Raw genomic sequence first — 72,089 nt, forward strand, 5'->3', positions numbered from 1 at the left:
AACGGTGCTAGTTCTTTTTTATATGCAGATGGAGCAACTGTCCACTCATTTGCATTTCAAACAGTGTAGATTCGATACTTACATGACAAGAGCAATCCTTCATCAAATCGGCTCATCTGGCATTGATTTGAGAGATACGATACTATGAATAGAATAATGAACGGATACTCAGAAATGTATCCAATTTCTTTTTTTGCGTTGAGTGTTACAACTCTTTGTTAACGATACTAATAAACGTTATTATTAGCAAAGAAAGATAATGGATTATTGTAACTTCTAAAACAGTGCAAAAATAAATAAGTAAAACAAACAAAAGCCAGAATACGCACCTCTCCGGGGTGTAGCTAAGGGGCGCGGATGGCAGTGGGTCGGTGCTTGATTGGCCCTATGAATGTGAGTAGATTGCACCGCGGCCGGCCGCGATCGCCGATGCTACGTTTCGCCACCACACTCCCTATTTTATATATTATTATTTTATTTACAACAAACTTTTTTATTTCCTCACAGCTTTTTTAGTGATAGAAAACTTCAATTTATCAGGTGATTGTGTTGCTTTTTTCATTTTTTTATACCTTTCGCGTTTATTAGCGTAGATTTCGTGAATTTCGAGTCCAATCAAGGGATTACTTTCAATTAATCTTTGAGAATTAAGCCTAGATTTGATTGTTGGTTTTCTCAGCACTCAATTCATTAACCTGATACTTAGTACCTACAATAATTAATCAATTCATCGAAATGTGATATTTAGATAGAAGCATATTGTACTTTGTAAAAATATACTCTCACTTGTATACAGAATGTTGTGGATGCTAACCTATGTAAATGTAAGTCACGTTTTCAATAACATACAGTTTTAGCTTCATAATTTTAACCCAGGCCGATATACAGACTTTATTTTGTTATGATATTCTCAGATATGTAAAGCAGGTACGGTTTACATATTAAATTATCTCGTAGCTTTTCTCTAATAGTTTTGTTATCTTATTTAGCTTTGATATCAAAATAAGAAATATCTTACCTATCTAATTAAATTGTATTCAATGTATCTTTATGTTTTTTAATAATATTTCAGAAGTCTATGGAGAGTGCATCTTTAAAATTGCAGTTAATAGCGATTTGTAATGCAAACTGTTAAATGGTTATACGAGTGGCTCCATCTGCAGCTAGCTTTCAGGACGAATGAAATTAAAACAATCATTAGTTGTGTCAGAGGAGATGTATCAATGGAGTGCTCAGAAAGGGGTGCGTTGGTGTCGAGAGGGTGGTCGCGGTCGTGATACCGGCGCTCCGGCACTCCGGCACTCCGGCAGTCAGCTGAGTCGCGCCGCACTCAACTCGTATTATTAACGACGTGTATTGTAATCACGCGGCGGGCGATCGCCTCCGCCGAAGGTAGGGCGGTATTAAATTCCGACAGCTACGTGATAAATCGAAATTGGAAAAGTTTAATAATGTTCGGTTGCTCCGAAAGCAATAAAACCGTTTATAAACGGGCACGAGCGAACGAGACGGGCGGCAGGGACGCCCGCCTTCGGGACTTTTAGGGACTCTTAGGTGAGTCCGCTCGGCCTTACGGGCTTTAAATTGATTTCGCTGGTATCTTGATGAAGTGATAAAACCGTCACTCGGGATGAAAATGTAGGCTGCGGTTGAACGAGCCTACTGAACGTCTCTATGCGGCTCCAGGTTTCGTAACCACTTGTTAGAATGCGACATCACTGGATGACACTCGCATAATCCGCAAAGATGGAACTACTTTTCTATGTCAATATTAGCTACGGACAGCCCTAAAAGGCAATTGAATTCTTTTTACAATCTAATTGAAAAACTCGTGAATGTGGTGACGCCTGAATTGCTTACATAAACAAAATAACATTTATTTGTAATCATGAGAATTTACTGAAAATTGTACGAGTAAAAATGTCTGTCGTCAATATGTGATTAACGTTCATTGAATAGCAATCACGAGTTTGCTGTATGGATTATTGATTAAGCTAACTATTAATCAGTTGATTTATCATTATTTGTTCAGCTAATGGAATAATTAGGGCGGCGAGAGGAGATAATTGCGGGGGGCGGCGCGTGCCCTCCTCCTACTTCATAATCAGCCTCCACGAGACCACACGTCCTCCGATACAATTTCTATTAGTTGATAAAATTTTCATTTTGGTTGTTATTAAATAAATAAAAACGTGATTTTGTTATCGTTGTGTTTGAGGAACTGCAGAATTTTTCATGTTGACTAGGCGGCCACCCGGTGGCCATTGTCTAAGGAGCCAGCGGATTCTTGTAATAAGCGACATGCTGAATATTATTTACATATTCAAATTACTTCTATACAAAACTCCTGTTTTTAATTATAAACTTAATTTACTTATGATAAATCTATGGAAATTTTTACCTCGGGCTCCAACCCTCTATAGCGTTAAGGGTAGAGTAATTACTTCTTTTCTTCGTAATAAAAACGGATTAAACTTTGCTTAGGGTGGCCCATTCATTTTGTTTACTATTCAGAATGGCTTGTGTTAAGAAAAACTAATTTACGCTCGCTGTTTGGGTGTAGGTATTATCTGATTCGAGATTTAAATGAAATTAGCTAATTCAAAAACTGCTAAACTTTTATAAAAATATAAATTGGCTAACTTTAATTACGGTCCGATCAGTTTATATTATGAAAGCATAGGAACAAAGAACTTGTCTAATGTAAGCGAAGAATTATATAAATTGGAAAATAAAATATCAATAGTAACACGTTAAGTACTTACTTTAAAACAAAACAAAGCAGTATTAAAATGTAATTACAATATTAATTCATCCGCAAAAACAGCAATAAAAGTAAGCAGTTTGTGTCCTTTAATTTGATTAGTCATTCGAGCAATCTGTCCAATTTCTCCTTCAATTAGCCTTGTGGAGTCAAGCGGCGATGTAATAAAAAGAAACACAGATAAATGAGCGCTTAATTCCTTTCTCTGCTGGACGTTGCGCATTGATATCAATTATCAGGAAGCTGGAGATGGTATTGTATACGGGAATTGTACCATAAAGCCGCTAATCCGGGCCCGAGCGAGCCACAATTTGTCCAAACGGTTATGTTATTGCGGTCGGTACGGTAAGCTCGCTGCGACCGCAACTCGCTACATGATTTTTCTCATAAAATAACTCAAACTATTTAGTTAAAGCTGTTTGCCGCTTGTAATTGCTGTGAAGCTATTTCAGTTAACTTTTAATTTTACCGACATTTATCAAGTGATTATCGGCGTAACCGCAAATAAAGAGATCCTCATTTTGGACATTTTCAAAAGTACGGGGACAAATTATACTTCTTTTTATATAGGTAATGAGACTAATTAGTAACTGTATCATATCAGTCCTAACTGGCAGAGTGACAAACAATGAGTGAAGGTAGGTGTCGACAAAGGTGGGTAGATGTCCCATCTGCCAATCCCTTCATATAAAATACACGATGTAATGTATGTTATACAACTGGCTTGTATACAATAATGGGTACGAGGAAATTGAATTCAATGACGAATGGGGAGACATTATCGTGTACAGGTTTAAATATTTGCATGCAGTTAATTGAGCTCACAAGTAAGTATATTAATGGCCGGTTACATTGTCGTAGCCAGCTTCAATGTCAGCGGACTCAATTTGTCGAAACTGTTATTGCAGGGGACGAACAACCCGCGCCAGTCCAGTTTTATACGGAATCGCCCATAACGGACAGCTCCGCCGGCTCTAACTCCCGGGAATGGACACTTGATTAAGATACTTGTGTCACTTTATTTTGCGATTACATCTGACATGAGGTCGCAATCTTCTTTATTGTTAATTTGGAATAAATCTGCTTGATTAACTTTTTGTTTTACCGAAACTTCAAGCTAATAAAATATCATTTGCTTATCTCACACGATGCCTTTTAAAGAGACAAGTGAAAAGCTTATGTGTTTGTACAACATCTATGTTCTTATAAACATGACGTAAAAGCATGGTTTCTTTCTACGTCAAACGGTAAAAACGAACAAAGGAAACAAAGGAATTGTTAATGTACAATCAGTACACCCCCACAGTTACACTTGTGTGCATAAAGCAGGTGCTGTCAGCGCGACACATAGATCAGTTTACTTGGAGCCATTCGCGCCTAAACCTTGGTCCATCCAATGTCATCTTAATCAAACACGGAATCCAACATTAGACGGATGTATGGGTATTCGAAATTGGATCGAAGATTGTAAGAGGGATTGAAGGACAAAGATGGGCGAGGGGTGTGAGGTGGGAGGGGGTTGGCAGCCCACGCACCACGTCCGAGCCGTAATGAGTTGAAAGCGGATACTTGTAGCGCACTCAGGACGCGCGTGTCCGGTTACCCGCCTAATGTTGCCCGGATAAACAATGACGTCCAGCCTTTTAGCGACATTTGTGGACCCACTCAACGCTGGACATAAGCCTAAAAAGATTTTACTATTTGAGATTCTTTCCGATGTACGAAAGAAAATGTGTGTAATAAGAAAATGTTGTTGCAATTTGTCTGTTAGTAAATGTTTCGTGTCAGAGAACTGGGATACAAAAATCCCATCCACTTTTTTTTCATAAAACACCCGTATTAATTAAGAGAAACCGTATTTGTTTTCCTAATCATGAATAATGGCTAACTTTTTGTGAATATCAATTACCATTAGTTATTGAATTCGTTTAACATGCTGGTTATTTACATATATCGTACTGAACAAGTGGCTGCAACACAAACATCTGCGCGTACCTACGGCGAGCATAGTTAATGGTAGTAACAACACGTTAGTAGATACTGTGTGTGAGTGTACCGGCATTAGGTAAGTGGCGAGCGACGCTGTGAGAGCCGCCTAGTCAAATGTAGAGTGACGGACCATCATTGCTCCATTAACCGAGAGCGGCCGAGAGCCGAGGGCCGAGGGGGAGTATGGGATGTTTGATACGCCATTAGTTCATTAGCAGTCTTACGCTTGTCATGAGCCGATTATTTAACATCACTATACATGGACATCTCTAAAAGCTAATGGATAATGTTAGTGGTAATTATTGTTTACGTAAGAGCTGAGTAAAATATCATGTTAAACTGATAAATATTAGGTACAAGATGAGGTGTTACAGCTTGTTACTAACGTGTTTAGTTAAGCACTTAGTGAATCGCTCGCTTTGTCATTTTTTTTATCATTTAACATGTTTTTGTGTCGTTTAGCTAAGGTTCATATTAATTGCGAAGAAAAGTTTTACCATCGTAATTTTAGTGGCTCAAAGCATTCGGAAAAATTAAACTGCTTGTAATACCCTGGAAAAATTTAAAGTCCTCGAGGGAAATCAGAATAAGAGTGAATAAGTGCGAATATCGGCACGAATCGTTTCATGAAACTGTGATGTTATAAACCGATACGACTACTACCAAATCAAAAACTGGATTGCGCGAAACACATTCAAGTCAATTGGAAAATTGAGATAGCGCAGACGACGCGCTACGAAAAATGTCATCAAAATCCAAATATTTATCGTAAGCAAGCGTACATTCGAGGTCTTTAGTAATAAATATTGCAAATTCGCATCTGAAAAGAGGGGGCAGGGTGGTACACAGGGAGTGCGGTCCATTATCCCGAGGTGAGGGCGTCGCAACAGCAAAGACGTTAGTCCGGCTCTGCATCGGCGACTTTATGACGTTATCTCTAACAGGTTCCGTCGCCGGGATGGGGTTGCCTCACTGGTGAAAGCACGGGATCCTCTGTTGTGCCTGATAATTGCCCCTAATGGAAAAGTCTAGTCACTTCGTGCGAAGTGCATTCCAAGTTTTCGCTTTTGCCAGATAGGAGTTATTACTTAGCCTTGCAGACAACGACCTACAGATTCAAATAAATGTGTTGCTATAGATAAATAGCATAACAAATGGGAACTGTTAGGAACTAATGAATTGCGTATCTACACCAATCCAGCAATATAAAGAGGCTGTGTTTATTTTTTGTACAGCATACAACATTTATTACCCAGCTCGTTACAGGATTGATTCCCTTTTGAAACTCTTGAAGAGAAATGATACATTAGCAAGGGCAACTAATATTTTAGGCATCCCAAATTTTCGCGAGGAAATAAATCGGTGCGTGCGTCGAATACGTAAGCAAATTGAGCGGATATGTTTATGTGCGCACTGACTAGTGTGTGTGTACTTAGTAACTTGACAGAATGAAAAAGCAAGCAAAATCTAATACACTTACGAGCATCTTACAGCGCATACATATTTAACACGCATATTTACCGATTGGCGTGGATCAGCGGGAGTGTGGGTACGTGGGGGCCGGGGGTAAAGACGGTCATTCAATGAGATTGCTTCTTGCCGCTGCTCTCGAGGTAATGGATCCCGCCGAAATAGACTGGATCAAGGAAACACTGCTTGTGCGTTAGTGCACCGTGTGACCACGCTGCCACGATAAACAACGCGGTGGATGTGGCAAACTGGTAACAAGCGCCACCACCTCCGGATTATTGACTACCTCCGTGATCACTACGTCCTCTTCTCTTGATACAAGTATTGTGTTAGCTGATAAATCAAATTATAAACTGCCACAGGACAGGTTTTCAGCCCTCCAAACATTTTAGAAAAACTAGGTAAGGTGTCAGAGAATTAATAAGAAAACTAACAATAATATTCGTATATTTCAAAATATCTGACCTGATACTCTTAAACGGAATGCATATTTTGAGTCTATTTCTAAGTTCTATTTAAATTTAACATATCAAGCCGGTGTATCTGTTATACCCTTTCCGTTTTGAATGTAGACACCGGCGCAGAAGTGTCACCGTGGCGTAGCACTCAAAGCAAAGTGCATATCTATGTAGCAGTGGACATTCGATCTTAAAATAGATTACTGGACGTTGTTGAATATTCTTAGAGCACAAACATTTGCATAACACGAGCTAAATATTAAATTAATTTAATAAACTGTTTTGATTTAATAACTCAAATAAATCTGTTGTAGGTAATCAAGTCACGACAATCGTATTTCAATTACGTAAATTAAACCAATGTAATATTCATAAATAATGTTTAGACTAAAATCAACCCACGAAGGTTTTCTAGATTATAAAACCTTAACGTTCTATGTAACAGCAGTATTTACACCCACGTCGTTAAATTAGTTCTTAAATTAACAGGTGTTTAGATATCTTTCAAAAGTTATTACTATTATAACAATTAGTTAATTACCTATCCATAAATTAATTTCATAAAAATAATTTCAATTACGAACTTCTTCGATTCAAACGAAGAATTTAAAAAACACATTTATACAGTTACAGATAAAAAAACTTAATCCATTGTCGCTGGATTGATTGTTGCCATTACTAAAAAACGATAAGAAAACATACCCACGTACAAACAAGGACCACCATCGAACGAAACGTACAATAAACAAGTCCCTACACTAAATCCTTACATAAAACGTACACATAGGTGTTATCGAGTAGTATCGTCACACAAATTCACACAATGGATTCAGTATGGATTGAATTATGGAAGACGCGGAACTGGGCCGCTGTTGGGACAAGGGGGAAATGGAAAATGTGTGTCGCCAACTCCAGCCTAACAGCTCCTGGACAGAACCGACCACGATAATGGATTGATCAGATAGCACTTTGAGTGCGCTTTAAGTACTCGGCGAATGTAGGTACGTGTAGGTAGAATATTTAATGTACTCAGTGCTGCCACTTTAGGACAGAAATGGATTTAAAAAAGAATTTCACTTATAACGTACTAAGGTTAAGAAGCGATAATTTATTTGCTGGTTAATAATTGTATACCTACTGAATTTCGCTATTATATTAGCTGAATAAGTTGGGAGCTAAGAATTTCAAAAGGGCAATCCAGTAAAAGGTAGTTATCTAATTTGAATTAAATAAACAAAATACACGTTCTGGGCAATTTAAGTGCTTACTTTTATGACGCAAGAGCAATTTTGCAGCTGAATTTCTTTTGGCGGTGATATTATTTTTCCGTTCTCGTTTATTTTTTTTTATAACGGCCTCTAAAGGTACAGTTAATCGTTTTAATAAGGAATGTATTTTTAATATCGACGTAAACATGTATTTATGGATGTTGAAAGTATGTTTTTTCCACTTACTACCTACTCATTAAGGACAATAAAATACAGTCCGTGATTTAAATTACATAGGTGGCCCATGACAAAATGCAGTATAAAATGCTATAAATGGCGAGGCTTTTAACCGTTTAATGTGGTCGACAGATTTACCAATCATTTAAATCTGTAATGTAACATTCACAATAAGAACTTTGTTGCCTATTTACCTGGTTTCTCGGCGTGAAGTTTAGCGTAAAATGTGCTTAGTTTTTTTATATTTTAGAGGTACTACTACTTACATGATGCAGACGATATTTATGACAACTAACTCATACCTTCCATAATAAGACTCTATAACCAAATTCTTACCCATAAAAATAGATTCATCGAAGCTTGTTTTCTTACGTTGAGAGCTAGTAAAACAGAGACAAAACCTTTAATACATACACATACCATTAGTTAAGTGGCTCCAGATTTATTCGCAGCCGTTTCAGTACACAGACAATCTCGTAATTTCATTAATCAATCATTTACAAACATTGAACTCAATCTGTACATACGTATAATATAAATACTTAGTTAATATTAGTTGTATGAAAGAGTGCACAATAAAAGAAGTGAGCGAGGCTACACAGTCGCTAGTTCATTATCCAAATGGACTACAGCTATTTGATCCACTTATGTGATTGCCTGCAAGCATTATCTCTCCCTCACTGAATGGAAGCCATAAGTCTACCTCGTAACTCTCTCACTGCTCCTTACAATATTTCTACGTACTTACGTTGGCAATAAATATGTATGCACATAAATTAACTATTGAACTAACAGTTTAGTATATAACTCTAGTACATATAGTTACTCGTATTTATCTGATACTGCTACTCAATTAATTGGTTTATACACGGACCTAATTAATTAAAGACCCATAAACAACACGGATTTGAGGTGAAGTGTGTTTCGGTTGAAAGTAAACGGTTTGGTCTGATTGCCTCAGATTTTATTTCATGTCGACCAAATGCTGATATTACCAAAAACAGAATAAATTGATAATTGTATGCAGTCATAAGTTAATTTTATCTATGTTAATAAATTATTTATACGTCTAGATGCAATGGTAACATCATTAAAAATAGCAGATCTGAATGAAATAGAAAAAAACAATGTGAAAATCCTCCTAATAGATAGGTATATTTTTTGCATTCACATAGTTATTGAAAATTTAAGGCAACTAGCTAAATCAATGCCAATAAGTAGGTAGATACTAAAATTCTAACCAAATAAAATAGTAGCACAGAAGCATAAAAATATCTTAAAATATCCATACACTTAATGGGAGCACAATTTCATAATAACTGCTGACTGTATCTAATGAATAGCTTTTATACTCATCGTATAGATAAAACAGATAAATACCGTACATTTACATTCATTGCTTAGAGTGAATCAAAAGAGTTGGAGTGCTCTGAAGAAATCAGCAGATACAAGATAATGGACCGATCCAATCACTTAGCGGGGTGGACCTCTCTTACTTATACACTAGCTAGTAGCCACCAGCCACCAGCTACACTCATGTATAAATTTACAAGGCTCTATATAATTTGCTGCAGGATGGCCTTTGTTTATCGTTGACGTGCAATACCACACGGGATCTTGAATCTTGATTCGGTTACAAGCTTGATTAATTCGCTTGTTTGTCTAACAATGGGTAACCAATTAATGTTTTGACGACACTTCCTATTACTTCGACAAACACCGGTGTTGGTGTTTATGTCAAATGTCTGACTTATCCACTTTTGTGGGTGTTGGCAAGACGGCGTGTGAAAACCAAAACTCATCACTTCATAAACGATATATTTAAGTCAGCAAACGGGCAGACGGATTACCTGATGGTAAGCAATCGCCGCTGCCCATGGACACCCGAAACACCAGGGGTGTTTGAAGTGTGTTGCTGGCCTTTTGGGGATTAGTAATTTAAGGGTTGTTGGGAAATCGGGGATTGGGAAAATTGGGCCTCCGGTAATCTCACTCACATAACGAAACACAACGCAAACGTTGTTTCACGACGGTTTTCTGTGAAGCCGGGTATAACTCCGGGCGAGCCGGTCTATTCGTGCCGAAGTATGGCTCTTCCACATTTAACGACATTCTTTACCTGAAACTTTGTGGCATACCTAATGCTATTAAGTATTATTACTGTAGCTTAAATTAAAATTTATGTACGGTATCTTAATAAAAAATTATAAGCATCACATAATTTACCTAATTAGAATTTTGCTCAAGACATGATTTATCTACTCTTGAATGGGTTTTTACATCGCCAATGTTTCGATAGGCGTTAGATGTTAACGCTATGTCGTTACATTATTTGTTATTAAAAATATTCTTAAACGGGACTAAGATAACGTGTATCTCCTCCCCTCAAGGGTTTTTTCAGCACGACGCCGGAGAGGCTCGCTCTATTTCCTACAATTATTCGTCGGAAATGAGATTTCGGATTAGACCGCCGTCTGATGAAGACGTCTACAAGACGGACTGAGACGAAAAAACAATTAAATGTAGACAGATTTATGCCTTCTATCAATCGCATCCGTTAATTGCAAGCAGATAATCTAACACGCAAATTCTTGATCTATATTCTTAAGTGCTATTTCGAATCAAAAATTGACAAGAATCTATTTACAACATCAAGGACCTGATCAACCATCGAGAGGAAGTACAAATGAGTACAATTAACCATTATTTACTTTTTTCTGCTTTATTGTTATAATCAAGTTAGGTTAGGTTACGATTATAACAGCATTTTAATAAAGTAAAAAGAGTAGTGTAAGTCAAAAGCTGTTACATTACTTGGCAGTCCTTTACAGTATACTATACACAACTCCGTTAATTAAAAGTTAACAAAGCCGGCGTCTAATTGGATGGTTTATCTATACCTACATGTAAGTCACTGTATGTATGTACACATTCACAGAGTTTATAATAATTACATTATTGTTTGCCTCAGATGTTATTACGTTCGCTGAACAAATCGCGAGTTTAAGAATTCCGGTACAATAAATACGAGTTAGGCCACATATTACCAGAACCTAAATCATAAATCTCCAGAGCAGCATTCAACCAAAAAGCTACAAGCAAATGACCCGTTGAAATTTTTCTAAATTGCATACAAAGTGTCTCTTACAGACTTGTGGGTTCTGACGGCTATTACTTACAACGCAATATCAAATTGCTTTCAATTTATTTCGCAATTGCCGTCTTTGAGTTTCGCTTTGTAGGGGCCTCTGACGTCGGTCCGAGGCAACAATAAAATGTATTCGTCTCCGGAATGTTTAATATGGGGAAAAGTTTAATAACGCGTCCGGGCGGGCGGCGAGCGGCCCTGCAGCGGCCGGCCGGGCCGGGTGGTCAGCGCGCCTCACCAACCGACTACGATAAATCAAATCTTTTACCTTCTACGTCGCTGAGAAAAATCCCTATTACATTCACAAACATTTCTTCGACCACACGATAAAAAATTACCGTCCAATTATATTCGTGACTAAGTATTTCGCTTCCCAAGTAGTTTTTAGGTACCTATGTACCTACCTACATACCTATATAAGTACATTATTTGTAAGTAGGATAGATAGTAAGATACTTACCTACTTATTTTGTGCAGCGAACTTAATTAACGTCTTAACACGCGTCGTGATTAAAACTTTAAAATAAACATGGTTTTCAAGTTAAGTAAATAAGTAGGTAATTCGAGCTTCTTGTCGAATAACTTAACCTTTTCGTGTTATTTACGGTGAGTAAATGTTTAATTAGCAATAATTGACTAATCCCCATTAGGTGTAAGAGCACATTTTGAGGAAGAACTACCGACATTCAATGTTTGGTAAAAACCCAGCAACTATAGGTACCTACTTAAACCTATAGGTAATTAGGTATTAATACATTTTTTTACTAACATTAAGTATTTAAGTACCGAAGTTTTATTCTACGGTAATAGGTACAATATAACCTAATGATAAAAAGTCTCCTTAATAACTCCTTGACTTCTTATGTGGTGCCATTTTAATGGTTAATGATATAACATCATAAAAATCCCGCATCCATTGTTCATCCGACTCACTATGGCGATGTGGCATTCTAAAAAACTGTTGTAATTGGAAACATTGTGACTGCAGCTCATCAAGACATAGCAACGAAGCTCGGCTCTGGTGTCTGCGCCGCCGCCGACACAATAGCTCCCTGACGTTAATTAAATGTTAACAAACGCCCTCGTCGTCTAATTGGAACTGTTGCCTATTATCCTTACCTTTCGACGCGGAGAATAACTCCCAACCTCGTGAATTGTACTTGAGACTTTTTACTCGGCTTTCTTCAAATTGACTGACTCATTGCTTTTGTTTTCAAAGATAAGTAGGCATCCACTCATCCAAATACAAAGATTTTTTAATTGCTAGGTAGGTAGGTAGGTAGGTAGGTAGGTAGGTAGGTTCAATCCGATTAATATGTACCTATTATTTATTATTGATAGATACTTACATATCGGCTACTGAGGTAGCCGAACTACATCTAGGTAGGTACCTAATTAATCATTCTTACATGAATAGGTAATTAGGTATATCTCATTAATAACTAATTCTCAATAAGTACCTATCTCACCAAAATCTCTTTAAAAGTTGAAACATACATTTGAAGATCAAGGTAACTCAAAGCCTGAGTAACTGAATTAATTGTTTAGGTACCTATTAATATCATTATTTTTCTTTTAGGCAGGTAAGTACAATATCTCGATTTACATTGCGACGATGCGACAAACAATTTTGCGACGTGGACGTTTTCTGGCGGATGATCAAGATGAGACGATTTTGAATATTATATCAAACGTTGAAGAGTTTTTGATATACGTTGTGATAATTAAAACCCAACAATTGATCGTTCGGCAACTTATGAATCGAACTTCCAATCGAATCAAAGGCCAATAAGGTGTTTTATTCTTCTTTAACACCAATATTATAATTTCTGGTAAAATGTTGTCAAACACAACGCAAGTTTCACGCAGGTTTTCTGTGAGGCCATGGTCGTAATATCATTCTTCAAGACAGAAGCATGGCTTTTTACCATAATTTTATTTTAGCATTGAATTTAGTTTTCCACTTTTATACGATTACGTGATATCTCAAAGTCTACAATTTTCAGACTTGGTTTATATCCTCCATTATCTTCGACAATAGAAATTAAGCAAATGAATAGTAGAATACTACAGTTGACTACAAAAAGTACAGTATTATTTTGTTACTAGCAACATTATAAAAACATGACTTTACGTCAATGTCAGTCAATGTTGACTGTCATGTTGACATTGATCACAAAGTTTTGTTTTGAATTTGAAACCTAACCTCAAAAAGTAAAGTATTTTAAATGTAAAATAGTAGTGAAAATCGAGAAAGCGTCATTTATTTTCGAATAGTTTGAGTGAAAAATTACAATGACTCATACGGCAGGTAGACCCGGAGGAGAATCGGATTCAGACCCCGATGACTATTACGGTTACTTCGATGAGCCGGTTAGTTGAATCTGTATTTATTTGGATTTTTTTTCTTTCTTTTCTGTGATTGATCTTCATCAACAAAACGAGCTCATGTGAGAAAATCAATAATTGTTCTCATTAGTTGTTCAAACCATAATTGGTTGTCTTACTCATTGTAGTGTAATAATCTAGGTCGATCTGAGATTTATTTCCAGCATCAGGGTAACAAGGCGTCCTAAATGTCAACCATGTAATGGAATTAAATACAAATGATTAAATATACGATCCTGTTAAATATGAAATATAAATGTGTCTTGATAAGGTAGATAACATTGGTATTTAATGCCATCATCATCATCATCAACCGATAGACGACCTCTGTTGAACTAAGGCCCCCCCCTTAGTAATCCACATGACAAGCCGCCGCCTGCATCCACTTATTCATATGTTCATATGCATACTACTCTAAAATATAAAAAAAATTAATAAAACTCCTTGTAATTGAAGATTGAAAAGATTATTTTAATGCTTATAAAATTTATTATTTACAGCCAAGGAATCACTTCCAGTACCAACAACACAATGACAAGAAAAAGCTTGAAATGGACTTGCAGGATGCCATCATTAATGGAAGTTTGGCAGAAGTGGAAGAAATTGTTGCTACCAGTAAGATTATTTTATTTTAAAACTTAGATTTACATAATACATAATTTTATGTTACAAAAAATGATAAATACTTCTCAAGCCTTTTTCCCTGAAGGAGTAGGCAGAAGTGCATATTATGGCATGTAATGCCACTGAATAATGTACTCTCACTTTTCACAATTTATGTTGTAAGTCCCATGTAATAGAGGGTGAGCCTATTGCCATATACCAGGCACATTTTCAGACTCTGTTTCTATACCATGATATTATTATTATTTGTCACCTTTCAACTTCTTCTATCTTTTAACACCATCCTTGGATTTGGCACAGGAGCCGAATTGGTTCTAGAAATTATTTTTTCAGCTGCATTACAAAGTTAAATGTTTATATATTAAATTTATTAATTCTGTGGTTACAGGATTAAACAATAATGTCAACACTCGTCTGGACAGTGGCTGGACCGCTCTCATGCATGCATGTTTCCATGCACAGGATGCTATTGTTAAATATCTATTGGAAGAAGGGGCTGACCCCAATTTTCGTTCAGGTAAACCAATATTTATGAAAACAAAATGTGAAAAGTAATTACTTCATTAGTTATTTTTGTAGACCATCATAAAAAAATATTTTGAGATGAACACACAGACACTACATTTTCTTAAAGTAGACATTTGCTTCACTTTTACTTGTTATTTTAAAATTTTAATGCATATCAGAGTTGTGGTGAATAAAACAAATATTATAAAATTACAGACTCAATGACACCAATAATGACTGTATGCTCAAACAGTAATGCCAACAACAAAGTGGTTTATAACATAGTGACTAATCTCTTGGAGAAAAACTGTAAACTAAATTGTATGGACAATTACGGTCAAACTCCACTCATGAAGGCAGTTGGCTGTGGCAGAGTTGATATTGTACAGAAATTCTTGGATCTCGGAGTAAATATAGAAGTCAGAGATCTACAAGGATGGACAGTAAGTACATTTAGATTTGTCATGGAATATTTTACATTGTATATCCATTATATTGAAAATAGCTATAGACTTAAAATAGTATAAACAAACACAAAATGTTTTGGTAGTAGTAAAGATTTTGAAAGTTTCATTTAAATAGGTATTTCATACTTTTAAACTGTGAAATATTGGGCAATATACCATTTTTTTAGTAGAAAATATAATGCACCACAAATTTATTTATGTAAAATTTATGTCATATTACAGGCATTGTTCTGGGCAGCTCACCACAATCAACCTCAGATATTAGAAATCCTGATAGCCCATGGAGCGAGGATGTCAGAAGTCGACAAATACAATCGCACAGCTTTAGACTTAGCTGAGTTACACGAGTATAATGAAGTTGCGGAAATATTGAAAAAGCATCTGCAAATACCGGAGGATCATGAAGAGTCGTTTGATATGGAAATGACCACTTGGCATGATTTCTATCCGGGAATTAAAAAAGGGAAAAGGTATTTGTCTATTTATTAACTTTAGGTATTGTATCACAATGTCTGGGTAACCACTATGTATCAGATAACTTTGAATTAAAAACGTAATTTGTAGGCTCTATCTGTCACATAAGTTTATGGGGCACTTAGAATTACAATTGATTATATTATTTGTGTTTTATGCGAGACTAAAATATAATGACGCCAGACAGAATTACGAGAGCAATACACTCACATGCAACACAACTATCTGCTACTATTATTTTTTTACCAGACAAATTATTTAACTCAATGCTGCTATTTCTTTCACAGTCCAGACTATAAAAGCGAAATCCCTCACCTGTTATATGGTATGCACCTGGAAAATTTTACTAAAACTATTATGAAGTCTGGCATGGATTTAAGGACATTCCTATTGCTAGAAGAAAGCGATATGGTGAAGTTAGGCATGGACTTACCATACGAACGACAAAGATTGAAGAACGGACTACGTCACTTTCATAAGAGGAACTGGAAACTTAAAGCTGTATCTGGTCTTGCTTTGCAGACAACTGATAATTTTAGGTAACTATTGCATGTTATAGATTTGTTCTACAACTCTACGAATGTTATTTAGGTATAAAATTTGATCTTTATAATGAATGTTTAGTAGAGAAAACAAGAAAATCAATAATGAACAAAGTTTAAAAGTCTTAATAATATTGTCCTGTTCTTTAATCCTAGAAACAATTTACGACCACTCCAACTGCTAAATGGTACTATAATAATATACTATTAACTATAATGTTACTAAAGGCAGTAACGTTCGTTCTTTTTTTAATCTTTATTTATTTATACAATACTTCATACTCAATTTACTATTAAAACTGCTATTTTAATTGTTCTTAAATCATACTGCTCGGAATGTGCCATATGAAGTGCAACTATTACTAAAAAATATGATTTAATTTCCAGTATGTTGAACTATTTGACGTCTTTGGGATCCCACCTTCATCAAATATACGTACTAGAAACAACCCTCCAGTATACTCTGCGAGAATATAATAAGATACAAGATCAAATCAAATTTGAGCCGCCTGAGTCTCCAATACGTGAAAAAATGGTCAACGCAGCTAAGAAAATGCTCTCAAACATCGACTGTATTAAACGAGCTTCTGCAAGAGTACGGATTGTTTTGGAAAAGGTGAGAGAATATTTATTGTTATATTTCTTATTTTAATTTTATTTTGCTTAATTTTTAATAATTAAGCTGATAAATCATGTAATCATGCTATGTGTACCTATTTTGTTAGATTGATCCTAAGTAAGTGCACAGACAACTCAAAAAATGGGCCAACTAGAGAAAATACGTCAGATCTGTCCTATGTCCTACGTCATGCAAAAAAAAACTAGTTACGATATCACGAAAACAATGTATAATTTCCTGAAACTGAACCAGATGTGCACACATTTACTACTTACCGAGATAACCGAGGCTCCGTTGACTTCGTGCAATAGCTCAAAAACTCAGTAATTAATAAACTTCAGACATTTTGAAAAATCGAAAATCTTAGGACTCGCTTATTCGTTAGTTTGTGTGTGCTATTACTAACATCTGATGAATATGTTCTCTAGATAGCTGAGGAGAACCCGGAGCCTGCAGATCTGATCAGAGAGAAGACTATGCGGGACGTAGTGCTGGGATACTTCACTGAAGCCGTCGTCGTTGCCTGTATAGGTATAATGGTCTACCAAGCCAGAAACTTTTTCTCACAGTTTTTAAGGAAATAAATGTGTGTTGTATGAGTTTAAATTCTAGGGGGCTGATGTATTAACATGGTGTTTTATTTAGGAAATGTAAAGTTTTCGTTATGTTCTCTCGTGTTGCTCCCGAAAATTTTATACCTATTAGTATTATTGAAAAATGTCGTTAGTTTTCAACGAATGCCAAGGTTCATTTAAGACTGTGTTTTTTGTAATTGATCTAATTAATAATGATTAGATAAAGTGAACACTACAGCTTGTGCCATTTTTATTTTACGGATTGAAATACAAATAATAAGTAGTGAAATCTTTTATTACATATCAACATAGGTACTATTAGGTACTGATTGTTATAATAATTATAAAAAGTACATTTTTGTTATAATGCTGTAACCAAATTATTTTTCGCATTAAGTACAAGTATTTTAGGTTTCTACTGTTAGCACAAATGTTTTAAATATTGTGTACTTAACTAATAAACCGACAAACAAGTCTTTAATTATAGATTATGTTTCAGTTATTTATGCGTAAAGAATATTACATCGCTCTATATAAACATATCTTCGCAATGTACCTATAAATAAGATTTTTATACCTAACTCTATCCATTAGCGTCTGCCTGCGGTATTATTTTTTACCTATATTATGCATATCGCACAACATAATAATTCTTAAAAAGCATGGTATCGACTGCTCTCTAGTCTTAAACATTTTGAATCTCAGTGTATCAATAGTTTAGTGACTGTAAAAGTTGGAAGCGGGCGACATGAGGCTACAGCAGACCACGTGTTGTCGCTTCATGTCGCCATTATCCTGTCACTGCAGTCATGATTTCGAACTATAACAGCGGCACTACTATACCGCACACTGACGTCAGCCGTTCGACGACGCGTCGCTACCTTGGTTCTATCGCTAACCACTTGGTACGTCGCCGGTCACTATCGCTAACCACTTGGTACGTCGCCGGTCACTATCGCTAACCACAAAGGTAATTTCATAGAAACCAGTAGTGTCATCCGTTGTTGTCTCATGTTGCCCGCTTCCACCTTGTACCTTAAGACATGTAAAAAGTCTTGTAATATGTCTGTGATTAGCACAAGTAACATAGAGTAGCATTTTTTTACCACATCTAGTTTGTAGATAGGAACTCTGATATATAATTTTGGGTATTATGGTAGCTAAAACGAATAAATAAATTATTATTGTATTCAACGATGATACGTTTGTGTCTAGTATAAGTTTTCAGTATTTCTTTAGTATATGATAAATGTTAACAACAAAAATTCTCATTACAGCAGTACCTACTGCCAAGAAGTTGTTAATGTTTTTCTAAAATGTGATTTATTATGTCGGCATTAATTTCACCAGTGACTTTTGTATTTTTGGACGTCCTATAACATATTCGTCTTTGAATGACAAATTGTGACAAAGTACAATTATTTTAGTTGACTTTCGTGCAGTCCACCAATCCGTAAATAACAGTTAGCTCATGTTTGAAACATTTTAATTACAGTTTCTTATTTTATCTGGCGAGCTTTAATCAGGAAAGAATGTTAAACGTTAGTCGCCGGTCACTACTGCTATTGAGTCACAGAAACAGTGAGACCATACATTTGGGATATTATTTTTAGCTCGTATTTTGATTGATGGTTTAATTCTTTCAGTATGTAGGCGGACTTTATTTAGAACGCATGTATTTCATGGCGATGAAATGAGTTACTCTTACCTACTTCATCATTGTATATCACGTTTATTCCCGCTATAATTCATGTATTTCGACGGCCATCATGGCACATCATACACGCACATTGAAAATTATGAGTGTCACTTGCCAGTCTGCTGGCGGCCTTGTCACTTACAGTTAGATGCATTTGGGACTTGGCCGGCATTAATTAGAACTCGTTCATAATTAATTGCACGTTATTTGTATCCATTATTCATACGTAGGATGCGGTGTGGGTGCGCTCGCCGATGCATTCATGCGTTGCATACAACTTTGTTTTGTCATGATCTATACTTACTGTACGAGTACCTTTGTCAGCAGTGCATATGCTGCATAATCCAGTACCCTCCTAATGAGTGCAGCTGCAACTTTCTCTATAATAAAATGCTCAAAATTACTTATTGTTTTATTCTACTATACCCAGCTAAGTATAAAACTTTTAGTGCAAAATATGTAATGCCAAAATAAATACTGTATCATGTGACATACGCATAAAAACTTAATTGACTTAGCACGTGACCTTAACGAAATTTTTCCAAATCCTTCCTCGAGACAACAGAACCCTCGAGCCACTGTTGTCTCTCCTCGAGACAACAGTGGTAACATTATTACGTTATGTTGTGCTAGAGTCGACTATACCTGGTTTGATTTTTGGGGATTCAGGGATTGTGAAGTATTGTCCGGAAATGCCTCTATCTGGAGGCCTAACCATTTGGATTCCTCTCTGATTTTTATGTTTTTAAATGCTTTTTTAGAAAATATTCAAAAATGCATGCAGTTACTGATAAAAAAAAATAGTTGGTCTATTTTTACCCGAAATCACTGAACAAGGCTGCATTTATCTTCGGTTCACGATCGCGATTGACAACAGAGTAACTAGCGAGGACGGCCATTTTTTCAACCTTTGAACGAAGCGCTCAATGCTGCGGCACGCTGACACACTGCTTTTAGGAGAGTTCAGGATTTCTCAAATACCTATGGAATCCTCAAGAACTTCATTAAGCTTATGGCCCAACGCGGTGGGTTTTTAATTCCTTTTCAATTAAAGCTGCTATGTAATGAGGTAGATAACGTTAGATTCAAATTAACTATACAAATCCGGAGCTGCGGACTACCTAGCGGGTTTACCGGGGCTCCGGCTCAAAAAGCAGGAGTAGGAACGGGGTTTTTAGTCAGTAAGAGTCTGACACTCCCTCCCGCCTCGCCCAAGGCGGGAGAAGTCATTGGATGATTTTCCCCCCTCAAAAAAAAAACATTAACTATACAAATATCTTTATACAGACGTTTTATTTTACCCATTTTGCAGGTACAAATATTACCAACATTAATACGACTGTAATGAACATATATCTAATCAGTCTAATAAGGCATACAAATTAAAGTTCACTAAAATACACAGGTACCAACGAAGTACATAAGTACACGGAATATGTATGACGACGACATACACAAATATACAAACCAGTATAAAATGAACTCTGGACTTTAACTTTTTGAACGCCATATTATAAATGTATCCATAAATACATTTCAAATGAATAGAATATATAAGATAACATAATATATATATAATAGAGATATAAGATCGTCTTGTGAAGTTGTCATATTAGAAGATCATCTTGTGAACTTGTTCATGTTTAATAACGAAACTTGTTCATACAAAAGTAGTCACTAAGCATCGGTAATTAGGTCTATAATGGAGTGTTCACACACTCCGTGAGGCCTCCCGTGTTCTCACAGGGATTTAGAATTTAAAAAATATTTTGTTATGTTGTTGTGACAATGGCGATCAAAAAGTAAAAAAAAAATCTACACGAGTTTATTTTCTTGCCGTCGTCTTTAGTAAGCTACGGGAACAATCTATATTACCCGTATTATTATAGATATGCCTTTGCTCACATAATTGTCTTGATTAGATTATTTTGCTACACATTAGCATTTTAATACACAAATCAAGCTTATATATTATATGAGAGACATAGATTTTTTATGATATTTTTAAAATATCTTCTGCAAAATTCTTCAACTTAAGTCACAACCCCTAAATGGATTCTATGGAATTAATGAAACTAGATGACATTTAAAAAGTACTTTATATAATTTACTTTTATATAATAAACTAACTACTTTCAAGGAACCACACACATATTGTTGAAACAATAACCACATTATTTTGCTAGCATAAGGTCGAGTTTTCTATGGCAGTTTGAAAAAAATAAAAATTAATTTGCATTTAAATTACACTTATAAGTACCTAGTTCTGTTATTTATATGAGGAGGAATCACATTCACTTACTTTTTAAATATCTTATTATTACAAATATATACATGTAGAGTGCACTATGTAGGTATTAGACATGAAGCAAGTACAGAGAGGTGATGCGAGATCGGCCCTGCCCATTGATATTATAAGTACTTTTACTTATTACTTACACCCTTTGGTGCAGATAAGTTATAAGCGAGGACGTTTCACAACATTTTTGGAGTATCGGACGTGGTTTGTAACGTCTCACGCTCCCCGTAGTGAATCCCGTTATGAAATCTCTTTGTATTTGCTTCATGATATTAGGTATATGTAAGTAGGTACAAGAAATGAGTTGTAAGGTAAAAAATAAAACGTTACTCTTAACAAGGTATACTAAAAACGACATAAATTAAAACATTTATAAAATCTTAAAATTAATACTAATAAAATATACCTACGAGACATTTGTTAATTTGAATTTGTAATTTTAGGTATTTTAATAAAAAAAACTGTAATTGGCTAAAACACTCAATTTACAAAAGATTTCTATCTACAACAAAATTTAGAACACACTTTAAAAAATCTCTACTATTCCCATAGGCATATTTCAATTAAAATTAACATGTTGGCTTTGGAAAAATTGCCCACTAAAGTTATAGTACACACGAGTACATTCTATCCTAAAAAGTGTCACATTCGATCGAATAAAACGCTTTATTAATACAAAAATACCCCACAATTTCCAGAGCAAACATATTAACTAGATGTAGACAAAATGCAATTCCTAAATCACAATAATATTAATTACAGGTATCACAAGGTTCACATTTATCCTTACACATCTAAAAGCATCTTCCAGTTGAACCTTCCTGAGCTTGAGTTGATGGAAGGAGGGCAAGGAGGGCAGACGACCTCCCAAGGGTTGTCCCTCATCGCGCCAAGAGCACAGTACGGCACTCTCAGAAGATTCTCATGTATCTTGTAGGGCTTGTGGTCTGTTCTTTTCTCATCGAGAAGTTTAAGCGCCACCGCCATCAAGTCCAGCGTAGCCGCGTGACCAACAAAGATCACGTTGCCCCCTGAAAAAAAATAAGAAACAAATAATTAATAGATCTGTATAAGCTCGAACTTTGAGTATTGGCATCTAAATGCGAATACTCAAAGTTCTCATCAGTTACTAATAAGACATATCAGGTATGTTGTTAATTATTATTTCTTGTAGTTTAAAATGTATGCACATAGTACGTCGTATTCAGCGCCAAAATTCGGTGATCATCGAAGAGACACAACATTTTATTAATTAATAGTACAAATGCGAAAGGAAGTTTCTTTGTTACCTCTTTATGCTTAATTAGAACAAATGTTGATTTATCTTTATATATATAATTCTTCTGTAAGTGTGTATGTCACTGAACTTCTCTTAAACGACTGGACCGATTTTGATGATTTTTTTTGTGTGTGTTCAAGGGGATCTGAGAATGGTTTAGATTCACAATTTTGTCCGCTGGACAATGTTTTTTTATTTAATTTTTAATTTATTAGTAGTTGTTGGTTTTGGAATGTTTTACATTGGATTTGACAGACGGCGCTACCATCGCAGTGTCAAATATTAATGACGTTAGATATTGTCATAACATTTGAATAATAATTTTCATCAAAACGGTCCAGAATGTTTTAGCTTATTAAAAAAATTTTCAAATTAAAGACGTGTAGACAGGACAACGTCTGTCGGGTCCGCTAGTATAAGTAAAAGCTAGAGAAGATATAAAGTAAATTTTATCAGATATGTATATTGTCTTACCGGATTTTTCAGTGTCGCGAACAGCAGACTGCATCACTTTTTCAGTCCGCTTGTAGAACTCTTCGATGGTCTCAGTGGTGTTCACATCCAAGTCGACGTATGGCTTGTAGCTGAAAAATATAATAATATTTGTCACAAAATTAATCTACAATTAAAATTTATCTGTTACATTTCTTCAAATGTAACTCAGGGTTTGTTAGGGTTGAGGGGTTAGTTTATCTGCTACATGACGGTAAGTAACAGTTTAGGGGCGATTGGAGATAACAGCCATATTTATGTTATTTTAACCTACCTCAGGTCGACGTTCAGGCCTGCCTTGTACATCTCCATGGGAGTCATGAACGGTGCCATTCCCTTGGCCATGTGCCACATCTTGTACTCAAAGAGACCAGGGTCCACCTTGATTTTCACTGAAGGATCAGCTTGAAGACCTGTAAGCAATACAGTAATAAGAAACTTTTAACGAGTGTCGTTCGCTAAAACATCGACATTAAACTACGTATAGGCATAAGAGTGACACAATGTATTTTCTTTTATGTGTGTCTAATATACCTGTAGTCAAGAAATGAGAATGTAGTATTTATAATTTCCTTGGTGGTGCAAGTAATTCAATGAACAATTGGAGGCCGTGTATATTTCAATAGATTTTGAATTTTATTAGAAAACAATAAGATTCAAAATTAACTAGCATTAACAGTTAGTTACCATTTAGCCTGTATGCCTCGCTAACTTGCTAGTAGAATAAACCAATCACAAAAGTAAAAATAAAAATCCTGTTATAATTAAATGAAAATGATGTATCTCAGACTCATCATCATCATCATCATAAGCCTGTTTTCGTTCACTGCTGGACATAAGCCTTTCCAATGTCACGTCAATATACGTATAACTCTTTTTGCAATAAGTCTTCATAACAATTAGAGACCGACTTGAATTGGAAGTACCACTCACTCGATAGTGATAAGAAAATTAAACTATCGAGTGATATCACAATCACAAATGTACACAAATAATAAATTAATTTGTTCGGACTTTGTAGCCTTTATTGTTTCGTTTGTTTGTATTACTCTGTACTGATAATAGTATTGTATAATAATAACATTTTGGCCAATCTAATTAGGCGTATCTTATATCTAGGTTAAGTACACAGGCTTATATGTATTGTATATGCCTTAATATTGATCTGTTTATGTCAATACTTTGTTGGTAGCTGCAATCATGGTTTCGTTTTTAAGTTTAAAACATAACATCACATCTTATGATATGAATTCTAAGTAATACTACGCGAGCCTATTACCACAAATGGACCACTATTCCAAGCTCCATGCTACCTTACTGAGATTTTTCAAACAACCTAAATACGTCATCCGACTTGATTATAATCAACCCAAGACTCCTTTCTCGGCAGTCGCATATGGGACCATTCGACTGATGAAGCAGTTCAAATAAATAATTTCAAAAAACACCCATTGACTTCATACCTCTATCTCAAAATACAAATGTCTAGCTTACCTTCAAGGAAAGCGTGGGCAGTTTCAACGCATCGCAGTGCGGCCGATGCGTATACGTGCTTGACGGGTATGCCAGCCAATCGCAGGCCTTCGCCCACTAGTTGCGCTTGGAAACGACCCACTCGCGTCAAAGGAGTATCTTTCATGTAAGAATCCGCCCCACCAGTCCTAGAATTGTTATGGTGATCAATATGATAATACTTTTTGTAAATGTCACCTAACATCTTATACAAGTAGATGCGTTCTGCATCAAGTACAGTTTGGCATATTGTAAATCTATATAGGACTTTTTTAGAATATCAATCGACCGTAATATAAAATCTAGTTCAGGATAAACTAGTGATATATTTTTTAAATGATCTAATTAGTGTCCAATACAGGATAATAGGACTAGTATTAGAAAACTTGAACACTGAAACCTGGACCTATCAAAATTAATGTAAATACTGATTCTATGAAACACTTACCTCTCCCCCAATTTCAGGGGTAAATTCAAATCTTTTCTAGTGTAGGATCCATTTTGGTCGAAACAGAAAGGCACCCATTGTCCGTACGTAAGGTCTACTCTCTCACCGTGGCGCATCGCGAAGATCCAACGACGATGATTCTCGTCAGTTTTAACCTGAAAGGAGGGACAAACTTTAAATTAAGCGAACAAACCCCACTGGGTGCTTTGAGGGAGCTTCGAACTAGCATTGGCGAGAAACAATCAAGAACCGCCGAGATTTCATATTAAAGAAAAAAACCTGGTCCAGTACCCTTAGTACTAGTTTGCTTTACGTTTAAAGTTATCGAAACAAAAGCGCGTTAGGCGCTCTGATGGGCCGGCTGAATTAAACTAACCAATCAAAGCCAATCGATCACACACTCGTTTCGATTACTTTAAACGTAAAAAAAACTCATACTAAGGATACAGGTTGCCGAGCTAAAACAGTAAATGTTAAATAGGTACGAGTACTATTCTTCATACACATACCATAGCGAATGGCAAAATGATGTGCTGCATCAAACGTGTCAAATAAATTCACGTTAAATAATTTGGCTACCCGAATATGGCTAGGAACTGTACACTAATGTGGTATTGCGCAATCTGTGTGCTGACTAACGATTGCGTTGTGATTCTAAGTGTCTTTTTTTTTTTTTTAAATCTTTATTTATTTACGGGGTTTTTTCTTAAAAGAAAACGACACCCCGATTATTGAATACAGAATAACAAAAACAGACACTTATAAAAAACTTAGGATTAAGTTAACCTACCCGCAACCTAGTACCCACAATAATAATATTAATAAGAATTCTGGCCTCATCCGACAATGGCGAAGCCAGGATGCTATTATAGTAACCTACACTGTAATCGTCGACGTCAAAGGCGTGACGTCTTTGAGCCTCAATACGTCTGCACTCGGCGAGGATATGATACACGTCTTCGACCACTCCGCAAACAGCACAATTGGGTGAGTCCACTTTACGCATCATAAAGCCAAAGCTGTTAAGTGGCACATGACCGGATCGAAGCCTCAAAGCCATCACGACTTCTTGTCTACTCATGCTGCTCACGTTGAACCAAAGCATACGAGGAAGAGAGGGCTGAATGGTTTTGTACCAGATGCCTTTTGTCAGAGACCTTTTGTCAAAATATTCTGACCAAGACTGAAAGCATTTGTCTCGAATAGTGGGTAAAAGTTCCGTATGCCAAGGTAAACAATTAAAAGCATACCCATCAGACCCTGCATCATTTGCCAAACGATCAGCAATCTCATTACCCTCCAGTCCAACGTGAGAAGGTATCCATTGAAGGACAACAGTTTTATTATTAGCCACAATTCTGCCAATGGATTTCAAAATAGAGTACGCCAGTGGAAGCCCTCTGAATGGAGAAGTGCATTTAAGAAGATGGAGAAGAGCACTTTTTGAATCGGTAAATAAAACAAAGCGAGCACCGTCTAAAGATTCTATACAATGTGATAGGGTTCGGACTTCTAACCCGTTAAGGCTGAATACTACATCTAATTTTAACGACAAAAGTCCTGGGTCGAAGGGGTCGAATCCCCTCCCCCTAAAATTATGGCCATTTTAATATTTTTTTTACTTTTTTTGATATCAAAGGTTGTATGCGTCGTAGAAGCAAAAAAAGACGACAAACGGTAGCTAATAACCTTGACTAACTAATTCATTACTTTTTTCATATGTTTGATAATGTTTTGGTGAGAAAAAAAATAATTTGTGAATTATTCTTACCGAAAAAATCATTATTTTCCTATATTTTCAATTAGGGGTTCAACCCTCCATATTATTTTTTTTGTCGATAAAATTAGATGTAGTACTCAGCCTTAACGGGTTAGAAGTCCCACGCCTATCACATTATATAAGCCAATGCTTCTGCTATAGCTATCAATTCTAAATGCATTATAGATAATCTGGACGTGATTTTGAGCTTGACAGAAACACCTGTTTGAGGATCATAGAAGGCAGCGCCGTAGTTATTATCGTGTCTCGAACCATCCGTGTAAATAGGGTAAAAGCCGTTATATAATAAATTAAGAGATTTGATACAAAGTGACATAAGTTGATGAATATTAAAACAACACTTTGGCCTATCAATAGATTCCAAAACCGGTTTTACAATGTTTGATAAATCTATATTGCTGACCCAAGTATCCATGGCAAACATGTGAACCGTCTTGCTACAGTAAATTAGTTCTCCATTTAAAACATCGTGTACCGAAACAAGAAGAGGTTTTTTCTTGTTTCTCCAATATGTATTGTTGCATAGATGATGAAGCTTGTTCAGTATATTAAGTAATGGATAATTATAACACTTAGATTTTAGATAAAATTTACTAGCTAAATATTGGCGGCGAATAAATAAGGGAGGCAATGACAACTCGGACTCCATCACGTGTATTGGCGTACTTTTGATGAACCCACCTATCAAACGTAGACAAATGTTTTGTAATCTATCTAATTTTGTCAAGTGGGTGTCAGCACTATTATCGAGTAAGAAGCTACCAAAGTCAATACGACTACGAATAAGAGATATGTACAACCGTCTTAAATGTTTTGGATGAATACCCCATCCGGGACCCACCAAAACCTTAAAAATATTGACTAGCTTTAGGACTCGTTCGCATAACTCGTTAACGTGTTTTTTCCATCGGAGACCTCTGTCTAGCCATAATCCTAAATACTTTACATTGTCGACTAACTGTAATAATGTGCCGTTTAATCGAATGTCTACAATAGGTAAACGGAAACCTCTTGTGAATAAACAAATTTTACTTTTACCCGGCGAAATATTTAGTCCTACGTCTGTTAGCATTTTATTAATAGTGTTGAGGGCAGATTGGATTTTATGTTGTCCCTCGTTAACAGATGAACACTGTATGTATATTGCGAAATCATCCGCGTACTGGCAGATAGAAACTTCATTTTGGAGACGATTGCAGATGTTTGCCGTTATTATGTTAAATAACAATGGAGATAAAGGGTCGCCTTGCGCCAACCCACTGCCCGAATATCTACTAATGAAGTTGTTGCCAGTTCTTATTTTGAGTGTCCTTCTGTGCAGAAAATTCCACAAGTAGTTACAAATAAGGGAACCCACTCCATAATGGTCCAACACGTTAATTAAGCTATAGTTATTAACATTGTTGTACGCACTGTCTATATCTAAAAAACAGCCCAGCGTAGCACAACCCTCTGAGAAACCGGTTTGAATAGAGGTTATCAAGCAAGCCAGACCATCTAAACACGACTTATTTCTACGGAAACCTATGGTATTATCGGAAAAGACGTTTTGTTTCTCAACAAACCACTCCAGCCTTCTAAGTAAAATATAATGAAATATTTTGCAAATGCAAGATAACAAAGAAATGGGACGAAAAGAAGCTACATTACTTAAATCACGACCGGGCTTTGGAACAGGCACAATACAGATGTCGCGCCACTGAGACGGAACAAACCCATGATAAAAGAATTTATTAAACAAAGTAAGCAACACCGATTTACCTACATCGGGTAATTTTTTTATCATAGAATAAGATATATCATCGCATCCAGGAGATGTATCCTTAGATTTAATACATTTATATAATTCCTGGATAGAGATTTCACATTCTAGTAAAGGGTTGCTATGTTTAACTGTAGGGGGCATTGGGGATACATAATCTGGAGTTAAAGAATGCAACAGATTTGTGGAATTTTCAGAGTCTACATAATGTGCAGGAGATCGACGACCTTTTAGCCATCTCATTTTGTGCCACATTTCTTTAGCAGATGTAGTGTGATCAATTGAGGTACAGAAATTTTGCCATCCCTCCCCCTTAGCCTGACGGATCAGCTTCTGCGCAAAATGTATTCTGTCATTAAGAATACCAAGATTTTCGGGAGTGGGATTGCGTCTAAATTGGGATAAAGCTAACCTACGCTGAGCTACAGCTTGTGAGATTTCTGCTGACCAGTACGGTTTGGGTGAAAAAACTGAAGTAGGGTTTTGATTTAATTTTACAAGCGGAATGAATTTGTTAGCAGCATCATTTAAAATATCTAAAAAACTGTCATATGCCTCTTGAAGATCACACGGTAATTGAAAACTACAAAAACGTTGTTCTAAATATTTCTTATACGATAACCAGTCAGCTTTACGAAAATTTCTTTTCGTGACTGAGGGTAGGTGAGAAAAAGTTAATGTTGAAATTTTTATAAGTAAATGATCACTACCCAGATTTTCATTTAGAACAGTCCAATTGAAATTATGAGCAATATCTATGGAAACCAATGAAATATCGGGAGAAGACTGCTGTAGGTAATTATCCACTAAGCGAACTCGCGTATGAGTCCCATCATTTAAGGCAAAAAAGTTGCTATCCAAAAGTGAGTCATGGATGAGTGTGCCTCTGAGATCAGTTTTATATGACCAGCTGACATGATGGGCATTAAAATCGCCCAAGATTAGTGTTTTGGTGGACCATAATGCTAGTAGATTACTCCAATCCTGGTGAGTGGTTACAATCCTAGAAGGGCAATAGATTGCAATAATATTTTCAAAAAGCTCACAATTAAAAACTTTAACACAAACTATTTCAATTCCACTATTGTGAATTTGAAAGAATTTCTGTTGCGCTTTAACGGATTTGTGTACTAAGATAGCTACACCGCCGTATGAGTCATCTCTGTCCGCACGATAAACGAAGTAACCATTTACCTTAAAATCACATTCCGGTTCGAGCCACGTCTCACTAAGGACAGCAATATGAACCTTTTCTTGACGTAAAATTTCGCTAAAGGAAACTAATTTGGGCTTGATACTTTGGGCATTCCACTGTAAAATATTTAATTTAAGTAATTTCGAAGTCATCACGGGCAAGTATTTATAAAACTAAACAATGATTTTATCCACGGCCAATCTGAAACAAAACTAACTGAAACTAACATAAACCATTCTAGGCATAACTGCAATATGGATCTGATTTTAGAAGAAAGATTAAGCTGTTTAAGAAAAATCACTTCCTTGATTCTGACCCACAACTCCTTTAAGGTGGGACACTGATCCTTTTGCTCCTCATCCTCATCAGACGGCATATTATCATCCATATCTTTACTGCCTCCATCGGAATTCCAAAATGTCCAGTCCTCCTCGTTGGATTTCTTATGACGCTTTGCCGACTTAATCTTAGGTTTTTGGGGACGAGGGGTAATTTTCACTGCTGTCTTCACTTCGTGAATAGTAGCCTTTGTCTTGACTGTGTCAGCATAAGTAGGTTGACTCGACAGATCGGGATATCTATGTGGTATAGATGTGGGCTCAGTAATGAGACGTGGAAAAGGCTCACCATACCTAGGTGTTAGTAAAGGTTGATCATTTTCAGAGGGAAGGGGCATTTCAGGTGGGACATATATCTCTAATGCTTTCCTGTATGTGCATCCGAACTCCGCCATGATCTCTCTCAGTTTCCTCTCTTTTTTGTACGCTGGACAGGCCTTGCTCAAGGATATGTGGTCTCCGGTACAATTGACACAGGAATACAATGTGGTATCGCAATTCTCGTGATGACCGCCACACTTAGGGCAAATTACATTTTTGGAGGGACACATTTTACGGGTATGGCCTAATTTCCAGCATTGCGAACATTGGGATACCTGATGTATATAGGGGAAAACCCGTACGTTGATGTCGCATACGCGAACAGTTGCTGGTAAGTAGCTGCCGTCAAAGCATAATCTGAGGGTTTCACTCGGGCACCAACCGCCTTCATCCCTATTTCGTCGATTAAGCCTCTGAACTGATATAAGCTTAGCTGGAGCCGGGCACGATATATTTTGAATAATCTCATCATCAGCAAGGTCAAGGTCAACATCTCTGATCAGACCATAACAAACAGATAATTCTGTGGCCTTTTGGAATCTCCAACCTTTCTCTAACAGCTTCTCGCAAGTAAAAAGACTCTGTGCAGCACTTTCACACTCAAATTGCAGGCGAATTTTAAAAGGACTTAAGTACTTGACTTGATTAACCTTTGTTATATTATTTTCTTTCAAAATCCGGGCCATTGCAAATTGCTTAGGAAGACGTTCCTTACTAGATATATAAACTTGATGTTTCATTTCTTCTTTAAATGTATTATTGCTACCGTATCGTAATTTCTTCTTTCCCTTTACTTCTGTCCATGTCTCATCTTCCTCCGTACTCCCCTCTCTTTCTCTCTTGGATGCTCTCAACAATACCTCATTGGTCTCAGGTTCACTTCGATCAGCAATATCATTTACAAGAGGCGTATTATTCTCTGAATTGCTGTCAATCATGAAAATCGGCGTAACGCAACGCGGTGATACGCTAGTAGTAGAATCCATAATTATTATTTACCAGGTAGTGCAACCGGGAGGCCCGGCGCACACCTAATGCACGTGTTGTTAAATGCTACGTAACAGCTGTGCGAGCGATAGGCAGCGGAACGCGACGAAAACACGATCGGGCCGAACGAGTGCCGCTACGGAACTGTTCTAAGTGTCAAATAACATTACTTTTAAGAACTCATTCATAAACAGACTCCCTTATAAGCAGAGGTATATCTTATGACAATTCCTAAGAACGCACAACATTTATTTGGTTTGCAGATGGGGGTGATTATTCAACATATTTTTTTTTACATCTCCCAATGGCTACCATTTGGTAAAGTGCTTCGTTAAAACACCGAAATGAATTAAATTACTAGTACCATTGATCTTGCTTAGTCTTGAAAACACCGAGAAACAGAACTGACAAGCGAAGTTGTCCTACAATCCGTTGCGTTAATTTCAAAACATTGAAATACATAAAATTATTATTGCATTTGCATAGATAAGATATTAAATTGCATCGATGCATCACAAGGATGTTTAAATGTCCTTCTTATCGACATGACATAGTCACCTCATAACGACGTTTTTATTCAAAGAGTAATCAATATATTCTGGACATTTAGCCGTCAAAAGAAAGTTATTATATTTTCACGATATCGTCACGGCTAGGACAAAACGGCAGTTGAATCACTGCACTTTTTGTTATCAATCTTGTGTTATTACTTGGTAGATAAATCCATCTTATAAAGAAATGTCTGTCAAAACTTTACGTACCTATTCATGATTATTTGTAGGTACTGTATGAAAACGTTTGTTTATCTTTGAAGTGCAGTGTAGAGTGTACTGTGTATATACTCGTATAGGTAGGTACTTATTCGTTTATTACTTCCTAAATGGTGAGATGTCAGTGTGAGGTAGTGGTGTTAGATATCAATGATGTGATGACGGATATGAGTCATAGATATTAAGACTATAATAGTCAGTTCGCGGAAATTTTAGAAGATTTGTTTATAGCAGAAATTCTTGTTAGATAGTTACGAGAATATAGAATAATTTTATTAATTATTTATGTAGCCTATAAAATAATTACTAAATATTAAATTAAAATAAATGGGAATATATGCCTTGCATATAACAATCCTAATAATATAATTTTGAAACACTCTTCTTGGGAAGAAAATTTACCCAACTCTATGCAGCCATTGTTGATCAAACATTTACCATAGTACCGTCGACTACCCAACAAAAAATGGAATGCTTGTTGTAAGCATACCATAGAATGATCCTGGACCAGTTTCCTAACACCCCTTGTTCCTAACCGGTTTTATTACACGGTAACCTTGACTGATAATTTTATTATTACATAAAACCAATGGGTTCCATAACAGCTGCCTTATCGGTACCGGTTTATGGGGAGATAAAAAGAACAAACTGGCAACGAAAGGGTGATGTATTTTTTTTGGAAAATGTCATTATATTCTTTATTATAATGATTTTATTCTACTGAGTCATGATCAAGTATTGTATCGAATCAGTTTGCCAACTGCTCTGCCAAACGAATGGATCGTTAGTCGAGTTATCGCAAGTGCAACAAGCAAGGGGTTTCTGATTTATTTCCGGGTAAGGCAACGTAATATTGGGTTAGTAATTGAAAAAGTGCACCGCTGCATTCCCGTCGGGGATCATAAGGCGTGACGTACATTTAAATAGACATTCCTGTCCAAAAAGAACGGGCATCATGATGTCGATAGCTGACAAAAAAATGGTTGAGAGTAGACCCGATATCCAGTTTGTATCTTATTGTAAAAATAAAAAACATCCACATTCCTCTAAAGTGGGCGTGGTACTTTCGAACTTCGTGCCATCCGAAACTATCGTAGATCTTCCTACTTTAAAACCAACTACCCTTAGAACGAGTTTGCTATGCGTTTAAAGTCATCGAAACGAGAGCGCGTTCGGCGCTCTGATTGGCCGGCTCGAATAAACCAACCAACCAAACAAAAGCAAACTCATACTAAGGAAACAGGTTTTAGGGACTTGTAGAACTCCTTTAAAATTATTACTTTGGTTTAGTGCTGACAAAAAAATGGGAGGGTTTTCAAATTGAGTGCGCCGTTTTTGGGAATTGGGGATTAGTCTAAAAATTGTATGTCCTATTTCATATTCCTATGTCAAATCGTGTGAGATTTAGCTACATCTCCTCGGGTCTTGGCTTCGACAAATCTTACGACACTATACTAAAGAGAAATGAAAATATCTTAAAGATTTATAATCCACCGAAGATTAAACGGAGATATTTAAATTATTTTGACATGCATCGCACATGTTTTTTTTTTATCTGTTGCCACGTTGCAAATGCCATATCAATGCTCATAGAGTGACAGAAAACACCTTTGAATTGCATCATCGTATTACAAAATATAAAATAAGATATAAGTTAATATTTTTAGAATATGGTTAACTTTCTTAACTTAGTGAAATCATAGTTACAGATAATCCAGATAATTAAGCTGGTCCATATAGTCTTCAGACGTTAATAGGTTCTATTTTCTAGGCACTAAGTTTGTGTTTAGCTAAACAATTTTTGTTTTCTGGTGCAATTTTGAGTAAAGTTTTAAATGATGAAATATTGGTAATATTACTTACATAGGTGTCTGTCCCGAACTTGCTGCAATTTTTGTTTTCTGATGCAATCTTGATTAAAGATTTAAATGTTAAAATATTGGTAATATTACTCACATAGGTGTCTGTCCCGAACTTGCTGCTATTGCTTTTCCAGTCAATTGAAATACCTGAAACAATAAAAAATATTTTATTTTAAACAGACGACAACACATTACAATATTCAATATGTGCTACATATTCTCATATTTTACCCCAACAAATCATTACAAAAAAATGCTTAAACTCTTTTTCTTGTCTCTACATGACTTAACTATTTATTTTAATAAATCGCGCTATATCTCCCATATAGGTAATTAGTGGACGAGCTCATTGCTAAAATACAAATAACACATATAGAAGGAATTTTCAATTAAATTTTTAACACAGATTTGGGCACCACACCATACAAGTTGAATATTTAACTCACCCTGAGTTACGTCCATGATCCCATCACTCTTGTCGGTCTGGACAGCAGTCCAGTACTTGCTCCATTCTTCATAAGTCTGCTCAGACTTCTCATGGCCCAGCTGAGCAGCGTCTTCGTGAGGATAGCTGCTCGCCATCTCGCCGTCCGTATTAGAATCAGATTCCGACTTACAGTCTGAAGCTAGAATAGAGAAAAGTATAAGAAAATATTTGAAATACCGGTGTAACGATTTCATTGTACCGCGGGCGTAGACTCCAGACTACTGGTCCAGCGAGGAAAATGTTACCTATTAGTAGCCCACCGTGTTTATTGAATCTTTAATCTTTACCTTATTATCAAGTAATTGGAGGCGCTACGACAATATTTGATCGTGTATGTACAATCGTGTACAAATGTGACTACTTTTTCCTTCAAACTTTCGTTCAACTAGTCTCGTCTACAGGTTTTTTGGTCTTGTATCGAGTACTTCTTTTCATATGCCTAGCATATTAACACACAATATTATAACACACAATAGAAAACACATTGTGTCTCGCTTAGATCTACGTTCCGACATACAACGGGTTAATAGCCGATTTTTGACATTAGTTCTAAGTTTCTGAAAAATCGAAAATCCTATATCGATCCAAAGATTTTAGATAAAACCGAATATTATTTTCAGGCGTAGCTTGATTGAAATAGTACTAGTGTTGGGTAAATAGCTGGCTACTTTGAGTTTTTATCGATTATAATCCATTAATAGCCATTAATAGCCTAGCAATGGATGATAACCCTGCTATTAATGTATAGTTAGAAAAATATATGCTTTTTTTGTTTTATTGTAAAATCTGTGGGTGTAAACATAAATTGGGTGCGTGTACGCAGTGTGATTCAACATATTGTTATTCTTTTTATTTATTTTCACTATTTGTATATGAAAAAGTGTTAATAATAAAATAAATAGGTACACATTTTTCGGGAAATTCAGTTTTGTTAATTTAGAGATCCAATACTATAAAAACGATAATTACTATTGACACATCGCTTTGTGATTTAACCATCTACCTAATTAATTACTTGACTTAATAAAGCGAGCTAAATAGGTAGGTGTATTTTTACCTATATAATAATTTTAACCGATACGTAAAAATTTAAGGTACATTAAGTAAGTTAGTTATTAGCTATTTTGACTCGATAGTAGGTAACATGCATGCGCACTTCCGACGTTTGGCTCCTAAGTTGGAACGGACGGGGGCTGCACTTAAGCGGCTCCTGCCCAACCGCTGGGGGCCAAACGCCTCCTGCCGGAGGTTGTACGCGGGGATCGTGCGGTCCATGGCCCTCTACGGCGCCCCTGTGTGGGCGCCGAACCTGATGCGGCGCCCAGCTCGGGCGCTGCTCACGTCCCAGAGGGTCATGGCCATCCGGGTGATTCGCGGATATCGCACGATCTCCGGAGAGGAGGCTAACCTCCTTGCCGGACTACTGCCGTGGGATTTGGAGGCGAAGGTTATTGCGCGCGTTTTCTGTTTGCGCGCCGACGCGCGTCGCCGGGGCGAAGCTCCACTGCCGCGCCAGATTAGTGCGTGGCGGGACGAGCTCCGGCGCGATCTCATGGCGGAATGGCAGCAACGACTGTCGCAACCGAGGGCTGGGCTCGCTGTCATTGCAGCGATAAGTCCCCTCTTTGAGGAGTGGCTTGAGAGGCACCACGGCGTCCTCACCTACCGCCTGACGCAGGTGCTTACCGGATATGGGAGTTTCGGTAGGTTCCTGTTTCTGATTGGGCGGGAGGAAACGCCCGGGTGTCATCACTGCGAGGACCGCCCGGAGGACACGGTGGAGCATACGGTGGCGGTTTGCCCTGCGTGGGCTGAGCACCGCCGTGTCCTCAGGGATGTGGTCGGTGACGGTGACCTCAAGCGTCCGGCATTGGTTCAGACCATGGTGCGGAGCGAGGGGGACTGGGATGCCGTCTCCTCCTACGTCGGCGAGCAAGGGTAGCTCGCCGCCCGACCAGAACCAGACCGCGTGCGGCGCATCGCGTTCCGCGCGCGCCTCAAAGAGCCATCAGACCACCACAGATGGGGCCCAGTAGGGGTGATGCCTGATCCGGAGTTGCGGACTACCTAGCGGGTTTACCGGAGCTCCGGTTCGAAATGCAGGCAGCAATATATATATCACACAACTGGAATTTGGAAAACAGACCGTCAAGTATAGATACGGAAAGTAATTTCCACATGGATTCGGAACCTTTCTACACAGAGAACATCAGAAATCGATGAAATATCCTGTGACTGTAATGAGCCTGGGGGCCTACTCCGGTTCTCGAATCCGAAGTTTCGTTTAATCTTCGGCCGTAGTTTTTATTGATTTACTAATAGAATTACTTGAAATAACGTTTTATTTTTAATTTCATATCAAAACCTATTTATTTATCTTCATTTCATTCGTTCATTTTGGTTCCCGAAAGTTCGCAATAAATAGAATTGTAGTACGAAATCTGCGAATTTTCGGACGAAACTTCGTTTTTCGTTGAATTAGAGTAGGCCTGCAGATTAGTTTTAAAACTTTTAAATTGCACATTTATTTACTATAAAGAAAGATGATGAAAATGAAGCCTAATCTGAGAGTCCTAAGCTTGAAAACCATGAATTTCCAATCACTTAATTAACATTAACAGCAGGGTTATCATCCATAATTGGCTATTAATGGCTATTAACTGCTTTTAATCGATTATTAGCCAAATGATATTAACCGGATTATTATCATTGCCCATCACTAAATAGTACCTACGCGAGGTCAATAAGAGAAGGCAAGCAGGAGCATTAATTATTTTTTTATGCGACAAGCTCATTACTACAAACGCATTTGAGCTGCATTTTATAACCACGCGACTGTACCTTAGAAATCAGTCGATACGTCAGTTTGCTTTGATACTACATAATTTTGTTTTCTTTATCTCGAACAAGTGATTGATAGTTCTTATATACCATTAATTATGTATTTATTTAACAATGTGATGGACCATATCTTACATTGGGTAAACGAATTGATACTTTGTACATCAAATATGTCTAAATATAGTTACTTATTGTATACTATTTTCAAAATAGGTCAGTGACAATCAAAAGTAAGTAAATAGTACGGTCATATAATATTTCATTATTGTCTGTTAACGACCACTCTCAATAACCATAATTGAGACTGGCCAAACGTTATTTAAAAAAAAAATAGGTAATAGCCAAATAATGTATTGTGCTTTCGAATAAAAATTATTTGAAAAGTGAACTACTGATTTGACCCCTGTGATATCTTGAGGTATAATAAATTACCTACTTTTCTTTGTTAATGGCATTCTTCAAACTATTGGCAATATTTTTTTGCTTCTTAGAGGGAGAAAAAAAATTCTTCTGCCTTGGGCTAGGCGAGAAGGAGTGTCACTCTTACTAACTAAAAACCATCCCGTTCCTAATCCTGCTTTTCGAGCCGGAACCCCTATAACCTGCTAGGAAGTCCGCAGTTCTGTGTATATATCAGCCCTACTGGGCCCAATCTGTGGAATATTTTTCGGCTACGGAATCAATTATCTATACCTGACAACAGCTTTTAATTTTTTACTTCGATCAACATATGCGTTTTCGTTTCGAGGGCCATTTATGTATAATGCATTTGACAGTTTATAAGTTGTAGTCAATTTTACATAATAAATGCTCCTTTACTTAGAATTTCTATTACAATTGCTAATATAATTGATTTCAGATGAATACTGCGTATAAAAAATATGTTTATGTAGAATATATTTTATTTACTTAGAACATATTTATGCAGCCTTTGAACATGACAGCTAGTCATAATTGCATGAATCAACTTCCTTGTTTTATTATTCATATAAACAGTAAAACAGTTTTTTTTTTCATATAAACAGTGGCTTTTCTGTCTGACTAGAGTTAAAGTAACAATAATAAAAATAAACCTTTATCAAAATGTAAACTCGTTAAATAAATAACTTACTACGATAAAGTTTAATGACTCGATCTCAGTCTCATCTTGGAGATTAGCATACACTATAAGCGTTTTGAGTCATCAGAACAAGTTAGTAAGCTCTTAAATACATATTAATAGAGTATTGAATTTAAATTTTCGTATAAAAGTCATTAATAATCTGTCACCTTTCTTTTTATACGACTTTTTATACGATAAATAAATATAGATTCCAAGTTGAACAAAAACTACTTTTTTTATTATATGTAAATATGTTTTTTCTTACCCATTTGTCTCAAAATAACGGCTGGCGAATGTTTGTAGTTTAAACTAGAAATCACTGGAGTGCGGTAAGTTCAAATTATTAAAAAGATAACTATTCGCGTTAGTCACTAGTGCTGACATAGCGTGACTTTATAAATTCGATATCTGGTTATAACTATTGTAAACATTACAAACCTTTTCAAAATTGACAATCGTTGTACGTACGAGTACGAAAGTAAAAAGAGTAAACAAACAAGAATACAGCCCACTGGGATGAGCCCAGTCCTATGCTGGATTATGAGCCTCCTACGACATCTATCCTTTTCTTTCATGATGCTCTAAAAGACACCATGACATTATTAATATTATAGACTACTCATAATATTTTCTTTCACAACTTTCTCACATAGTCTATCCATCTTTACTCTGATCTAACTAATTGTATCATTACGTGATATTATTAAGTAAGGACTCCTGCCTACAATAAGAGTAGTAGGCGTACTATTACATTTTATCGTTTAAATACGACCTTGTCCCTATCTCCTAGATTAGCTTATCCTATAAACATGTATTCTGAGTCACAAACTTTGCATTAGTATCTAATTGTCTGTGTACATGTTTTTTTTTTTTTGTTAATTGCATAAGATATTGTTTTCGCGCTTACAACGGAAGGCACTAGTCGAGTAAGTCTTACTAACAACAAAATAGTGTTAGACATTAAATGTCTTGAATAAAACAATATTGATTTATTATTCTTAACAACAATCTTCTTCTATTAAATATCTGCAGCACCTAAATATTCAGGGCTAAAAGAATTGACCATTACATACAAATTACATCATTTTTTTATCAAATCACCTAAAACATACATATACCTAAACACGAATATCTACATATATACCTACTTAGATTCATAGCAAACTAGATTCAAAGTACGCTTGCCAGAAATAGACTAGAAACAACGCCGTATAGAGAGCGCCAAATTCAAACCAATATTTTTCCTCATCCAAACTATGCTTGGCATCCGGAAAAACCAGTCTGTCAAACCACCCTAACCCATTAGAATACGAGTCGACCCCTACCGACGCTTCCATTGTAAACAAAGAACCATCAAAACTTTGGGGCGAATAAAAAAGCGTTACTCAACAAAAAAGCCGGTAAGCCGTCAATTTTGAATGGAATTCGGACCAAAACCGCCCTTAAATGTATGTAACATAGAGTTTAAATTGCATTCGTTATGTGAACATTAGAAGTAGCGTCCATCGAGGTCTGTATAACATAAATAAACGCAATCACAATCCTTTGAGTACTATCAATTTTACGTTAAAAACATAAAATGTTGTATATACAATCGCGCACTTCACTTGTAAACACTGTACAATGACACTTCGCGTGCCGGTGCCGCCAAAAACCGATCAAAACAGCACGTGAACAAACGCCGGTATTTTTTTCTAAAGCACTTACGATTCCTTTGTTCACTCAGTCTGTATTTTATGCCAGTACATCAATGTTGCAATTTAAAGACTCCAATAAATTGGCACTAGAATTTGTCAATCAAACTCTATCAAGTAATTTAGGAAGACAAAATGGTACACACAAAAGTTTAGTCTATAGTGCTTAGAAAAAAAAACTATTGTTGGAGTATTTACACACGTTTTTGCTCACCTTTATACATAGAATAATATAATAACAACATATGTATATAATGTAAACACATAGTATATGTTACTCACTGTTTCCAAGTGATATCGCTCGATGAAGTGTCCAAGCGTCAGACTCCGCTGTGCGTCGGGTGAACACGGCCGGCAAGTAACCACTGACGCCTACAAAGCAATGCAAAAAACAGAGAATAGAGTTAGGATGTGACGCTATCGCAGTTTTTATACGTAGTGCACTAAATAACTAGTAAAAGAAGTAATAAATTAGATAGCAAACTATATTATTTATCACGTTTTGCCTATGTATAAAAAATCAACACACTGTTCACAAATGTTAAGAAATTAATTATTAGTATTTAAAAAAAACAATACAGAAAGAAAAATGTGATACATTTGTGTTTTTAGAATATTTATATTTTTTTTAGTTTAACTTTCTTTAAAGTCCCTAAAAAAATTAATAATAGCTCTTATTGCGTAACTCAACACCTACACGCTACAATATTATAAATAAAAATTCAAATAATAATAACTTCTAAATACCTTCACGAATGATAGCGCGAAATTTGTACTAGTTAGTCGTTGTAAAACAACCCACCTTCTGAGCTGTTAGACAGCGAATAGCAATTCTGATTAAGTATCGATCCTTATATGAAAGTAAGAAGATTCATAATCATCATATCTCAACAACATTAGAGATAAGACACGCATTACGCGTATACGTTTTGATTAAAACGGACTGATTAAGATGCGTGACGTAGCTGATTAGATGAATTTCTTTCAAAAAGAAGTTGATAACATTCATTACCCACATATTAAATTGACTCATAGCATTTTGAAAACCCTTTTTGATAATCAGTTTAATACCCATATATTATTATTGTTTATGTAAATTAAGGGATCATCGTCCTTGTTTACGGTTGATACAAATTTGACCACAAACAAGGTTAGCAAGCGACATTGACCATCACATTACACAACAATACTAACCTCCAATTTTCAAGTTCATGACGGCCAAACTCTTGATAAGTCGCGTCATCGTGAACGTCACGTGATACAGAAACAATATCGCAAGTCACTATATTGCTAATCCAAACTCAATACTAAAGTGCAAATTTTAGTTCAAATCGAAGCTAAAAAGCCGAGAAACAGACGCTATCTTTGTTTGAAAAACAGCTGACAGCAGATATAATACTGCGCTGCGGTTGGCGCGTTAATCTCAAGGGTACTCTACATAGGCCGCGAATACACAAAGCGCCAATTGTGAGCCGTATCTAAAAAACGATTATTAAATAAAACTGATACGCATAGTAGTTGTCAACGTTATTCACGCGACTTGACTGGGGAGATAAAAGCTACAAACTAAAGGGGATAAAGCTACAAGCGAATGGGGATAGAAGCTACGAACTAATTGTAGGTGGCGACACAAGCGGCGTTTTCGAACAACCTTTCACTCGCTGCCCGACTCGTATTGATCGTAGCGTGATGTTTCATAGCCCCTAATTTTTTTCGATATGCAAATGGACTATCCAACTCAAAAAGAATTATTCAATTCGAACCAGTAGTTCTGGAGATTAATGCGTTCAAACAAACAAACTGTATAGAAGTATAGATTTAGTTTGTGATATTTTATAATTAATTTTGTCGTTAAAATAAACATGACTAGAAGTGTACAAATATTTAAACAAAGCTTTCTCTTCGCAGTGTTTTCCTATGGTTTCGCAGTTTTATTCCTGTCTTTTTTAAGAAATAAATGAATCCCAAGTTTTTTTTTTGTAATTAATACAACATAAAGAATCATAATTAGAAGATATTACCAAAATATTCGACTTCACTACAAAAACCGTATATAAATTGACAGTGGACCCAGCACGCCCGCTTTAAGCGCCACCTAGCGTAAGCAATGAGCAGTTTATGTCCCCATTACAGCACTATTTGTGTGATGTAATACGTCAGCTACTGATAACCGATGTTACACGTAAACTAGTTGATAGTTATAACGTGTTTATTTATAACTAGTTTCTGTAGACGAGAGGCAGCTCTAATATGTAGATTGTAGAGTTGATAATCCCATTCAAGAAATCTATTCAAATAATTTGAGGTCATGACTGTACCTTCTATGCAAATATAATGTATTGTCATAGAAACAGCATTGTAATGGTAATTTGGATGCTTAGAAACCTACCTGTAAGCCATGATGTGCCATGCACCCAGCCATCAGAAGTATTAGCGAATTCCTTCTCTTCGATATAAATATAGTCGCCAAGTACTAGTTCAAGCTCATCGCTCGCTTTTGGTGCGTAACCTTGAGTCACTTTATGGACCTGACAACAATTCTAATGTTTAGTAATCATTCAAATGTATTACATACGTTTAAGTATACCTAATTAAGTCATATGTGGAAGCAATTAAATTATTCCAATAGGAATGGTAATAACAATTACTCCTCACTAGTTTTATAATGAAACTAAAACCAATTTAATTAATTAAAGAATAATACTATTAAATCCATTTTTATCAATGCAATATAATATCAATTTAAATCAGTTACAGATTCGTAATTGCAAGATAAAGTGATATTTGTTTTATTTTTAAGGTATTTTTTTTTTCGAAATTTTAAGAATTTCGGTATTAATGAAACTCATGGGCCTAAACCAAGTGAACTTCATGGTGGGATTCGTTTTCAACGGCATCTCCTTGCAAGAATTTGTTTTATTATTATTAAGGGCATTATTCTCCTGCCTACTCTTAAGCCAAGTTTTTTGGAATCTACACAATCTGTACGCTTAGGTCTACTTTTCCATTCCCCCTATCCTATTCCTATCACGAATTAATTTTCTTTCGTATCATTCCTCACACAATAATGTACCAACACTGTTTTAGACGTCATTCTTTCTCTCTGGAATGTGGTACATTTAAATTGAACTTCCTTCATCTTCCTTCCAGTGATATAAAAAGTATCCTATCACCCAAGTCACCTCTTACTCTGTCTGTATACGAAATTTCATCATAATCTGTTCATAAGTTTCAGCGTGATTAAAAACAAAAATCCAAACAAATAAACTAAAATATATTGTCAGCCAGTTAAACTTAAACCGAAACTCGACTATAGGTCTAAATACTAGTTCTAACATGTACCTGGTGGTTAGCAAATCTTGGATCTCTGGAGTACAGCCTCAGTTCCCAGCTGGAGTGGTCAGAAGGTTGCATGTCGTCCACCAAAGCCTTCAGTGCATCATACGCGGCAACATCGAAGTGGTACGCCAATGTTATATGCAAGGACTTCACATGCGCTTCCAAGTTTATCGCTGTTCCGGAAAAAATATACATTATATTCATGTGATTATATTTATTATATATGTATTGATTTAAATCTATTATAACGTGTTCGCCTGCCTAAGAGGACTGAGTTTAAATAATTTTTGGTTCATCACGTGCCATTTCCCGAGATTCTCGGGGAAATTGGTCCAGCTTCTCATATATGAAATGTATCGACCAAAGAAATTGATGATTGACATAAATGTCTTATTATGAAATTATAGTTATTACAGCAATACCATAAAGATCTAAATGCGATATTTATCTATCACATTATCGCCTAAGCCAAGCTAAATAAACGATATCTTGAATGAGATTTATACGATTTTTCTTAACTAATCTGAGGTTGTTTGCAGTTGACTTAATTTTGTCAAGGATAATTGTTGAATTGGTGGCCCTATTCTGATGCACTGAGCTGAACTTAACTTGTGCAAAACAGGGCTTAACGCTGGTACTATTGCCCCCTAACGTTAATAATTGCTGTCAACTGTTTGATTGTCTCTCCTAAAAAAATAAGATTCAGAATTCAATTCCAATTTATTAATCGGCGGTTTACTTCACTTTGCTTTAGAAACATTTTTTCTTTTCGTTTATTCAATTTGTTATTTATTTTCATTTCCAACAAACGCATAACCCCGTAGCGCTAGGTGTGGAACCCTTACAAAGTACAGATTAACCTAGTCAGCAGATTACGTTGCACAAACCCACATAAGTTTTATATTAATGCACGACACTGTGACGTTACGTCCTTGCTGCACTTTACACGACGTGTACGTAAAACTTCAAGATTTATTTCCAATATAGGTTTTGCGAATCTATATATTAATACGTGATGCAAAAACTTTGGAACAATTTTTACGAAAATTGCGCGGACGTAGGAACATAAAATTTGGTACACTTATAGTTTATGTGTAGGAGAAGATATATTAATACGTGATGCAAAAACTTTGGAACAATTTTTACGAAAATTGCGCGGACGTAGGAACATAAAATTTGGTACACTTATAGTTTATGTGTAGGAGAAGTGCAGAACGCTAATATTTTTCAAAAATATTGCTTATTTAGATTACGGAGTATTTCTTAATGAACAACAGTATTTATATCTAAAAAGAATGTTTTATTATAATAAAGATATACATAGCAAGAATGACACAGTTACAATGACAACCAAAAACAATCATGCCACCTAGTTAAATTTTCAGGAACAAATATTAAAACTAAACTCATTTGTGTTACTCAACACTCCCCCTAAAATTTAACTACAATAAAAAATAAATCTCCCACTGAAACTCACATATCAAACAGTGGGAAAAGAAAACAAAATCTGATCTCTTAAATAGATAAAAGATTGAGTTGGTAATGCTTTAGTCAATATGTCAGCTAATTGACTATTACTAGGAATATAATTTATCTTAATTACACCAACCTCAACCTTTTCTCTTATAAAATTAAACTTTATATCTATGTGCTTAGTTTTCTTGTGATAAACAGGATTATTGATCAGCTTGATCGCACTCTGGTTATCAACATACAACGGCACAGATATAATATTTTCACCTAAATCCAACAATAATTGTTTTAACCACAATATCTCCTTTGCAGCCTCACATGCAGCTACAAATTCTGCTTCTGTCGTGGAGAGAGCAGTAGTCTTTTGTTTCTGGCTACACCACGTTATTGGTCCCCCATTCAAAAAGAAAATGTAACCCGTAGTAGACTTACGCGTATCAATATCGCCTGCAAAATCTGAATCTGAATAGCCAGTAAGATCACTACTTCCTCCATAAGTTATACATAAGTCCTTAGTATTTATTAGGTATCTAATAACACGTTTAAGTGCATTTACATGTTGCTGACTTGGATTGTTTACATATCTGCTCAAAACATTTACAGCAAAAGAAATGTCAGGCCTTGAAACAGAACTTAAAAACAATAAGGAGCCTATAGCTTCCCTGTATGGAAAATTAACAATATCTTCATCAATTTTCTTTGAAATAACAACATTTACATCTGCCGGGGTATTGACAGGATTTGAATTACTCATACAAAACTTCTTTATTATTTGTTCTATGTAATCCCTTTGACAAATATAGATACTATTATTTACTCTCTCTATTTCCATTCCCACAAAATATTTCAATTTTAGTTCCCTTATTTTAAATTCTTGTTTCAAATCTTTCATAATTATTTTAATCATTGAGGAACTGGAAGAAACTAAAAGTACATCATCAACATAAATTATTAGAATTACTTTTACCCCATTGAAAATACCTACATAAACACAACAGTCAGCCTGAGATTGCACAAAACCATACTTAACTAAAAATTCAGTGAATCTTCTATTCCAACAACGCGATGCCTGTTTCAGACCATACAATGATTTATTAAGTTTTAAGATACAATCATTTTTAAATGTAATTCCTTCTGGTACTTCTATAAAAATATCCTCATCTAAGTACCCATTCAAAAAAGCAGTTTTTACATCAAATTGTTGAATTTCTAATTTATACTTAGCTGCAATAGAAAGAACAATTCTTATAGAGTCGTATCTCGTTGTTGGAGAGAATATTTCTTGATAATCTATGTCTTTAATTTGATTAAAACCTCGTGCGCATAAACGAGCTTTGAAACGTCTTACCTGATCATTTTCTCCCTTTTTAATTGCAAAAACCCACTTTGTAGTAAGTGTATGTTGACCAGACCTCTCGACTGGAGTCCAAGTATTATTTTCTTCATGCGCAAGCAGTTCTTCATCAATAGCTTTCAACCATTCATTTCTTTGTGGACTCTTCATTGCTTCAGCGTATGTCTGAGGCAGTGACAGTTCAACAAGATTTGCTTCAAATCTTCTATTAATTCTAGGTCTCAAATTTATATTCCTTGCAATTAATTCATCATCTAATTCTTGAGACGGTTCATATGTAGGGTCACTACTACTACTACAACTCAACATGCTATTGTCATTCTCTGATGATGATATTTCTAAATGAGTATTCTCTAGATTGTTTTCTTGCATTTGATTTTCTTGTTCTAATGTCTTCTCTTCATCATCAATATATATTTGTGTAATATTTTTCCTTCTCTCTGGAACATTATGTTCTTCAAAAATAACATTTCTAGATATTTTAATCTTCTTGGTTTCTGGATTGAACATCCTATAATTGTTGTTATCATACCCAACTAGTATCATTTTCTCACTCTTCTTATCAAGTTTTGTTCTTAGTTGATCAGGAATATGGACATATCCAATGCTTCCAAATACCTTCACATGGCCTACATCAGGTTTGATGCCATTCCATAGTTCATATGGTGTTTTCTTAGGAGTCTGGCTGGAAGAAGTTCTGTTTAATAAATAAACTGCACAATTCACAGCCTCTGCCCATAATTCCAGTGACACATCTCTTGCATACAACATGGAACGTGCACTCTCTACAATGGTACGGTTCTCTCTTTCAGCACGCCCATTTTGTTCAGGTGTATAAGGTGCAGTACACTCATGAACTATACCTTCTTTGCTTAGATACTCTTTGAAGGATTTATTTACATACTCTCTTCCGTTATCAGTATGCAATATTTTGATACTATGCATGTATTTATTTTTGATAATAGCATTGTATTTCTTGAATATATCAATCACATCACTTTTATGCTTTACAAAATATACATGCCTGAAGCTTGTTGCAGCATCCTTGAACAATACAAAGTATCTTGCACCTTGAACAGATGTATGACTCATTGGACCACAGACATCACTATATATAAGGTCACCTGGCTGTAGTTCTCCTCTTACAGATTTGTGAAATCTAAATCTGCACTGCTTTCCATAGGCACATGCTTCGCAGACAAAATCAGCTTTATCATTGTTGTCAAAATTCAAGCCTTCTACTGTATTTTCAGCACTCATATTCCTGATATTTTGTATGTTAATATGTCCCAATCTTTCGTGCCAAATTTTCATGTTACTTTTATCATTTTGTACCAAGTTACATGTATCTGAGATTACAGCTTTTATTTTCAATTCATATAGATTATTTTCAGTCATTGTTGCATACAATACTAACTTATTATCTTTGTAAATGAATGCATTGGAGTCTTTCTTAACAATGGTGTATGATTTTCGCATAATCACACCCTCAGAGACTAAATTTCGTCGCAAATTCGGAACATACAATACATCATGTAGTTCACTAGTCTCCCACTGTCCATTGACATATCTCTTTATTAATACCTTGCCTATGCCAGCTACTTCCACTGACTGCTTGTTTCCTAATGTCAATGTTTTCTGATTGCATTCAAATAGTTCTGCAAAGAACTCCTTTCTGTAGGTCATATGTGCGGAGGCACCACTATCTAAAATCCAAGCATTCTGTTCAGCTTCATGTAAACTTTCTTCTACATTGAACGCTAACATATTTGCACCTTCTTGTTGAGGTTTTCTGTTCTTGGATTTCTTTGGATAACGACATTCTCGAGAAAAATGTCCTCGTTTTCCACAATTATAACATTCAAATCTATGTTTAGTGTTATTATTCTGATTCGAACTACAAGCATTTTTATTTGGCTCACTTTGCTTAGAGCTCTTCTTCCAACTTTTGTTGGCCACAAGGAGAGCAGTTTCTTGCTCTTCTTCACATTGCAAACTAGCTTCTTCATCTAACAATCGTGCAGTGAGATTGATAAGAGTCTGTTGTTTTGGATCCAATGACATCCATGCTTGACGAAGTGATCTGTACTTCTGTGGCAGTGTTCCAAGTATTTTTGTAATCACAGCCATTTCACTGACATTTTCACCACTTTCTTTCAACTGCTTGGCTAACGATTCTACTTTCGAAATATGTTGAGCTACGCTGTCAGTCGGTGACATTTTGTACTGATAAAATTTTTCATGGATTAACATTTTACATAACTCACTCTTTTGTTCATATATAGATTCTAGTTTCGTCATAATTTCCTGAGCTGTTTCACAATTTTCCACTAGAGTAATTTGCTTGAGTTCCATCGAAGATGTAATGATGAACATCGCCATGCCATCGTTCTTTGTCCATTCAACACTATTTTCAGACGGTTTGGGCACTGAAATATCAATCCCTTTTGCTTTCAGGGCACATTTTATCTGAAACTTCCATTGTCTGAAGTTATTTCCGTCAAATTTATCCATGTTCATAGATCGCGTGGACTCCATTTTGAGATTATTTCTCAAAATACGATTGTAACTTTTTCTTTGCTATTTTCTTTTAGATATCAATTACAGAACCTCCTGGGCCCATAACCTGTTAGATTACGGAGTATTTCTTAATAAACAACAGTATTAATATCTAAAAAGAACGTTTTATTATAATAAAGATATACATAGCAAGAATGACACAGTTACAATGACAACCAAAAACAATCATGCCAGCTAGTTAAATTTTCAGGAACAAATATTAAAACTAAACTCATTTGTGTTACTCAACACTCAAGGAGTCTGGCACTGCTTTAGCCTATGAAATAGCTGATAAATAAAAAATTAGAGCAATGAAAATAATACTATACTAAAACACTTAATAAGCTTAAGGAATGAAGAGAAGATCGATTAAACTAAATATTCTGTAAAACAAAAAAAAAAACATTTTTGATAGATAATAATAGATAGATATCAAAATCTTTTTAATAACTGTGTAAAGTTGGACATCAATTTATATCCTTATTACAGAAAATAATATGCTTTAAAATTCCTAAAACATTTAAAGCTTAAACAGCAAATCAAAACTAAGAAATGCTAGACATTGTGGCAAAACTAGTCCTGAAGGACACTCTTACATTTGATAGGCTTCTCTTGAGGCATGGTGCACCAAGGGAAACAAGTTCCCAACGCATCCAGATGTTCATATGTATCCACCATAACACCCACTATAAAATAATATGAGGCAGAATATTACACTACATACATAATACAGGATCTACGGGAAATAATTCAGGTTCTACATAAATACATTGTTAGGGTTACTTCCAGCCCTTTACTAGTAATATGGAAAGGATGTTAAAGGGAATGCCATATTATAGCCATTGTTATGCTATCATATTTCTATTCTATGCTAATTCAGGACTACTTATACTTATATCATAGGCTAGCACTTGAACACAAATATGATAACATAAATACTAAAGAGGAATAATTCAAAATGTTACAACTAATCAGTTAATGGTGATAAATACTATTTGCCATAACCTTTAAGTTTTTTATTATGTAAACGGTTTTATTTAGCTTGACCAGTTTGTTTGGGTCAAAATAAGTAATTGGAATTTTATCCCATTTCCTAACAGCTTGATCTGATATTTGATGTACAATCTTGATGACCATAGAACATTACATTTTATTGATGGTAGACTGCATATTTTCCTTATGGATTTTGTTTGTTATCTACATATTTTCCATATGGATAACAAACAAAAAGCTCATTTTAGAGAACATTAAAACCGTTTAACATAATAAACAATTTTATGTATAGTTGTTTGTCTCTGTTTATGATATTATGAAATATATTTGTATGATTGTATATTAGATAAAATTATGTAAAGTCAATAATATGTATTACTTACGCACTGAGGAGACCTGTTTAACATACTGTACAGCTATTCGCTTCAAATAATCTGCATGTTCTTCAGACACAAAAAGTGCCATAAAGTTATGTGACACGTAGGGCTCCAGTTTCAAAGGACAGTTTGGAGGATCTCCCACCTTCTCCACTACATGTTTTACTGCTTTTCCTAGTTGCAGGGAAGTTTCATCTGGAGCCTTAAGCAACAATTTATTTATTAACTAAAGGAATTCTGAAGACATACTCTATAATATTCAAATTAGTGTACATTCATTGATTTTTCTAGACATATCCCTAATTTTTTTTAACGAAATGTGGGTATATTTATAACTTATCAAGTAAAAATTAGTTTATTAAACTTATATATTAAGAATTTCATATACCTTAAAGAATGAAACAAGAGTAATGTGAGGTGGGAAATTGTGTGCTCCATTCCAACCAGAGATTTCTTTAGATTTATCCCAGAACTCCAGCAGTTGGCTCAGCAAGGGTCCAGTAGGACTGGCATAGAAGATATATTCCCTTGGCTCATCTGAATCAATATAGGCATCATTCACATGAGTCAGAAGCCAATCAGACGCCAATTGGACACTGCGATTGCCTGTCGCAGACAGTGCTTTTAATCTGCAAAATATTTTATCGCAATTTTAATTCGGGTAGAAGATTTTTTTATAATTAAGTTATTCCAGCTGTTACTCTCGACCCAAGAAGCAGCAAGCTTATTTTTATTGGTTTAATATAATTTAATAATGTAAGGTCCTTCAACTACGATAAAAATAAGAATAGTTTTTAAATAAAAAAGCTTTTTTTCTTACGCCCGGTGTCTTGGAAATCCCATTTGTAAAAGTATTTGAAGAGGTGAAGCATCTTGTTTTGCTTTACTCGAAGAAGACACCTTTCGCGGAGGAAGATTTGCCATTTTCACTATATGACTTTGTAAATTAGACAAAACTCGCCGCATTAAAACAATCCACGACAAGTGAAATGAGTAAAATCGCCATCAAACAAACTTTATATAGGTACCTACCGAAAATTGAAAATACTGTCAATTTTTGTTGTCAAAGTGTCAAACTGCTGTCAAATGACACTTGACATTTCCCCACATCGCACAGGCGGTAGGTTTTAGCCTCACTATGGGCTGCACTATAGTAAAATAAATAGGGCGAAAACGAGGCAATTTTGAAATAAGTCACAGGCGCGGAACAAAATCGCAAGTGCGGTTGCTAGTTCTATTTCACCGATCTGGTGTTTACTAAAAAGACCAGTGTTCACATATGTCGATGACATTGACAAACAGTGCAAAAAAGTAAAAGCAAAATGTCAATATCAATGTCAATTACAGCCATCAGACTTAAACCGAGCACAGATAATAAAATCGTACCGTTAGCACCCTCTAGTTTCTGAATCCGAAAAGATAGGTCTTCAAAACGAATATTTTCTATGATAACCAGTTACAACAATACATATTTAAAAATCTAGTGCCATTTTTATCCCATTAAATTTCTATATGGTGAAATTACCATGGCACAAAGTTTACTTTTTCAGATAAATACTATAAATAAAAAATTGATAAATATCGAATGTAGATAAGTAAGTATCGAGTATTTTCCAAAAATAGTTGATAAATACCAAATAGTATTTTGAGTGTTTATCAGAAAATTCGCCCATTTTTATTAGACGACGAAAATCAACAAAATGAATTTCATTAGAGTACCTGGATACAAAATTGAGATGGCGGGTCAAATTAATTGACATAAATTTTGTCGAGTGGCAACTCTTTTCGCAATACACATACCCAGTGTTATCGAGAAGGATTCGTATTTTGTTCACAATAATTGCTAATTTACTTTTTTGTGAAAACAACTAAAATGTATCTCAGATATTATTTAAACGAGAAGGGTGAAAGGCAATACACACTATCGGTAATTTAAATCATTAAATTCTATATATTTTATGTATAACCTATTTAACTCACGTGTTTGTTTACAAAATACCACATTGTTAAGTTACTAGCCCTAATTTCAGCTAAAAGTTTTCTTGTAAATCTTAACATAAATACTAATAAAGATTACATTTTGAACTGAAATGTGTTGACAAAATTCAATTGTAAAAAAAATATCTGTTCCTACTGGTAATATCAATACGGTATTTGTGGTATATTTATCATTTGGTTGTATCTGTTTATTTTCAGACAATTGATCCTTATGGCAAGCCGACGATATCAGCTCATCCAGGTAATTATTATAAGTTATACTATAAAGAACAAATAAAATATCCTGTTGTAGTTTTTAATTCATGGTAGTACTTGTAGTTTGTTATCAATCCAAAAAGGTTACTTGGGATGATGGTCAGTAGCGGTAGTGGGTCGTTTTAGGGGCGGATTTTGACACAATGAGACTATATTATGTCTTCTAAAACATACACAGCTAAACACTATCTACCCATTTCCAGAAATCTGACTAATATTTTATACATTTAATGAACTTTATTTTCTAATCTAATAATATTCGGTTATTGACGTCCCTTGGACATGATGGACTTCAGTGTTCCAGTGTTTGTATGGTTGTCCACTCACCACTCACATCCACTGTATATCCTGGCTTGCAGGAATTGCAGTGGTTTTAGGACGTTGTAGCTGACTTGACGCATAAAAAATCATAATTTAATTATCACGAGTCCCAGTCCTTTAAAAACAACGGGATAAAAATAGTCTTGTGTTAGTACCTGATAAGTAAGGTTTTTTATAGTGAGATACATATATATATATGGTCTAGTAGTTTTGGAGCTTATACAATGGAAAGAAACAAACATATTTCAATTTTAATGTAATATTAGTATACAACAATAGATATTCAGTGTTTGAATGTATTATAATTAAAAACTATCCCAATTATGCAATAGGATCTGGAGTAGTAGATTCAAATAACAATATGTTTAAATTTGTTTCAGCACGCTTTTCTCCTGAAGACAAGTACTCCAGACAGAGGATAATCATAAAGAAGAGATTTGGCCTCCTCTTGACACAGCAACCAGAACCTGTATTATAAGATTTATAATGTTATTAGAATAAGTTTTACTTTAATTATAAGTTTTAATTAAGTTTATTGCCTTTCTTTTTACTATACTATTATATTAATTTATACTACATACTAGTGGATCTTATACTACATACTATTATAGCATATTTACACTATGTACTAGTATATACTAGCCGCCTATCTCAACTTTACTCAGGCAACCAAATGCAGTTACATCTTTTTTTAAGTAAAGTTTATTTATAAAGGATTTTTACATGGTCCATGTAAAAAAGCTATTATGAATAATAATTAAGATCCAGTCATTGTATTATAATTCTACATTTTGGATATTATATTTTATTTATATAAGATTCTTTGAAATCTTGAAATGTAATGTGCCAGCTGTATTGGCAGAAATTCATATCAGTGGCATGCAAGAAGCAGATCAGTACCAGACATTTACTAAGGCTATTATGACACTGCATGTCGAATGGATCGACATAAATAATGCTTCCAGCTGATTGGTGGTCACGGCGCAACGCCACGACATGAGTAAGTAATGTTTTTCTGTAATTATTGTATGTAATCCTAGATTTCTTTAATTCCCTAAGTTCGAAGTTTTGTTTGTATTTATTTACGCATATCTTGACCAAAGCTCCGTTTGACTGTTGAAATTCCGTGGAAATTATTAAAATAATGTCCACCGAAAACCGAAACAAAGCAACAATAGACATGTTTCATTACATCATCGCTGATCAAGTTACCACTAGACGACAGAATGTTATACGTTAGTCGCCGGTCTCTACTGCTGTTGAGACCATACATTTGGGATATTATTTTTAGCTCGTATTTTGATTGATGGTTTAATTCTTTCAGTATGTAGGCGGGCTTTATTTAGAACGCATGTATTACATGGCGATGAAATGAGTTACTCTTACCTACTTCATCATTGTATATCACGTTTATTCCCGCTATAATTCATGTATTTCGACGGCCATCATGGCACATCATACACGCACATTGAAAATTATGAGTGTCACTTGCCAGTCTGCCGGCGGCCTTGTCACTTACAGTTAGATGCATTTGGGACTTGGCCGGCATTAATTAGAACTCGTTCATAATTAATTGCACGTTATTTGTATCCATTATTCATACGTAGGATGCGGTGTGGGTGCGCTCGCCGATGCATTCATGCGTTGCATACAACTTTGTTTTGTCATGATCTATACTTACTGTACGAGTACCATTGTCAGCAGTGCATAAGCTGCATAATCCAGTACCCTCCTAATGAGTGCAGCTGCAACTTTCTCTCTAATAAAATGCTCAATATTATTTACATGCTTAAATATATAATACCAAAATAAATATTGTACCATGTAACAGCAGACGCATAAAAACTTTACTGACTTTGCACTTGACCTTAGCGAAATAAAGTCCAGAAATATAGTTTGCGTAAGCGCACAAATATGTGTGTTGACATTTCACACACTCGCTGAGCCAATAAAATGCTTGATTAATCTGTTGCAGTTCTTTTAGTAGGTACATATTATTAGCTTTCTGTGTTTATTCGTAATCTTTGTTGATAGTGCACTCGCCAGCCGATGGTGCCAGTCAGCCAAGTTGGTCAATCTGATAATACATTGCACTGACAATTAAATACGCACTACATTTCAGCAACAAGTACCCACTTTGTAGTTATTTACTGAGACTGTTTCGTATAACCAACGTAATTTTATTGAAAACAATAAAATTTCGTTTATTTCTACAATTAATGTTTCAACTTACGAAATTCGTTTAATTTCTTAATTAATTAAGATCTGTTCGTTATTTTGTAACGCAAAGGACAAGTGAGACCGGGTAATAAACTGAAGCCAGGGTTGACAAAACGGAAGTTCTCGCTATCAAAATGGGTTAAATGCTAGTTTAAAATTTTGCTATGCGAGGCATTAGGTAGCTTTATGTAGGCAGGCACGTGCAAAGAATTGCAAATTATGCTCGGTATTCTCATATTCTGGCGAAACGGAAACAAAATGTTCCTGTTTGTGTACTGTACGACTATTTTTGTATATTTTAAATAGTATGAATAGCCCTACCAGGAGAAATCCATGAGTAATAAATAGGTAAGGATATTACATAGTGTAGTAATTTTAGACACTTTTAAACAGCAAGCCACGGCGAGTGCCAGCAAATAGACAAAAATCACTATCATTAGTTTTTTGAGAATATCTCGCGACCTGTTCCTAGTAAAGATTTACAAAAGGAATTCCTACGCTATTAGCCCTAATTTTACACGTTAATTGTGGTGAAATATTACAGCCGTACCTGGCAGCTCGTAGCGCGTACAAACTAGCTGCGGCTACGAACTACAAACGATGCGTAGTTTGTAGCTCAGAGCGCATAGCTCGTAGTCGCCCGTAGTCCGTAGCTCGTAGTACATTGCGTGTAATATGCGCCAGGGCAACGCGCTACGAGCTACAGCTATAGTAGTAGTCCGTAGTGCCCTGCTCGTAGTCCGTAGTGCGTACTACGCGTCAGGGCTACGCGTTACGAACTAAGCGCTACGAACAATGAACTACGAGCTACGGTTGTAGTATTTAGCAGCGACTTGCGTACAAAATTAGGGCCTAAAGATATAGGACTGGGTTTGACTTGACATGAGACATGGTATTCGGTTTTATTATGATCTAAGCAACATTTAATAAGTTGCTTATTTTACTAAATTTTTTATGAATTTCTTGTACATCAAAGATTTTAATAACCCTCTCTCTATTTTTAGATCGAAATATGACAAACCCAATCTCAAACGTACATGCTCAGAATTAGCGCTTTTGGTCACAACGCTACAAGTAACATCCTACCTAATTATAGTAGACTATTAAAAAACAATAAAATAAATTCATAAATGGTAGTACTATCAACGTCTAGCCGTATAAGACGTCTATGGGTACTACCTAAGTAGCATCTATGATAGAGTGCCTACCTCCACTTGTATGTGGATCTTCTATTTAAATAACATGCAGTTCACGCTTACATTTCCATATGTTTGCATTAAACATGGTTTGACTTCTGCCTTATTCTGAGAATGATAGAAACCAATATCATAATCGACTACTATTGACGTGTTTTATGGATTAGTAATCGAATGATGGCGCCAGTATGGCAATAGGTATGTGTTGGTTGAGGATACCATCTAGTCAATTTGGTGATGACTCATTCTCATAGATTTCGAGCCAGGGAATCACCTTGGCATTCAATCCTATACAATGTATGAATAGATGTAATGGCATCCGATGTATTTATCAAAGTAGGTGGGTACTCTAGTATGCATGTATTTTTGCACCAATATGTGAATTTTCTAATACATTTGTAGCTCGGTACGAACTAACGAGGATTTAATAAAGTGTATTAATTCATCGTAAATTCAAGAACCAGACTTGCTGCTTAAACATTAGTTAATGTTTACTTATTTTGTAAATTAAATGTCATTGGTTTTGCACATAGTTCAGTAACCTCAATCCATTGAGGACGTTTCAAAAATTTGCAAACGATTCAAATAAAAGAAATAATATTTAAATCATTTATTTATTTATTATACTTGTTTATTACATTTTTAAATATTAAATTGAAAAAAAACATTTAAAAATATAAAAAGCAGTAGCCCACCAGTAACGGGATAAATCCAAGCTACCGGTGGTCAGGGCTCAAGAGAGAGGAATTTCCGGACAATACGCGCCGTGTCCAGAAGTACTGCCTTCTCCATCAGGCTCTTGATCCAACCGTCTAACGTTAGCCTACTCAGGTGTTGGTCGGGGCTTTTGGCTATAAGGCCATTGGCAGATACGACTATCGGCACAATGATTGCTGAATCTACATCCCACATGTCGACAACCTCATGAGCTAAATCAAGATACTGAAGGAATAATTATTATTATATGCAGAGTTCCTTCACATGTGCTAAGACGTTTGTTAATTAGTTGTTCTCAAGTGTGGCTCATTGTCGTTAATGTGTTCTCACTGTGTCGCCTGTTTTTATGACCGCAGTGGACAGAATAGTGCTGTGACGAAGCAATAAACTGAAACTTATTGCAGGTGCTCTGTTTATTCAGGTCATACTGAAGACTGACTCATTTATTTAAAAGACACTTAAAGATAGACATTACTAGTCTTGTTATTCTCTGAAGGTGCAGACAGAAATGTAGAATTAGTCACACTTTAACAAGGAGCAAGTGAAAGATAAAACCACTGGTTTACTGGCGTTTTCAGTAAGCTAATGGTGGTCATCATAAAAACTGTCCAAATATGTCGCAGTCAACAAGACAAACAACCATTCAAATTATCCTCAAATGAATTTAGGTCATCTTGTAAACTGAGTCACTTAGTTAGCGCTAGAGCAGTGGCGTAGCGTAGCATACCTTGTCGGGGCCCCGTATAAAAAACTGTTTGGGGACCCTTTTTAGGGATGAAAATCTTCCAATGACATCTCCCGTTGTTGGATGAGGCGAGATAGTGTCAGACTCTTACTGACATTTCGGAAGTTTTTATTTTTTGTCTAAGCCTGGGGCCCCCGAAGCCCAGGCGCCCCGTATAATTGATACGGCGTTCGCACGGCCCTGCGCTGGATTACAGAGGAAAATGTTTCATAAAGTGTTCTTGTAATTGTATGTACAGTTGTGGAGCGCGTTATATTAAACAATGACCTTTTTATTCGTTTGTGTCACAAATAGTTGCACAATGAGTGGCTCACCTTAGTCACCGGCCACCGTCCGCCCGTCCGAATGTGATTAGGATCTACACTCGTCTGTTACTAATAACGGCTTCCGTTTCCTTTATTTTGCATATGGCCGACCTGTGTTATTGCTTAATTAATTGTAAATGTTGTAATAGATAACCAGTTATTCGTAATGAAAGTGAAATGTTTAATATTATTGTCGCCGTAAAGCAATAATCTGTTCTGTATAGTTCTGTTTAGTATCTGTTCGGAATCTGTATAGAATTATATAATTGATAACTTTGGAATATTCAAATGTTTAACAATGAATAGAGAATATTATTTAAACAGAATCATTAGATGCTTATTTCACATTTCCATGATTGTATCTGTTTCAATTACCCATACCTAGGTAAATTCTTAACTGAATGTTGTTGAAATTTTCATTACAATTTCCAAAGTATTAACAGTAAAATGGTACTTAAATCCATGTAGCAATACAGCCTATAATACCATACTATGTATTTACCTTCTTGTGAAATAATATATACTGTTTACGTTAGGTACGTTATCCGATTCTTAATAACTAGTTACGATAGACATGAATCATAAACTACGGTATGTCGGTTGACGTCAGATAACATCAATTTAATTTCTTGCTATAACAATGGACATTGCAATATTTAGAAATATGCTTATACAGAATGAAATTCTTATTTAAGTCTTGTCCTTCCTACTTGTGATTCTGTCTACCTTTTATATGTATGTATATACCAACTCGGCATGTATTTGTCGTGTTATGTAGGTATGCATTGTATACGTCAAGGCCATCGGATCACATACGATACGGTAATAAACATATCTTAGAATCAGTGAACCTGCGCTCAATCGGGTTGTAATAAAATAAAAACAAAAAGCTTTTTAAATTTTATTGACATCTAAAACATTCGTAACAACTGTTTGTACTAAAATATAAATGTGTATTATGTTAAAAGCTGTTAAATTTGTGTATTATAACGTGCTTGTATTAGCTCTGCTCATTGCAGGTTGTGTTAAGCAAAATGGAGTTCTGTATATATTGTATAAGACACTTTATCAATCATCGTTGTCTTCATAGCCTATTTGCAAATAGCCTTTTTAATATCAAAGTACAAGTTGTACCAATTCATTAATTGTGAACACATTTAAGCTCAGTGAAATAGTTTTCCTTGTAGGCCAATTTTTTCAATTCACGGTGATCCTAGAACTACTTAATCGTATAGGACACAAATAAAATTCATCGTAATACCCAATATAAAAACAAAAGTAACAATTGCCTGAATACATCTCCTATCACTCACCGAGAAAGCAAATGTCACTAAAGCAACATTTAGCATGCAAATTGTGCTCAACATCGTTGGTTGGAATTTTTGAGAATACTAATTGACCAATAAAATTATTAAGGTGTTAATAAATTTTGAGATTCTCTAAAAGATTCTAAATAAATATCGCCAATTGCTCCTCTTAAATTTATAAAACGTAAATTAAAATAAATTATTAACAGTATTATGGAATAGCTGCTGTCATGGCGGACGGCTAGCGAGGGCACGCTCAGTGCTTCTGGATGGGGATGTTCCTGTCGGTGATGGCGAGCTGCGGCAGCGGCGCCTCCACGGTGAGCACGCCGTCTCGGGACAGGGACGACTTGATGGCCTCGGGGTTGGTGCCCTTTGGCAGCAGGAATTCCCTATTGTATTCTCTGTACACGGACTTTGTGTCAGACTTCTCCTCGTGCTTGGCATGGACCTGAAAAACAAGCACATTCCTTTGTCAAAACCTTTCAAACTCAACAATACATGTTTTGGCTACACGTACTCCTACAAGATCACGACTGTATTTCGACACTAATAAAAAAACCGCTAGTATTTTGTGTGCAGAAAAGCGATAGTTTGATGTTGGCATGCTGCCTGCCTTGAGATGTTTCGGACATATTTTCAGGCGTAATACGTAAATAAACGCTTCATTATTTCACGGATAATTTATCTTCATTAGACCGTGACAGAAAATAAGAGTGAAGTAGCGTTGATGTGTTGTCTACTGAAACACTCTATACGAGTGACGTGTTACTAATTAATTGTCTGCTGATACTGATAGCCAACGCTGCATTAAATGTGTTGTCTCTATAAATCTGGACCGGAATTTGTCTGTATTTAATGTTGACGAAACTGTTGTGTACTAGATGTTTCTCGGTTATTGCTTCTGGCGGAATCGGTCATATAAACGTGTCAGTGACGCTGAGATAAATCTGACTAAAATAAGTGAGGAATTCAGCGATGACGTCAAACGGCAACAGAACATTGTGTGGATATAAACCGCCCCATTGCCAAATATTTGTGTAAACCTACACCGGTAGGTATCTGCGCGGTACCAGCAGTTGAGCAAATTGTTCGAACTGGTAACCATTTAGTTTGCCATAAATTTTACGAGCGTTGGCTGCGAATTTATTTAGCAATAATCCGGTACCGAGGAACACATTACACAGTTACCTACACCATGTAAACTACATTTTACATCCTCTATTGCATAATAATATTATATTGTATGATTCTTGGAATTACTAACATTGTAGTTAGTTTCATTAAAGGTAAGAAGTAGTAATTTCATAGGGCATATAACTAGACAAATTCTATAAATGTAACCAGAACATAATTCCTCTGCTTCGCCCACGCGGTCAATATGGAGCGTAGCAAGCTTTGTTAACATTATAATTTATTCATTTATAACGACTCCATTATTGGAGTTGAATAAGATTTATGTACGTGTAATAAATTACTAGGAAATAATATGATTGTAGTGCACGATAAAACATAATATGACTTGAATGTCTCTGGAATTGATTTTAATATAACTGAAGGCAGTTTAACCAGTCTCAATTGAATCTACACATTATTGAGTAGATTAAGAAAGGTAGAAACTCACCAATAATTTGTTGTCTACAGTCTTGACGACGATTTCCTCAGGGGTGTACTGGCTAACGTCGAAACGGAGCTTCAGTGACTTGCCGTCACCCTCATCTTGGATCAGAGGCGAGTTCAGGCTGTCCCAATGGCTGGGCTCTGCCAACTGTCTGCTGTCACTGTGCTGTGACGATGTGGTGCTGCTGTGAACATCATAACACACAAATTACTTAATGCATTCACCCATTCACATCTGGGAATCGGTTACGTAACTAACAAACACGGAAGTTTTGGGTTTCGTCCTACTTTCCAGAATAAGAATTTGACTGCGGTTTCAACACCGGCCCATAAATATCTCTGCTATTTCACATTAAACACAAAATTAGGTGTTTATTAGTTAGAATTCCGACTCCCATAATAATAAATAACTAAGTAGTAAACCACCACCACGGTGGTTCTAAATTTGTGCATTACATTTTATCCGAGTCGCAGTGTTGTTGCAGAATTAGTAAGTAGGTAAATAATACTTGTATCATGATGATTTAAGTGGCGACATTGATAGATAACCTTTAGTAAAGTAGACATTTATTGACAATTGTGTTGGTACGGTATTGCAAAGTGGGTGCTCTACAAGTCACAAGCACAATGAGATAACCGTGCGACATTCGGCGCCAACAATACACAGCTGAACAACTAAATATTAGTAGAAGGCCCAAATGAATGGACTACAGTACAAATCAAATATATATGGTTGCATCGTTTTTAATTCCACTACAATACACCTCATGTTTATGCAAATCAAATAGGTAGTAAACATACAACCCCGCACAATTATAATGGACGCTATCTAAACGGAACATCGTTACACTTACATGCAAAGAATACTAAGTACTAATAACTACAGCTACAGCATGTACTAGCAACAACTAAGGTTATGTTTTACGATACAATACTGTAGTGACCATGATGAGGTCGTTGACAGTTCTATCGATTTAGCTTTTATACGTACCCAGACTCAAAGGTAAAACTATTTGAAAATCGAATATCAAAAAATGCTAGCTACCATTATACCAAGTCTAGCAAAAACGATTAGACATCGACATGCGAAATACTATCACGCTATTATTCTATAACCCATTAAGTATCGACCACGTGGATTGCATGCAAGTTATTAAAAGCTTAAATGAAATATGCAAAAAATGAAATTGTAATTTTTATTTCCAGAGTGCCTCGACCAACATACAATTACTGCTATTAAAATCATGCATTCATGTTTGCATTAGGTATACTTAGCTACAGGTACATACGTATATATCTATTTACTTGGTGGTTTTTACGTTAGAAATATTCAAGTGCTTATAAACGGATGTTAATTAAGTAAATTGGGTGTGAAGTTAACAATTTTGTGGCATTTTATTACAGTTTGTGAACAAAAATGTTTAGTAAGTGCTTCGAGTTGATCCATATGGATAAAGTGCTGTAGAATCATTCTGTTAGTAGTATAGCAACAAATAATGTGACTCAATAAAATCACTGGGAGCAAGTACCAATCTATGACCCATGAACGATTCAGCCAGTGCATAACATATTTTACGTTTTTCAACAAAACAGCTGATGTCATTCTCAAGTCATCAGCGCAGATACAAGGTCACTGTCAACAAAATGAGCTCATCGATATTAGAGGGGGCACTTGTATCGTAATTTGTGATCAATTGTGCAAGTGGGCGGTAGATACAATAGTCAATACCTAAGTATATTGGCGACCAAAAAAATGTTTGCTAGCTCAATATTTATTTTGTATGGACGAGAACTCTCTGGTCACGATCGAGCTAACTTTACTGCTTCCTGTGCACAAATTAAATAATCATTTAATTGAATATAAAGTGACTTAAAAGAGTCACTTAAAAAAGTGTTTAAAAATCCATATCCTACTCCTAATTTCAAAGTGCCCATCATATATTTTTTCGTCTGTTAGTCATCTTAAAATTCGTTTCTTTTTTGTCCATCAGGTATCGCTCATATGTACCTATGTGTCTTTTTGCAGAAGGTGTCTTTATACCTATACTACGTAGGAACCTTGTGTGTGGTGGCATTCGGTTTACCGCATGCTCAGTCGGCAGCTAATCGCATAACTTCAATGTTAAACGGATTAGGTTTCATTCGGTACAATACAAATTCCTACAACATTCAAGTGTAGCGAGAATTAATTAACAGTATCACAAGAAACTGTAAGGTGTGAAATAAGTTCAATTCTTGGCATACTTAATACTGATACAAGTGTTTTATGGCCAAAACACGCCTTGTTCTGCAACAAATAAGCGCTACAAAAGGCTTGTTTCCTATTTGAATTGTCTCTAGTCTAGATTTAGTTCACCTGAATGCAAATTTTACTTTCTATTCGACTTAGCCTTGGTTGGTACTTGTGTCGGTCGTAGCTCCCAGCCTCCTAACGACTGCACAATGTTACAGCGATTCACGAAGCCTGTCTTGGTCTAAGGTTCAAATTAACTCATCACGGATTGTTTCATTTGCACTATTCATCAGCTGCTTCAAACTACATAGGGTATGCGACATACTTGGCAAGTTGGCTAACATGGAATATCTCTACACTTTTTAATCATCGCAAAATCAAGATCGTAATCCATCTTCTTCAACTTCCATCTCTAATGATGATATCGTGAATCGTGACTTTACTTCAAATATTAAGTCATTAGCAATTTCCATGTTTTTGTAACTACAGGCAATCATAGCCGATGGCTAAGGTTGGTTTATTAGCTCAGGTATTCAAGTGATAAACGTACGTATTCAAATATATGTGCATAATTTATCTTTTTAATGGTAAGGTACAAATTGCGGTGCTTACCATACGCTATATTCGTCATGCATTAAAGACAAATTTCTCAACCTTTAAATACCAATGAGACAAAATGGTTCAATGTTAACAATACATTGTCTTATTACCGTGCTTAATACCCGTAAGATTGACATGCTTTACATATGATAAATACGTACATAAATGGTTATAAGTGTACTGAAATTAGTTTGTAGAAACTTAACGCCCAATACAATCGATGTTTAGTTTTAAAGTGACCTTAACAATACGTTTTTAATTAAAAGAGATAACACAATGGGATCAGAATTGAGTAGTGTTTACTGTTTATGTATTTAGGCGTTAAGTTACCTACTACTACCGCTACATTTTGCATAATGATTCCCTACAGGTGCAACTATAATGCATGCAAGTGCTAAGTAGGCATAAATTAAACTAACTACAGTTACATACTAGTACATCGATTACACACAATATAATATGGACAGTATACATATATTTATTTGATGATTTGTTACCTCTCCGACGACTTGGTTACTCCTCCGGAAGAAACAGATTCGAAATTGTAAGACATGCAAAAAGCAATGTATGTTGTTAGTTTTAAGCTCGAAAACATTATTTGTTTCATATTCTTAGGAAAAAGATAGGGAAATAATATTAAGTTTTTTAGATACTCTTTTGTCTAATTATGATAATCTCCCGGGAACTCTCTATATTAAAGAAAATACTAAGTTAAAAGTCTCAAGTACAACACTCCTTCAATGGGGATATACTCATACCATAAGAATTCCATTACTACTACTTATTTACAATTCTCCTTTAGTATTTAGGTCGTATTTACAAATTGGGGCGGAGGGGAACAAACGATTGTTAAGTTAATTGAGCGTAGGATTGCCACCATTAAGTAAGTAAGTAGGTACTGGTTCGAAGTGGGTTTGTTTTATAAAAAGTTCCAAGTACACCGCAAGAAAAATCAATTTCATTACCCTTTACTGATTGATTTTCGTTAACTGAAATGTGGCTAGCAATTGAAAATTGATTGAATCAGTTCTTCAAATTGATATATTGACCTTTTCTGTCATTAATATCCATCACAGTGGCAACCCTAGACAATAAACCAGACGTTAACGAGGGGTATCAAATTAAACAGAGATACATTTTATGTTCGTTTTTGTAATATTAAACCAATAAAGTTTATATCATCGACGATTAGATACAGTCATCGAGACGAAACAGACCGTTACTCAGCAGTAAAATATGTGTATAACAAGCATTTTAAACACCTGAACAGAATAAGATAAATATATAAGTTACTTGTATATAAGCAAGTAAACTATCAATATTGTAACTCGTATAAAGCATACAATAAAATGTGAGCATAGGTATATATCGCAGCACACACGGTGAGGATTGCAAACAGCCAAGTGACGTCAATGTCTCACTGGCTTGGATGAGGCGAGATAGTGTCAGACTCTTACTGACATTTCGGAAGTTTTTATTTTTTGTCTAAGCCTGGGGCCCCCGAAGCCCAGGCGCCCCGTATAATTGAAATGGTGCTAGCTACGTCCCTGCGCTGGATTACAGAGGAAAATGTTTCATAAAGTGTTCTTGTAATTGTATGTACAGTTGTGGAGCGCGTTATATTAAACAATGACCTTTTTATTCGTTTGTGTCACAAATAGTTGCACAATGAGTGGCTCACCTTAGTCACCGGCCACCGTCCGCCCGTCCGAATGTGATTAGGATCTACACTCGTCTGTTACTAATAACGGCTTCCGTTTCCTTTATTTTGCATATGGCCGACCTGTGTTATTGCTTAATTAATTGTAAATGTTGTAATAGATAACCAGTTATTCGTAATGAAAGTGAAATGTTTAATATTATTATCTTTGTAAAGCAATAATCTGTTCTGTATAGTTCTGTTCGGAATCTGTATAGAATTATATAATTGATAACTTTGGAGTATTCAAATGTTTAACAATTAACAGAGAATATTATTTAAACAGAATCATTAGATGCTTATTCCACATTTCCATGTTTGTATCTGTTTCAATTACCCATACCTACCTAGGTAAATTCTTAACTGAATGTTGTTGAAATTTTCATTACAATCTCCAAAGTGTTAACAGTAAATTGGTACTTAAATCCATGTAGCAATACAACCTATAATACCATACTATGTATTTACCTTCTTGTGAAATATATACTGTTTACGTTAGGTACGTTATCCGATTCTTAATAACTAGTTACGATAGACATGAATCATAAACTACGGTATGTCGGTTGACGTCAGATAACATCAATTTAATTTCTTGCTATAACAATGGACATTGCAGTATTTAGTAATGTGCTTATACAGAATAAAACTCTTGTTTACTTGTCTTATCCTTCCTACTTGTGATTCTGTCTACCTTTTATATGTATGTCTATACCAACTCGCCATGTATTTGTTGTTATGTAGGTATGCATTGTATACGTCAAGGCCATCGGACCGCATACGATACGGTAATAAACATATCTTAGAATCAGTGAACCTGCGCACAATCGGGTTGTAATAAAATAAAAACAAAAAGCTTTTTAAATTTTATTGACATCTAAAACATTCGTAACAACTGTTTGTACTAAAATATAAATGTGTATTATGTTAAAAGCTGTTAAATTTGTGTATTATAACGTGCTTGTATTAGCTCTGCTCATTGCAGGTTGTATTAAGCAAAATGGAGTTCTGTACATATTGTATAAGACACTTTATCAATCATCGTTGTCTTCATAGCCTATTTGCAAATAGCCTTTTTAATATCAAAGTACAAGTTGTACCAATTCATTAATTGTGAACACATTTAAGCTCAGTGAAATAGTTTTCCTTGTAGGCCAATTTTTTCAATTCACGGTGATCCTAGAACTACTTAATCGTATAGGACACAAATAAAATTCATCGTAATACCCAATATAAAAACAAAAGTAACAATTGCCTGAATACATCTCCTATCACTCACCGAGAAAGCAAATGTCACTAAAGCAACATTTAGCATGCAAACTGTGCTCAACATCGTTGGTTGGAATTTTTGAGAATACTAATTGACCAATAAAATTATTAAGGTGTTAATAAATTTTGAGATTCTCTAAAAGATTCTAAATAAATATCGCCAATTGCTCCTCTTAAATTTATAAAACGTAAATTAAAATAAATTATTAACAGTATTATGGAATAGCTGCTGTCATGGCGGACGGCTAGCGAGGGCACGCTCAGTGCTTCTGGATGGGGATGTTCCTGTCGGTGATGGCGAGCTGCGGCAGCGGCGCCTCCACGGTGAGCACGCCGTCTCGGGACAGGGACGACTTGATGGCCTCGGGGTTGGTGCCCTTTGGCAGCAGGAATTCCCTATTGTATTCTCTGTACACGGACTTTGTGTCAGACTTCTCCTCGTGCTTGGCATGGACCTGAAAAACAAGCACATTCCTTTGTCAAAACCTTTCAAACTCAACAATACATGTTTTGGCTACATGTACTCCTACGAGTCCACGACTGTATTTCGACACTAATAAAAAAACCGCTAGTATTTTGTGTGCAGAAAAGCGATAGTTTGATGTTGGCATGCTGCCTGCCTTGAGATGTTTCGGACATATTTTCAGGCGTAATACGTAAATAAACGCTTCATTATTTCACGGATAATTTATCTTCATTAGACCGTGACAGAAAATAAGAGTGAAGTAGCGTTGATGTGTTGTCTACTGAAACACTCTATACGAGTGACGTGTTACTAATTAATTGTCTGCTGAAACTGATTACCGACGCTGCATTAAATGTGTTGTCTCTATAAATCTGGACCGGAATTTAGTCTGTATTTAACGTTGACGAAACTGTGGTGTACTAGATGTTTCTCGGTTATTGCTTCTGGCGGAATCGGTCATATAAACGTGTCAGTGACGCTGAGATAAATCTGACTAAAATAAGTGAGGAATTCAGCGATGACGTCAAACGGCAACAGAACATTGTGTGGATATAAACCGCCCCATTGCCAAATATTTGTGTAAACCTACACCGGTAGGTATCTGCGCGGTACCAGCAGTTGAGCAAATTGTTCGAACTGGTAACCATTTAGTTTGCCATAAATTTTACGAGCGTTGGCTGCGAATTTATTTAGCAATAATCCGTTACCGAGGAACACATTACACAGTCACCTACACCATGTAAACTACATTTTACATCCTCTATTGCATAATAATATTATATTGTATGATTCTTGGAATTATTAACATTGTAGTTAGTATCATTAAAGGTAAGAAGTAGAATTTCATAGGGCATAACTAGACAAATTCTATAAATATAACAAGAACATAATTCCTCTTCTAAGCCCACGCGGTGAATATGGAGCGTAGCAAGCTTTGTTAACATTGTAATTTATTCATTTATAAAGACTCCAATATTGGAGTTGAATAAGATTTATGTGCATGTAATAAATTACTACGATATAATATGATTGTAGTGCACGATAAAACATAATATGACTTGAATGTCTCTGGAATTGATTTTAATACTACTGAAGGCAGTTTAACCAGGCTCAATTGAATCAAATCAACTAAACGTGGTCTTAATGCCCAAACAATACTACTTATGCCTAAGAATTTATATTAATCTAATCTACTCATTATTGAGTAGATTAAGAAAGGTAGAAACTTACCAATAATTTGTTGTCTACAGTCTTGACGACGATTTCCTCAGGGGTGTACTGGCTAACGTCGAAACGGAGCTTCAGTGACTTGCCGTCACCCTCATCTTGGATCAGGGGCGAGTTCAGGCTGTCCCAATGGCTGGGCTCTGCCAACTGTCTGCTGTCACTGTGCTGTGACGATGTGGTGCTGCTGTGAACATCATAACACACAAATTACTTAATGCATTCACCCATTCACATCTGGGAATCGGTTACGTAACTAACAAACACGGAAGTTTTGGGTTTCGTCCTACTTTCCAGAATAAGAATTTGACTGCGGTTTCAACACCGGCCCATAAATATCTCTGCTATTTCACATTAAACACAAAATTAGGTGTTTATTAGTTAGAATTCCGACTCCCATAATAATAAATAGCTAGCACCACCATGGTGGTTCTATATTCGTGCATTACATTTTATCCGAGTCGCGGTGTTGTTGCAGAATTAGTAAGTACATAGGTAAATAATACTTGTATCATGATGATTTAAGTGGTGACATTGATAGATAACCTTTAGTAAAGTAGACGTTTATTGACAATTGTGTAGGTACGGTATTGCAAAGTGGGTGCTCTACAAGTCACAAGCACAATGAGATAACCGTGCGACATTCGGCGCCAACAATACACGGCTGAACAACTAAAGATTAGTAGAAGGTCCAAATGAATGGACTACAGTACAAATCAAATATATATGGTTGCATCGTTTTTAATTCCACTACAATACGCCTCATGTTTATGCAAATCAAATAGGTAGTAAACATACAACCCCGCACAATTATAATGGACGCTATCTAAACGGAACATCGTTACACTTACATGCAAAGAATACTAAGTACTAATAACTACAGCTACAGCATGTACTAGCAACAACTAAGGTTATGTTTTACGATACAATACTGTAGTGACCATGATGAGGTCGTTGACAGTTCTATCGATTTAGCTTTTATACGTACCCAGACTCAAAGGTAAAACTATTTGAAAATCGAATATCAAAAAATGCTAGCTACCATTATACCAAGTCTAGCAAAAACGATTAGACATCGACATGCGAAATACTATCACGCTATTATTCTATAACCCATTAAGTATCGACCACGTGGATTGCATGCAATAGTTATTAAAAGCTTAAATGAAATATGCAAAAAATGAAATTGTAGTTTTTATTTCCAGAGTGCCTCGACCAACATACAATTACTGCTATTAAAATCATGCATTCATGTTTGCATTAGGTATACTTAGCTACAGGTACATACGTATATATCTATTTACTTGGTGGTTTTTACGTTAGAAATATTCAAGTGCTTATAAACGGATGTTAATTAAGTAAATTGGGTGTGAAGTTAACAATTTTGTGGCATTTTATTACAGTTTGTGAACACAAATGCTTCGTGAGTTCTTCGAGTTAATCCATATGGATAAAGTGCTATAGGATCATTCTGTTAGTAGTATAGCAACAAATAACGTGACTCAATAAAATCACTGGGAGCAAGTACCAATCTATGACCCATGAACGATTCAGCCAGTGCATAACATATTTTACGTTTTTCAACAAAACAGCTGATGTCATTCTCAAGTCATCAGCGCAGATACAAGGTCACTGTCAACAAAATGAGCTCATCGATATTAGAGGGGGCACTTGTATCGTAATTTGTGATCAATTGTGCAAGTGGGCGGTAGATACAATAGTCAATACCTAAGTATATTGGCGACCAAAAAAATTGTTTGCTAGCTCAATATTTATTTTGTATGGACGAGAACTCTTTGGTCACGATCGAGCTAACTTTACTGCTTCCTGTGCAGAAATTAAATAATAATTTAATTTAATATAAAGTGACTTAAAAAAAAGTGTTTAAAAATCCATATCCTACTCAACTTTAAAGTACCCATCATATATTTTTTCGTCTGTTAGTCATCTTAAAATTCGTTTCTTTTTTGTCCATCAGGTATCGCTCATATGTACCTATGTGACTGTTTGCAGAAGGTGTCTTTATACCTATACTTCGCAGGAACCTTGTGTGTGGTGGCATTCGGTTTACCGCATGCCCAGTCGGCAGCTAATCGCATAACTTCAATGTTAATGGATTAGGTTTCATTCGGTACAATACAAATTCCTACAACATTCAAGTGTAGCGAGAATTAATTAACAGTATCACAAGAAACTGTAAGGTGTGAAATAAGTTCAATTCTTGGCATACTTAATACTGATACAAGTGTTTTATGGCCAAAACACGCCTTGTTCTGCAACAAATAAGCGCTACAAAAGGCTTGTTTCCTATTTGAATTGTCTCTAGTCTAGATTTAGTTCACCTGAATGCAAATTTTACTTTCTATTCGACTTAGCCTTGGTTGGTACTTGTGTCGGTCGTAGCTCCCAGCCTCCTAACGACTGCACAATGTTACAGCGATTCACGAAGCCTGTCTTGGTCTAAGGTTCAAATTAACTCATCACGGATTGTTTCATTTGCACTATTCATCAGCTGCTTCAAACTACATAGGGTATGCGACATACTTGGCAAGTTGGCTAACATGGAATATCTCTACACTTTTTAATCATCGCAAAATCAAGATCGTAATCCATCTTCTTCAACTTCCATCTCTAATGATGATATCGTGAATCGTGACTTTACTTCAAATATTAAGTCATTAGCAATTTCCATGTTTTTGTAACTACAGGCAATCATAGCCGATGGCTAAGGTTGCTTTATTAGCGCAGGTATTCAAGTGATAAACGTACCTACGTATTCAAATATATGTGCATAATTTAACTTTTTAATGGTAAGGTACAAATTGCGGTGCTTACCATGTGCTATATTCGTCATGCATTGAAGACAAATTTCTCAACCTTTAAATACCAATGAGACAAAATGGTTCAATGTTAACAATACATTGTCTTATTACCGTGCTTAATACCCGTAGGATTGACATGCTTTACATATGATAAATACGTACATAAATGTACTGAAATTAGTAGATACTTAACGTCCAATTACAAACGTTGTTTAGTTTTAAAGTGATCTTAACAATACGTTTTTGATAAAAAGAGATTAAACAATTGTTTTATGGGATTACAATTAAGTAGTGTTTACTGTTTATGTATTTAGGCGTTAAGTTACCTACTACTACCGCTACCTTTTGCATAATGATTCCTTACAGGTGCAACTATAATGCATGCAAGTGCTAAGTAGGCATAAATTAAACTAACTACAGTTACATACTAGTACATCGATTACACACAATATAATATGGACAGTATACATATATTTATTTGATGATTTGTTACCTCTCCGACGACTTGGTTACTCCTCCGGAAGAAACAGATTCGAAATTGTAAGACATGCAAAAAGCAATGTATGTTGTTAGTTTTAAGCTCGAAAACATTATTTGTTTCATATTCTTAGGAAAAAGATAGGGAAATAATATTAAGTTTTTTAGATACTCTTTTGTCTAAT

At 35.7% G+C, this 72,089-nt stretch overlaps 4 protein-coding genes across 9 annotated transcripts in view; 1 reads left to right on the forward strand and 3 right to left on the reverse strand.

The window, feature by feature from the left end:
* The first annotated feature begins 13,424 nt into the window (after positions 1-13,424).
* Positions 13,425-19,572, forward strand: LOC118263685 (ankyrin repeat, SAM and basic leucine zipper domain-containing protein 1). The gene is made up of 8 exons (XM_050705355.1): positions 13,425-13,647; positions 14,163-14,277; positions 14,675-14,803; positions 15,010-15,236; positions 15,483-15,730; positions 16,022-16,273; positions 16,664-16,892; positions 17,324-19,572. The coding sequence occupies exons 1-8, from the start codon at positions 13,570-13,572 to the stop codon at positions 17,477-17,479; spliced, it is 1,434 nt and encodes a 477-aa protein (XP_050561312.1). The 5' UTR covers positions 13,425-13,569; the 3' UTR covers positions 17,480-19,572.
* Positions 19,573-21,253: 1,681 nt separating this feature from the next.
* Positions 21,254-51,482, reverse strand: LOC118263458 (protein UBASH3A homolog). 2 transcript variants are annotated; one of them, XM_050705353.1, is made up of 14 exons: positions 51,254-51,482; positions 50,822-51,062; positions 50,440-50,635; positions 49,660-49,749; positions 43,681-43,850; positions 42,728-42,866; positions 40,621-40,710; positions 34,661-34,840; positions 34,309-34,361; positions 25,200-25,354; positions 24,734-24,900; positions 23,514-23,652; positions 23,222-23,331; positions 21,254-22,499 (listed from the first exon to the last, which is right to left on the reverse strand). In XM_050705353.1, exons 1-14 carry the CDS (start codon positions 51,397-51,399, stop codon positions 22,255-22,257), a joined length of 2,121 nt encoding a protein of 706 aa, XP_050561310.1. In that variant the 5' UTR covers positions 51,400-51,482; the 3' UTR covers positions 21,254-22,254. The 2 variants fall into 2 exon arrangements, with proteins under 2 accessions (XP_050561310.1, XP_050561311.1); XM_050705354.1 differs by lacking the exon at positions 49,660-49,749 and having other exon boundaries at positions 51,254-51,480.
* Positions 51,483-59,077: 7,595 nt separating this feature from the next.
* On the reverse strand, positions 59,078-71,991 carry LOC126910633 (heat shock protein beta-1-like). Of its 4 annotated transcripts, none has more exons than XM_050705359.1 (3): positions 71,921-71,991; positions 61,122-61,299; positions 59,078-59,948 (listed from the first exon to the last, which is right to left on the reverse strand). In XM_050705359.1, exons 1-3 carry the CDS (start codon positions 71,974-71,976, stop codon positions 59,754-59,756), a joined length of 429 nt encoding a protein of 142 aa, XP_050561316.1. In that variant the 5' UTR covers positions 71,977-71,991; the 3' UTR covers positions 59,078-59,753. The 4 variants fall into 4 exon arrangements, with proteins under 4 accessions (XP_050561316.1, XP_050561314.1, XP_050561315.1 ...); XM_050705357.1 differs by having other exon boundaries at positions 61,122-61,302; XM_050705358.1 differs by lacking the exon at positions 71,921-71,991 and adding an exon at positions 64,448-64,518.
* LOC118263694 (heat shock protein beta-1) overlaps positions 66,500-72,089 on the reverse strand; it is an 8,158-nt gene continuing 2,568 nt past the window's right edge. Inside the window, exons 2-3 of one of the 2 annotated variants that reach the window (XM_035575842.2) lie at positions 68,612-68,789; positions 66,500-67,370 (exon numbers count right to left, since the gene is read on the reverse strand). In XM_035575842.2, coding sequence (XP_035431735.1) covers positions 67,176-67,370; positions 68,612-68,789 — 373 coding nt within the window. In that variant the 3' untranslated portion in view covers positions 66,500-67,175. Of the gene's footprint in view, positions 67,371-68,611; positions 68,793-72,089 lie in introns of both variants that reach the window. The other variant, XM_035575841.2, reaches the window with a different exon arrangement.

Source organism: Spodoptera frugiperda, chromosome 27 (genome assembly GCF_023101765.2).
Source record: "Spodoptera frugiperda isolate SF20-4 chromosome 27, AGI-APGP_CSIRO_Sfru_2.0, whole genome shotgun sequence".
NCBI classification, from domain to species: domain Eukaryota; kingdom Metazoa; phylum Arthropoda; class Insecta; order Lepidoptera; family Noctuidae; genus Spodoptera; species Spodoptera frugiperda.

Excerpts from the sequence above, each read along its gene's own strand:
- LOC118263685 (XM_050705355.1), top strand. The coding sequence starts at position 13,570 with ATGACTCATACGGCAGGTAGACCCGGAGGAGAATCGGATTCAGACCCC. Across the intron at positions 14,804-15,009 it reads TGACCCCAATTTTCGTTCAG|ACTCAATGACACCAATAATG; the intron begins GTAAACCAATAT and ends ATAAAATTACAG. Across the intron at positions 15,237-15,482 it reads GAGATCTACAAGGATGGACA|GCATTGTTCTGGGCAGCTCA; the intron begins GTAAGTACATTT and ends GTCATATTACAG.
- LOC118263458 (XM_050705353.1), bottom strand. The coding sequence starts at position 51,399 with ATGCGGCGAGTTTTGTCTAATTTACAAAGTCATATAGTGAAAATGGCA. Across the intron at positions 49,750-50,439 it reads TAAACAGGTCTCCTCAGTGC|TGGGTGTTATGGTGGATACA; the intron begins GTAAGTAATACA and ends ATTATTTTATAG. Across the intron at positions 34,841-40,620 it reads AGCGATATCACTTGGAAACA|CTTCAGACTGTAAGTCGGAA; the intron begins GTGAGTAACATA and ends TCTCTATTCTAG.
- LOC126910633 (XM_050705357.1), bottom strand. The coding sequence starts at position 71,976 with ATGTCTTACAATTTCGAATCTGTTTCTTCCGGAGGAGTAACCAAGTCG. Across the intron at positions 61,303-71,920 it reads GTAACCAAGTCGTCGGAGAG|CAGCACCACATCGTCACAGC; the intron begins GTAACAAATCAT and ends TGATGTTCACAG. Across the intron at positions 59,949-61,121 it reads CTGTAGACAACAAATTATTG|GTCCATGCCAAGCACGAGGA; the intron begins GTGAGTTTCTAC and ends CTTGTTTTTCAG.